The sequence below is a fragment of the Bidens hawaiensis genome, unplaced genomic scaffold (assembly GCF_021521415.1).
Source record: "Bidens hawaiensis isolate Kalapana, Puna unplaced genomic scaffold, B.hawaiensis_p1.1 tig00036547_1, whole genome shotgun sequence".
NCBI classification, from domain to species: domain Eukaryota; kingdom Viridiplantae; phylum Streptophyta; class Magnoliopsida; order Asterales; family Asteraceae; genus Bidens; species Bidens hawaiensis.
This window is the reverse complement of record NW_027496387.1, coordinates 44,219-116,307: the sequence shown is the minus strand read 5'-3', so window position 1 is coordinate 116,307 and position 72,089 is coordinate 44,219.

The window sequence follows — 72,089 nt, the reverse complement described above, 5'->3', positions numbered from 1 at the left end:
CCTTGAAATTTTCTTTGGTCGAGCAGATATCCGAGCTTGCGGATAAAGAAGATAGCATCTCAGCAACTGAAGTCTCTTCTTGACTCTGATGAAGAAGATGATGCTGAGAATGATGGTGCGAATCATAAAGATGCCGCGCCATAGATAGATTTTTTCTTTTTCTTTGTATGTAAAACTCCTTTGAGTTTTGTAATCCCATTTTGTTATGAATAAAGAAGTCTTGTTTTTTGTATCCGTCACACTTTGTTTGTTTTTTATAATATAAGTGTTTTTAGAGGATCTTCTTTGTGTACGAATAAAGGATTACATAATAATACAAGTCTCAAATGACTGAAATGAAAATTTTCATAACTGAGGCATAAGCCGAATTACAAGAAACGAAATTACAAAGGTTCTTAACATCTAGTTAGGCACGCTGGCCAAAAAACAAACCCACTACATGTAGCATTTCCTCAGTTGGGCCCCATTCCAAGCTCTGGGGATCTCTGTCCCGTCCAACCTTTCTAGTTTTTAGGCACCTTTAGATAGAACTTTCTGGATTCTATAAGGTCCTTCCCAGGTAGGGGCCAACTTGCCCGGGGGCTCTTGCCCTGAGGCTTCGTTACTGCGGAAGACGAAGTCTCCCGCGTCGAATTCGCACCTTTGGATCCGCGAGTTGTAATATTTTTGCAACTGGCGTTTATAATTATGCTTGCGGATTGATGCCAATTCCCTTCTCTCCTCAAAGAGGTTAAGGTTCATCCGGAGTTCATGATCATTATCCTCGATCATGAGGACTCTGGCGGATGGTATTCCGATTTCGGCCGGAATCATGGCCTCTGTGCCATAAGTTAAACTAAAGGGGGTTTCGGAATTACTTGAATTCTTTTGAGTGCGGAAAGCCCATCACACGTGGGGCAATTCATCGACCCAACCCGTCCTTTTACTTCCTAATATGGCCTTAATTCCTTTTTTGATGGTCCAAATGGTTCGTTCAACCTGACCATTTGCCTGTGGGTGAGCTACTGAGGTGAAGACTTGAGAAACGTGTAATTCTTTTAACCATTCTTGTAGCCAACTGTCCGCGAACTGAGTTCCGTTATCACTAATAAGTTCCAAAGGAAGACCAAAACGGCATATTATGAACTCCCATAAGAATTTCTTAACGCTTGCTGCCGTTATGGAGGCGACCAGTTTAGTTTCTAACCACTTCGTGAAGTAGTCTATTGCTACTATCAAGAAATTGACTCGTCCAGGGGCTTCGAGGAAGGGTCCCATTATGTCAATCGCCCAATTCTGGAACGGCCAAGCCGAAGTGACTGGAACTAACTAGTTCTTTGGTCGTAGTGTGTTAGGTGCATGACGCTGACATGAATCACATTTTCTTATTTCTTGCACAGCATCCAAATGCATTCCTAGACAATAGTATCTGGCATTCATTAATTTGGCTACGACCATGCGCGGGCCAGCGTGAAAACCACAAATGCCTTCGTGAATCTCTCGGATTAAATAGTTCGCGTTCTAGGCATCCACACATCGACGTAGTGGTCCGAGGAAGGAACGTCGTTACAAAACACCATCAAGAATCTGATAATTCAAGGCTTTGTGCTTTATCTTCCGGGCCGCTGTTTTACCCTCCGGGAGTGCTCCTGATGACAAGTATGTCATAATGGGTCGTTTGGATCTCTAAAACTTGATGTTACGGGACAGACGGGCGATCTAATATCTCGATGCGGATGTCCTTGGCAAAGTGTTCGAAGTTTGTTGAAGCCAACTTGCTGAGAGCATCTGCGGATTTGTTCTCACTTCTCTTTATATGAATGAATTTGCAGGAAGAGAACTGGAGCATCAAATCTTTTGCCTGTGACACATATGAAGCCATGATATCATTTTTTGCTTCATACGTGCCATTGATCTGTCCCGCAATCAACATGGAATCTACCCGAGCTTCCAAATGTTTAACCCCAAGCTTTTTGGCTATCCGTAAGCCTGCCAAGAAAGCTTCATATTCTGCCTCGTTATTGGTACTTTTGAAATCCAACTTTATGGCATATGTAAACTCATGGCCTTCGGGATTGACTAGCCTGAGGCCTGCGCCACATCCCTCACTGCTTGAAGCTTCGTCTGAGAATAAAGACCAAATATGTCCTGATTCCGGAGGTACTTGGGGTTGTTGCTCGATTAAACATTATTTTTCTTTGTGATGCGGGACTTCTGTGATGAAGTCCGCCAATACCAGCCCTTTGATTGCTGGCCTATGTCTGTATTCTATTACGTGTTCACCTAGCTCGATGGCCCATTTGGCCAAGCGTCCAGACAATTCTGGTTTACTGAGGACATTTTTTAGCTTGTATCCGGTTAAAACATTGATGGGGTGCCCTTGAAAGTATCTGCGGAAGCGACGGGCGGCATAGACTAGTGCCAAAACAAGTTTTTCAAGCATGGAGTATCTTGTTTCCGGGTCCGATAATGTTCTGCTGACATAGTAGACCGGCGTTTGAACGTTCTTTCGGTCTGTCAAAAGGACGGCCCCAATGGCAATGTCTGAAGCCGATAGATACAACGTTAAAGGTTCTCCCGCGTGAGGTGCTGTTAACGTGGGAAGCACCATTAAACATTTTTTAACCTCCAGGAAAGCCTGTTCCACCTCCGCGGTCCATTAGAATTGTGCTTTCTTAATGTAGTTTCTTAGTGTTGAGATAAACGGATGTGATTTCGCTGCATGGTTTGTCAATAATCTATTCAAAGCAACCAATCGACCATTGAGTGTCTGAACTTCCTTGAGAGAAGAAGAAGAAGGCATGCGGGCTATAGCTTGAACTTTATCTGGATTAGCTTTGAAGCCCGCATCCGTAACAATCACTCCGAGAAACTTTCCTTCTTCCATTCCGAATGAGCATTTGGCTGGATTCAGCTTCATGTTAATACTTTTTAAAGTTTCGAATGACTCTTCAATGTCTCTCAACATCTGGTCTTCCTCAGCACATTTGATCACGAGGTCATCCATATATACTTCTAGATTTCGCTCAATTTGATCTTTAAATGCTATGTCCATTAGTCGTTGATATGTAGCTCCCGCATTCTTTAATCCGAAAGGCATCATTTTATAACAAAAGGTGCCTTGATCAGTTCGAAATGCCGTTTTGTCTTCATCACCCGCAGCCATGCGGATCTGATGGTAGCCTTTGTAAGCGTCCAGGAAGCACTTGAATTTGAATGGTGCTACAACATCAACTTTGAGGTCAATTTCAGGCAGAGGATAACAATCCTTGGGACATGCTTTGTTTAGATCTTTGAAATCAATGCACATCCGCCACGTTCTGTTGCTCTTGGGAACTATGACTGGGTTAGCAACCCATGTCTGGTAGCGGATTGGACGGATGATCCCGGCTTGTAAGAGGTCCTGGACTTGCTCGTTCATTGCCTTTGTTTGTTCCGACCCATCTTTCATTGTTTCTGAACAATTGGTGTAAACAACGAGTTTACCCTTAATTTGTGTTCCGTGATAGTCCGCGGGACGCAGTCATGTCCGCGGGCTGCCATGTGAACACATCAACATTTTTTGACAATAACTGTTTCAGGAAAGTCCGCACTATCTCGGAGATAGCATGTCCAATTGTTACAGTTTGATCGGGGAAATCTTTTTTCAAGACCCACTTTTTTGGTTAAGTTCTCAAAGTTTGTTTTGGGATCTTGCTGGGTTTTGAGCTCTCGGTTGCAAAGCAATGTCGATTGACGTGAATTATTGCTATACCAGTGCAGGTCGGAACTCCTACTGCACCGTGTCTTGTGGACGGATGAGCATTGAAGTCACCAATTACTTCTCGTCCGAGAATAATGTCATGTTTCGATATTGCTGGCAAAACCAGAAATTCGACCTCCTCGATCCTCGAATGAATTCCGTCGCTCAAGGTAACTGGGAATGAAATTACCCCTCGTGGATGCATTATTTACCCTCCAAATCCCGACACTGGAGCGTGGATGGGTTTCAATCTTTCTTTATCTTCTTCATCAAGTTGTTCAAAGCAATGTTCATACATGATGTCTGATGTGCTGCCGGTGTCGAAGAAGACGTAATGAGAACGATATTGCCCGAAAAGAGCAGTGATGATCAGGGGATTCTTATTGTTTGGGCCCCCTTTAATTCAAGGGAAGATCACTGGCTCATTCGTTCACTCTTCATCATCAGATTCTTTCCTCTTATTCCCTCTATGGGACTCGCCTTATATCATATGAACGTTCAAATCTTTAATTTGCTTCTTACTCGGGCCTTGGATGTACTGAACGGGCGCTTTACCATTATCAGGTTTCCCATTTTTTACCAAGTGCCCGAGTTTTCCAGATTTAACAGCCGCCTCAATTTCATTTCTCAATGATCTACATTCATTCGTATTATGACCGATGTCATCATGATACGAACAATGCTTCTTAGCATCTAAGAATGACCTTCTTGTCAATGGTTGTGGTTTGATAAAACTTATATTCTCTGTTGTGAAAATTTCGGCGTGGGTCTTTGAAAGAGGAGTCCAATTGTTGGGACCTCGGTTTGCGGGTCCCGCTTTGTTCTTGTTGCCTATGAGGGATCTTGCATCAAATGGTTTTGACACTTCCGCACTTGGCTGAAGCCTTGACCAGATAGGGCCTTTCGCCTGTCTATTAGGTCTCGGATTCTGAAATTCGACTTTAAATTTTTGCTTCGGGTTACCATTACTCAATGTTTTCTCAGTGTTAGCATACACCTTTGCCGTAGTCATAAGACCGTCCCATTCTTTGGCATTCCATCCCTTCCAGTGAGGGTGCGGACTAGATCATTTCACTTGACATTTTTGCGGAAAGCACCACGGAGCATGTCTTACTTATCCCACCAATGTTCAGACTTTCATCGTTGAACCTGGTGATAAAATCTTCTATGGATTTGTTGTCGCGGCGGACGACATCCAAAATTTCTGACTGGTTTCGCGTATGTTTCTTTTGCTGGCTGAACTGTTGAGAAAACTTTTTTACAAGGTCATCCCAGCTAAAAACTTGACCATCATGTAACTTTTCAAACCATTCTCTCGCTGACCCTGTTAATGTTAATGCGAACATATGACACCAATAAGGGAGCGTCCAACCTCTAACACCCACTAACGCCACGAAGTTCTGGAGATGATCACTTGGATCAGTCATACCATTGTATTTGCCTACTGATGTAGGTATTTTGGCATTCACGGGGAAGGGTGCAGTAGCAATACTTGCTATGAATTTCGATTTTTCGGCAAAGGCTGCCGGACGATATGGTTTGGTGAAGTCCCGTTCAGCATTGCTGTGATATTCAGTGTGGCGGACTATGTCCTGCGGACGACTGCTTCTTGCCCGTGAGTTCATCCTACTATCACTGGTATACATACTGTGTTCTCTTGGTTGGTAAGTTGAATCATAACTGTCAAAGTCTTCTACGTGAGATGGCATCCGCATATTTATGCGAGGACGAGGGCGTAGCATCGGTAATTTGCCAAACTCTGACTCCGTCTGTTGGCTGTAACGGATCTGATTTCCTCTTACTGTTGGTGGAGGAGAAGGAGATCCCCTGGGAGATTCCTCATAATCCAAAGTGCGGGCACGAAATCGTTTATCACGTTTTCTGCGCTCATATTCAGCCAACAAACTTTGTTGTTGCATATGAAACCACTCCTCGGGAGTTAGCTTTTCTCTTGATTGATGGGATCTCGCCATGTCAGATTTACCTTAATCATTTTCCAGATCAAATTCTGACTGGTTTCGGCGAGTCTCATTCGTAATCCGTCTGAGATTACCCAAATTTGAACCTTCCGGTGCCGAGCCATGTCCCCCGTCTGTGGGAGTGGGACCGGTTGGTGTTGTAACATTTTTTAAGGTAAAACCCAAGGTGTTACATTGGTGATTCGTGATGTAACACCCCGCAACCGCAGCGGAAACGTAAACGGGATGCAACAGACACCTCTGATATCAACCACATTGTTTATAAAGAAAACTGAATACATTAATATACTTCAAATTACATTATCTTGTATTTCATTACTGTCTAGGTGATACACACATCATACAATACGATACACAATTCTATTTGTTATAATGTATCCTAACATCCTGCACGCAAATCTTACACACATCAAGCACTTAGCACGTAAGCAATCACTTCATCTTAATTGTACCTGAAAAGCATGTGAGAAAACGGGTCAACTACGAATAGTTGGTGAGTTTCACAATTCGGGTAAACCATGATAAATCATTATCAAAATATAGTATTATTGATGTAATTATGCTAAGCCCACAAGTGAAACCTCTGACTATCACACACAACCCCCGTGGCATATCCCCCGCACACGGAACTGCCCCAAACCGCTATGTCTAACATTACATAGCAAAATATATATAACACCCAAAATAGACATGTGCAACTGGCTGGGAAACATCAGCAAATCCATGCCGGACCAGTTGGGTTTGTCAGACCAATAGTACTATCCACACTCTACCGGCTTTCAGTTAATCACTCGTGTTCCGGGGCCTTAGAATGTTAGCAACTCAGACAATTACCATCTTAGTACATCTCCGTACGATTCTCGTACAATAAAATATATATAAATCCACGCAATTCCATAAGTTCAGTATGTACTTAAACATTTCAGGAATAACATGCTTCCGCCCCGGGAAAATATTTAAAAACAATTCAGAAAAAGGGGCTCGTGAAACTCACCTTAGCACATGCAAGCAGGTAACAACAATCATTATCAGTTAACATGTCCAATCTGTAATATGATCCCTACAATCGTTACTATACACTCATTATTAATATAACTTTAACCGTGTTAGCCGGTACATCTGGGGACACTGTTAACCCAGTACTGTACCCGTTCTGGCGGCAATGTTAACCCAGAAACACTTCTCCGGACTCAGATTGTGATGTCGTTTAGAGTTCAACAGTCAAATTTTCTAATAACTTGTTTTCCCCGTTTTGCGTGCCTAGCACGGTTACCCGTTTTTATGTTTCAAAAATGAGTTTGGTCACACACGACCCGAAAATAGTGGTTGACTGATAATTTAGTTTAAGTTGCGAAATTAGAGATCGGTTTAGACGCCCCGATTGGCCGCGGGACCCGTTTTCGTCTTTAGTGCACCGGAAACTGTTTTATCGGGTAAAATTACTCAAATCATCCGAATTATTTTCGGATGATTCATTTTTTACTTGTTTAACTCAATTATATGAAAATAGTTCATTTTTAGGGTTTTTATACACCTGTCAGCTCGCTTAAGCGAACTTCACCGGTTTACGCGTTTTAACTTTAAAAGTTTGATAATTAGCACAAATAATTATCCGTTTAATCTCGGATCTTGAAATTTTGTACAAACCACTTTTTGACAGTGGGGAATTTAATAAAAATATTTCTAGAATTAATTTTTATATTTAAAATTTATTTATCTATTTTTAAACACCATTTAAAAACTAAATATGTCGTAAATACCAAACGATCTTAGAAAAATCCCAAATTTCTCCTGGCTGTCCCCTGACATCCACATAGTCCCCTGTAATTTTTCCAGAACCAAAATATTCTTTTACATGCCATTTTCACTAAAACCGAGCTAGAAAATCCTAGAACTCGTTTAACCGAAAAGCCTACTTAGACTTCTCCAACTGACCTCAAATTTTGTGTGTGACTTATACATGATATAAAAAGCTTATCTGAAATTTTACAGAATTTTTCATGATATTTAACCATTTTTCACCATTTTTAGCCAAAACCGAGCATTAAATTCACCAAATATTCATCCTTTATCCAAAAATTACCAAAGCTATTATGGGAGGTTCACAGCTTTGGTAATGTTGCCTTCAAATATTATCAATGCCTTCAAATATTTAACCATTTTTCACCATTTTTAGCCCATGTTGCCTTCAAATATTATTAATTACTATTATGGGAAACTCTATCACTTGCTCAGTCAATGCAGGAGGTTCACAGCTTCGCGCACACATGCACATAGCACCTGGAGCCAAAGCTGATATGGATTTATATACACCATACAACCCACAAGCGAAAGAGCAAGTGGACGTAACCACACCATATAGGCCAGCCATCTTGGTAAAACATTCAAAATTCGCTGAGCGCATTGCGAAGGCTCCCATTCAACACAAAACCAAGATGCCAAGTGGTTTAGGCAAGTACGATGGTACAACAGATCCAGATGATTTCTTACAAGGTTTTTATAACACTGAAAACTTAGAAAGCTGGACGATGCCAACATGGTGTCACATGTTTGCTCGCTGCCTCACGGGAGCAGCGCGTGTCTGGTTCGAAAGCTTGCCGACAGGACAAATCGATGGGTTCGAAGAGCTATTGGAAAAGTTCCAGGCTCACTTTGTACAGCAGCGCAGACACACGCGCGACCCCGATGACATCATGCACTGCATACGCAGGAATGATGAAACCATTGAAGACTACATAACTCGTTTCAATCAGGAATCTCTTGCAATTGGAGGCATCACTGAACAACTCTTGCGCATGGCCTTTATACAAGGTGCGCGCAGTGATCAACTCCGCAGAGCTCTCGTGAGCAGAGAAGGCATGCCAACCACTTGGGCTAAGCTTATGGAAGCATCGCGAGTCTTCGCGCGAAATGAAAAGCAAATTGCCCAAGACAGAGCAAGAGATAAAGGGCATCAAACAGAAGCACCACGCAACAATGAAAAGAGGTGCAAACAAAACTCCGTATGGTCCAGGTTGCAACAAACCAATTATTCTCCTACCGAAAAGCAAGCGCAACAAAGTTCACCCCAACCCCAAAAAGACATTCTTAATCGCGGAGAAGGTGACAAGAAGGAAGGCGGCAGAGAGCCTAACAGACCTCTACCAAGAATATGGACTCCCATCACCAAAACGCCTTCGCAAGTGTTAAGCACAGAGAATGTCCAGTTTAAAAACCCCAGGCCATTACTCCATAAGGGACCACCGAACAGTGGCAAATATTGTGAGTTTCAAAAATCCACAGGGCACAACGCTGATGCATGCCATCATTTGAAGGATGCGATCGAAAAAGATGTGAAATCAGGAAAGTTGGCTCACCTGGTAAGAAATCCAAGACCAGAGAACGAACAACCAGACGGAGCCTCAGCCAGTAAAAAATTCAAAAGAATCTGTGTAGCTGAAGGAAGAAGGCAAGGGCAAAGATCGAGGAAGAGAAGCGCGCAAATCCAAGGGGATTGGCGAGAGCAACAAGTAATCTTTCCAAGAATCAGAGGAGGCCCGTCTATCAGCAGCCCTCTAGTCATCACTGCACACATCGCTCATTATGAGGTGTCAAGAGTCCTGGTGGATACCGGTAGTGAGTCAGACATCATGTATGAGCAATGTTTCAGGAAGTTGGATCCAGCAGACCAAGCAAGGCTTGAAGTTATGAGTGCACCAATCTCGGGTGTCTCAAACGAAATTATTCACCCCCTAGGTCAGATACAATTCGAACTAACTATGGGGGATGAGAAGCACAAGCGAGCTGAAATTGTCACATTCCTGGTCTTGCCCAGCACTTCATGCCATAGTATGATCTTGGGCAGAGGAACGATTGCCCAATTCAACGCCATACCGTCACCAGCGCATGGCGCGTTGGGGTTCCCAACACCAACAGGAGTAACATTTGTGTACCGAGATCATTTATGCGCAGTAATAAGTATACCTCGAGAGGGGAGAATGAAGCTTCCAGTGGCAAACAACGCGCCAGAAGAATGGATTCTCAACCCAAAATTCCCAGAACAAACAATCACAATCGGAGCTACGATATCAGATGACACAAGAGTGAGAATGAAAAGATTGCTCACAACGTATATGTCAGTCTTCGCATGGCAACATTCTGATATGACTGGGGTTCCGCGAGACCTGGCGCATCACTCTCTCAACACATTCAAGTCCGTGGAGCCAATTGCTCAAAAGAAAAGAGTCATGGGAGACGAGAAGACAAAGGCCATGAATGAGCAAGTAGAAGATCTACTGCGCGCGAATATCATTCGCCCAATACGATATCAAACATGGGTAGCCAATCCTGTGATGGTAAAGAAGAGAAATGGGTCATGGAGAATGTGCATTGATTTCAAGGACCTCAACAAGGCGTGTCCAAAAGATTGTTACCCCCTCCCAAACATTGACATGAAGGTGGACTCTGTGGTGCCGTTTAAGCTCAAATGTTTCCTGGATGCCTATAAGGGCTATCACCAAATTCAAATGGCACCACAGGATGAAGACAAGACTGCTTTCAGAACTGACAAGGGTGTTTTCTGTTACACAAAAATGCCCTTTGGTTTGAAGAATGCAGGAGCCACTTACCAAAGACTCATGGATGCAATTTTCAACGAGCAGATTGGAAAAAACTTAGAAGTCTACGTGGATGATTTGGTGATTAAAGCAGGGAGGAAAAACAAATGCTCAAAGACATCGAAGAAACCCTTCGGCGCCTAAAGGAAGTAAACATGAAGCTCAACCCGAGCAAATGCACATTCGGCGTGGAAGAAGGGAAATTTCTCGGCGTAATGGTCACCAAGGATGGTTTCAAGGTGAACCCAGAGAAGGTGGAGGCTATCCTTAGCATGCCCTCACCGTCCACCATGAAGGAAGTTCAAAAGTTGAATGGTAGATTGGTATCAATTAACAGGTTCCTAGCAAACCATGCAAGCAAATCTACCCCATTCATTAACACATTGAGAAATTGCTTAAAGAAAAGCCAATTCAAGTGGACGCCTGAGGCCGAGCAAGCTTTCAGTGAGATAAAAGAATGTCTGATAAATCTGCCTGCGCTCACAGCTCCACTACCTGGTGAAACTTTAACGTTGTACCTGTCAGCAGGAGAGCGCGCCATTGGCGCAGTATTATTGGTGGATCGCAAGGGAATCCAAACACCAATTTATTATGTAAGTCGGGTGCTGACAGATCCTGAGACGCGCTACACCATCATAGAAAAGCTAGTTTTATCACAAACACATGCGTCACGCAAGCTTCACAGATATTTCAATGGTCATCCTATTGAAGTCCTGACTGATTACAACATCCAGCAAGTCTTGCGACGTCCCGCGCTCTCAGGAAGGCTGACAAAATGGGCGCTGGAATTAGGGGAGCACACGATCACCTATAAGCCTCGTCCAGCAATCAAGGGACAAGTCTTAGCTGATTTCATCGCAGAAATCCCTGAAGGAAAAGTTGAAGAGGCTCAGCGCGAAGTAGACCCTCCGCAAGCCAGTAATGAAGAAAACGTTTAGAGATTATTCACTGATGGAGTTTCAAACAACGAAGGGTCCGGCGCAGGCCTCAAACTGGTGGATCCAGAAAATCATGAGTATACTTATGCAATCAGGTTGGATTTCAAGAGCACCAACAATGAAGCTGAGTATGAAGCCCTGCTGGCTGGTTTGCACATCGCGCACAAGTTCGGAGTTAAAAAGCTAGAAGCTCATGTAGATTTATACCTGGTAGCAGCACAAGTCAATGGCCTTTATGATGCCAAGGAGAACACCATGCCTCTGTATCTAAAGGAGGCGAAGAAACTCACCGAACAATTTTACTTTTTCAGAATCATACACATTCCGCGCAGTGAAAATAAGTCTGCCGACGCGCTAAGCAAGATGGCATCAACCAGCTTCGATCATTTTGGCAAAGATGTCAGGGTGGAAGTAATGAGCAACCCGTCAGTGGGAGCGAAGTCTGTTCTTGTAATTCATACAACACCTTCATCATGGATAACTCCAATAATGGAATTCTTGAAGGAGGGAAAGTTACCAGACGATCACGCACAGGCGAGGAAGATAAGACACAAGTCGCAGAACTACGAAATGCTCGATGGCACATTATATCGATGCTCTTATCTTGGACCACTCATGAAATGCCTAGACGCTGAGGAAACAAGCTATGTGATCAGAGAGATACACGAAGAAATCTGTGGAATACATGCTGGCCCGCGCATGGTGATCGCCAAGACAATGAACGCAGGTTACTATTGGCCAGGCATGTACTTGGACGCGTTAAAAGAGATCCAAAAATGCAAAGCGTGTCAGAGCTATGCGCCAAATACCATGCGGCCAAAGAACAACTTGATTTTGGTGACCTCTGCATGGCCTTTCCACAAGTGGGCAATCGATATTGTGGGTCCCTTACCACAAGCGCCAGGGCGAGTAAAGTTTTTGGTAGTGGCAGTAGACTATTTCACAAAATGGGTTGAAGCCAAGCCACTGGCAAAAATTACAGCCGAGGCAATGAAGCAATTTATTTGGAGCCACATCGTATGCCGTTTAGGCCTGCCCATGGAAATCGTGAGCGACAATGGCAAACAATTCACTGACAGGAAGATATCCAGTTGGTTCAAGGAATTGCACATCAATCAGGTCTTCACTTCAGTATACCACCCTCAAGGGAATGGTCAAGTGGAACGCCCGAACCAAAGCTTGCTGAATGGGCTGAAGAAAAGGTTGGAGGGAGAGTCCCATGCATGGGTCGAGGAGTTACCTAATGTCCTGTGGGCGCACAGGACATTAAGCAAAACCAGCAAAGGCGAGTCCCCGTTCAGCCTAACCTATGGAACGGAGGCTATGATTCCAGTAGAGATTGGATGCCCATCCTATAGAGTGCTCATGATGAGTAAGACGGATAACGAGCAAGAAAGGAGGTTGGATCTCAATTTGCTTGAGGGACGCAGAGAGGCGGCTATCATCAGTGAAGCCAAATACAAGAAAAAGCTAGAAAAATACTACAATCAGCGCGTGAAAGAATGCCACTTCAAGAAGAATGATTTTGTCCTTCGGAACAATGAAGCTAGTCGCGCAATACCCCCGGGAAAGATGTCTCCCAACTGGGAGGGACCTTATCAAGTCTTGGAAGAATTGGGAAAAGGATCATACGCTTTAAAAGATTTAAATGGAAAGAAGATCCCGCGCACATGGAACGCAGCAAAACTTAGAAAATGTTTCATGTAAAAGTTGTCAAGTTTGTAATCAAGGCTTTTTAAGCCATTATGAATAATGATACGCTCTATATGCGTTCTATTACCTTTTGCATACATGTTTCACACTTCCCTTTATTAATTTTGAGCAATATGACAACATTTTATTGACATCAAACTAAAAATAAAACAAAGTAAAACATACATGCGCGAGCTCCAAGCTCAGACGCGTTAACGAGTTTTAACTCTAAAACGTCAGGGCCTTAGCCCAATAATATGAGCCTTAGCTCAAATTACTCATAGCATCCATCCTACGTATTGCGCAGCTGGGCCATAAAAATACCTAAGCACAACTAAGGCAAAGCACATGCCAAAGCATAGTTGTTAAGGTCTCAGGTCGGGGCCGCGCATGGGATTATAATGGATATAAGCAGAGTAACACATACTGACACGTAAAGGCTAGAAAACTCATTCATAATTCCCTATAATAAATGCACGATAACGTCGCGCAAAAGAGGAATAATGAAATGCCAAGGCACGTGTCAGCATATTCAGAATATCGCAAAATAACTTGAAATATGACAACTGTTAAGGATTAAGTAAAAATAATTTCCTTACAACGTTGTTCAAGTTTCAATGTGTAAACATACCTTATATTCAACAAGCACACACATGCAATATAAAGAGATGAATTGGGAATGCGCAAGATGCGAATAAGGGAAAAACAAAATGTCATTCCGAAACATAGAAGTTTACAAATTTACAAATGATGAGGTAAAAACTACAAACACAAAAAAAAAAAACAAAAAAAAAAAAACAAGAAGGGCTTTTCAAGTCTCTATGTCAATATCAGCCTCTTCATCTTCCTCATCATTATTTCCTCCCTCAGCATCTGGCGCAACCCGCTCCTCGTCATCTCCAAACTTACCATAATCAAGCTGTTCGTCTTGAATATAGTCGTCTTCTGTCATGATAGCGTCAGGAGTAGGTCCTTTGGCCACGCCAGAGCCGCTGGCAGAGGTAGCGTTGCCCGCGCCATCATCATTGCCACCAGTCCCTTCACATTCATCAAGTAATTTCTTTAAAGCGCCAAGATCGGGCTGGTCAGCAAGCGCGGCTATCTGCAAGTCACAAGGAACAGTATAAGTACCAAAGATTATGAAAATAACTCAAGTAAACTCATTAAGGTTAAAATACCTGCTCAAGGATGAGAATTGGAGTATTCAAGTACTTCTCCCCCACCTCAGCCATGTCAGCGCAGACAGCGTCGAGCTGATAAGGGTAGTCGGATGGATTCTTCTTTAGCATGCCATATTCATAACCATCCTTAAACCCCTCAGCCCGACCCACCAAGCGCGACGCCGCATTACAGTCCATCACAAGGGTCTGAAACTCGTCTGAGTATTTCATGGCATAAGCGCAACGAGTCACACCCTGTGAAATCAGCCATTGACGGTCCTGCGCGAGGGAAGAAATAGACGTCTCAAGAGCAGGGATTTGAGAGTTTAATAACTTAATAGTTTCCTTGACTTGTTCTAGCTCTTCTTTGTCAGACGCTGCTGCCGCCAAGGCTTCATTCTTTTCCGCGGCGCAGCATCAAGCTCTTTCTTCAGGCGCGCAACCTCAGTCTCCAATAAAGATTTTTCAGTATTAACCTGCGCAATAGTTTGGTCACGCGCCTCCACTGCCAACTCCAGGTCACGCGCTTGACGCGCATATTTGGCCGCATCTGCCTCTGCCACTTGCAGTTTCTCCCGCGCAGCTTGTAGCTCAAGCCCGCGCTTCACAAAAGCAGCGTTGGAACTTGCCCGGTTCTCGCTAAGTTCTGCTTGGAGTTTCTCAGCTTTCTTTCGGGCATCAGAATGATTACAAGCAGAAATCTTAGCCTCTTGCTTGGCCTCCGCAAGGGCATCACGTACCTTTATATAATCATTGCGAAGCTCTTGGGAGGCAGCAAAAAACGCAGACCCAGCAAAAAGGTGGTCATTAAGCAAATCCACGCGAGCGCGGTCCTATTGAAACCTCCTTTCAGCTGGAGGAACAGAGTGAGCCCAAAAGTCTTCACATACGCCCAAGGATTGGAATGAGCTCTCTTCAGTGATACTCCAGCTCAGGCGGTATATGTGATCGGCTCCCTACAAACACAAAGCAACGCAAAAAACGTTTTAGTTATCTAAACACTAACTTGGAAGTCTGCACAGCGGAGAAAAATAAACTTATACCTGAGGAGAACCGGCAGAAAGATTAGCGCCAGCTGATGAGCTCCTGCCTGCCCCATGAGAAAAAGGCTGCGCCACGAAATCTCGTGGCGCTATAGGGCTTACGCGGCCACCATCATAATTTTCAAAATTAACCTCCTCATCATCCTATATAACAGGTCTCTTCTCCTGTGACTTGGAAGAATCAAAAATAGTCTCACGAGGAGGGCTACGCGCAAGAGGAGGTGAGGGAGGTCTTGACGCTGTTAGAGCAGCGCGAAAAATAGTCTCCTGCTCTTTAGTGATCCCAATGAGGGGAGATTCAGTACTTGGGAGCAGGAGCAGAACTAACGGCGCCAGCGCTAGCAGTGCCACCAGTAGCTTGTGTGCCAGCTATAATTCCTATGAAAAAACCAACAAGGAGAAATGATTCATGACTTGAACTAAAGAAAAAAAATCAGACAATCAAAGCGCAATAAATACCTTGGCGCACCGCAGTCCGCGAATTAAGCATCGCCATGAAGTCCATTTTCCCCCTTTTTGAGGGCAAAACAGAGGACTTCAAAACAACCTTCGGCATAGCCTTGGCACCTTGCTGCGCCTGAGGTTGAGCCACCAACGTTGCCGGTTCTACAAACATTTGAGTGAACAAAGCTTCATTAATAACTCTATCGGAATCACGCTCATAAAACCACAAAATATAAACAAAAGTATACCTGTTGGAGAAGACGAAACAGCAGGCGCAGCACCGCTTCCCTTGTCCGCCGCGCGCAGAAATGAGGTGGCAGCACCATACCTCATGTGGACTGGAGGATTGCCCACACCTTGAGGCAAGAAGACGAAGAAAACTTGGAAGTAAAACCCTTGGTTTTCTCAAGTCCCTTCACTTGAGTAGGAGGAAGATTCTGGGCAACAGAGGCATCATCTTTTTTCTGTTTTTTACTGGCCCCTGCGCCAGTCTTGCCTTTAGCCTTGCGCTTGAGTTTTTGCGCTTCAGCTTCTGCCTCCTCCCCTTCCTCTTCCACAGGCTCCAACTCATAATTAGCGAGCGCATCTACAATACGCGCAACAGAAATGTTAAAACCAAATTTGGTATTCTAAGGGCCTAAACACAAATACAAGGGCTTACCAGGCGCATCGCTGTCAAAGCAAAATTCTAAGTCGACAGGGATGAACATATCATCAAAGCGATCAGGGAAAGCAACTTCCCCAGCGTTCAGGGCGACAGAGCCACCTTCTGTATGCTCGTCATAGGCGGCGTGGATGTATTCCTTGCTTTCTGCATAAAACAAGACAAGTGATATCAGCAAAACGAATTATACTCGCGCAAAATTAATGCAATGAACAAACAACCCACCTGAGCCATCAACATGGATGACAGGCTCAGTCTCACTGTCAGTCCACCTCTTGCTCATACCAACCCCCACCAACGCTTCCTTGCAAATATTCTTGGCGGGGGATGGTTCGGCAGTTAATTTTTTAACCCATGTGCCCGTTGGGTTCTTAAGGACATTGTCAACCGCGGGCGCAGAAGTGATCGCGCGCATAGTCATGTGGATTGGAATAACACCAGCTTTGACGTAGAAAAACTTCTCAGTCCAGTCATGAAGGCTCTTAAAAGTGACAGTAGAGCATTTAACCTTCTGACTGCGCGGAGTAAACGAAAACCCAGAATCTTGAACCTTTGGTTTATAGAAATATTGAAAGCGGCGAGGAGTAGGCTCTTCGCGCTGAGCTTTGCACATAAACTCAAAATGAGTCATGCGCACCAACCCAAAAGGGTGAACTTGGGATATGTGAATCCCATAAAATTGAAGGAGCGCACCAATAAACCTTGTCATCGGAAGACGAAGGTTACAGTGAGTAAGAAAATGAGAATATAGAGAGATATAGCTTGCAGGAGGATCCGCAGCCGTCTGCCCGGCTGCCGGGAGCAGACAACCATACTCAGGGAGAAAACCCTAAGAAGCAATGAGACCATCAAGCTCAGGCTGTTTCAACTTGCAGGGGATCTCGTCCCATCTTTTCGCCTTTTTATTCTTTCCCCCCTCCTCCGACGAAGCCTCGGCAACCCGAGTACCCTTGCCGGTTTTCTTCAAAGTAGACATAACCACTGATTTCACACGGCCTTTACTAGGGGAAATTGTGGTGTCTGGGTTATCAGACCTACAATTGCGAATCGAACAATATGGTTACTTTAAGCACGGAATTCAGGGACAAAGACGAAAGCTCTTAATCGGAATGTAAATGATAGGCAAAAGCTCTGAAAATGACAGTGGAGATGAAGAAAAAACCGTTCAAAAGGTTTGGTTTTATAGGCCCAGGAGAGAGAGAGAGAAACAAGTAATAATCAGATCTACGCTCACGCGCCTCCACTCGCAGGCGTAGGTCAACATAAGCGCGACACGTATTCCTGACACTGTATGAGGAGACGTGAAAAGCCACTGTAGCACCTCGAGCACACGAAAGGTCTGACACATAACGTCTCCATCTCTGATGCATGTCAACACCAACCAACCACGTGCATTGACGATTCGTTTTAACCAAAGGGATGGAATTTCGCGCAACGCGCGTACAAGAAAAGAAAAAGAAAAAACAAGCCCTATTGAAAAAGCAAACTATTAAGTCTAATATCTATCTTACCTCGCTCGCGCGAGACAAGACACACATTAGACTGGGGGGCTTGAAGAGGTATGCACCCGCCTTAACATCGAGCGGGGCGGGTCAACCCACAAGATATACACAAGAGGCTTGAAATTAGGATGTCATGAAGACACAAAGCCAAAACCTATGCGCAAGCGCATGAAACATCTGCGCGTGGCGCATATCACATATGCGCAAGCGCATGAAACATCTGTGAGAATAAAGAGAAGACCTTGCGCATCCCCGGGATAGGCGCATAAAGGCCGCGCGTAAGCGACACACAACAAATGAGACAATAGACTAATCCAAATCAGGATAAGGACAACCATGATTGTACTCATCAGGCAACCTTCCAGAAGGTATCTTTTAAGGAATAAAGAATGTGCTGATGTTGACAGCTGCCAATGAAGGGTGGACAACTCAGCAAAGCCCATGTGCCACCACGTGATGGCACATGGGTCAGGTGAAATACCTTGGCCAGAGAATAATCAATGAAAAAGCACCAGGTGTCCTAAGTACACGTGGCGCGAAGCAATAGGAGGAGGCCAAAAAGGCCCTAATTGGGTCTGAGCCCAGTCATTGGAAACCCTAATACTATAAATACCACACCACCTCCACAGTTGGATGGGGGCAAGAAAATATATTCTAAGTCCTTTACTCATTTTTACATCTTGATTATCTTCTCCTACAATAACTGATTCTCACACCGGAGGGTTACCCCAAAGAGGACCCTTCTGTCCCTTTCTGAGGGGTAAGCTCACGGTGATATTCGTTTTGTAGGTGGAAGAACTCGTATCTCGGAAAATCATCGGTGATATAGCATACTCGTACCCGAGGAACGTTGATCGTATACAAGTAAGTCGATCCACGCTTCTTCATATTACATTCTTATTGATTTACACAAAATGTGAAATCTGAATAGTTGTTCCATATAAGGTGGTTTTAAGGCTGTGGAAATTCTCCCTGCAAATAATTATCAAACTCAATCATCAATTTTGATATGTTTTTAACCCTTTTGATATCATGGTCTGTAAAGAACATTGAATTTATGAGAAGGTACAAAAAACACCAATTTTAAAGGGAAAGGCAAAATAAAATGGAAGAACATAAAGAAAATGTGGGTGCAATCTTGTGTTCAAACTTTTTATAGCCCAAGCAATATTGTAGTATCACTATTAAAACTTAAAAGGGCATTCTTAAATTATTATTTGGAAATTACAATTACATTATTTGAATAATCAATAACCAGTTGTGGAGCTCAAAATCAAATTGCAGTAGTTCTTTTATGTTTTAAGTTTTTTTTTTCGAACTCCCATGTTGTTTTACTAGCATGAAATGATAAAGAAAGAAGGTTACCTTGTTATGTTTGATATGTAATCTAGTTGTTTATAACCGAATATTATGAAATCTTGTGAAGTAGAACAAATTTACAAATCAATTAGCGTTTTGACCGACTTGTTAAACCTATGATAACCCACCTTTTGACCCAATTTATCAAACCCGTTTTCTTGCCCTTACAGCATCAATGTACTAAGTGTATGTTATATATTTCCAACGGTTCAATCTTGTTAAACTATATTTTTGTTAATCTTTTATTTCTTATTGGTAAATGCATTATATTTTCTTTTGTTCATCGATGCTAATTAGGAAATTCAACTAAGCGAACAACATATAAACATCTGGTATTGTACAGTATCATCACTACAATGTGGACCCCATCATAAGTAACTTAGTGCATAATTATTTTGTTGTTTGGGTTACTTTACCCAGATTGCTGAATCTGACTTTTAACAGGTTTAATGGGGAACAAAAGTAAGATCAAAGTGTACAAAGACAAACTAATGATTATGAGAAAATTATACTATTGAGGGTTCAAGAAAACCAAGAAAGACTACGAGATTCGGGAGTACGCGTTGCAAAGTCTCTGACAAGTTTAAAGTCTCTTACAAGTTTGCAGAAAGTTAAAAAATGTAGGTAGTATGTGCTTGTTTTGCTCGTGATTTGTGTTTTTTTTATTGCTTCATATTTTGATATTCTCACGTTGTTTATATTTTCATATCATACATGCTTCAGGAGGGGCAGGGCAGTTGGATTAAACTGAGTGAACTAGACTACCAAGAAAAAGATAAGCTTGGATTGTAAGGTTATTAGGGCTCAGTTTTATTTTACTTTTTTCTTTTGTTTTTCTGCTAACCGATTGAAAATGGGCTTTAGATAGAAGCAAACTGTTGTGATCAAAAGTTTTGAGAATTACCTTTGATCACAAGTGTTATAAATAGAACTAAGCCCATAGTTGAGAATGCTTGTCAACATCATGCTACACAAAATTTTGAAAATCATTTTGTTTGTAAGTCATAGCTGTTGAAAGACATATAAGGTATTATTATTTTGATTAACAAGCATTTGGCTTGAGAAAATAGTATTGCACGCCTGCACTTAGTGAATCACAGCTGAAGAATCATAAACTTTTAGCGTTGATCAATAGCCACCTTTTTGTTTTTTTTTTCATTCCAAAAATACGTAGGTTTTTAAGTTTAGATCGGGTGGGGTTGATCCATAGACACTCTTTTCTTTGTTATATTTTATTATAATCACAATAATAATCTACATTCTAATGGGATGATAGTCATTTTAATTTAGTATTATAGATTTGCTTTACTTGTAACCGTTGTGATTTATGAACATCATTTAGAGTAGTAGGTTTAGACTTATTCACACTTTTATCGTAAATGTACATGACATTTGTTTTTGGTTTATAATTGGTTGGTCTGTTTTTGCAATATTTTCTTATTCTTTTATTTGAAGAAACAATTGAAGAACTACAAACTTACATTATATGGAAGTGCTTTGGTGAATCCTTTTATGGAAAAGGTGTAATAAAAAATGGATGGCAGTGCGGTTATACATGATTCCTAGTGGTTATGGAATCATTCAAAGCGAGCCTTGAAGTTGGAAAAACTCAGTTGATTGACTCGAGTTGAATATATAATGACTCGTGTTTAATATATACTGTTTTTTGAAAACTAAAATCTAAGTCGGAGATGAAGTTTTTCTCAAAAGCATTCTAAACCCTACTGAACCTGTAGCAAGAGGATGGGTGAAGAGCCTGGACCCAAATGAGCTAGATGGTGATACAGAGACTGGACCAAAACGGTGTGAGGTAAATGTTCAAGTACCAATAAAAATAGATGAAAAAGTTGGGGAGACTGTATGAGTTATTTACAACAATACAAGATTGTATTGGTGCATCCATCACATGGCGGTCTATTCATCTCAGTATGTATTTGTTAAACTTGTGATACGAATAATTTAAATAACATGGAACTTAATTCTTATACATGAATGATTTATTTGTAGGTAGTCCGTGAGGATTGAGGACGCATAATGACTCGGGATTTTATGGTGCTTATTTCTTTTATTGTTTTTAGTTTTTTTGTTGAATGTTACAAGAGTTTATGTTGGATAATGCTATAACTTATTTATGTTTAGTGTTTTCGTTATGAACAAGCTTATTTAATATAATCAAGTTTTATTTCTTTCAATATTTAGATGTTTATAAACGTACCGTAAAATTGTGTGTGTAGACGATTAAAAAAGGGTTGTATAATATGATTTGTTAGGACATTGTAAAAGCGTCATAATATGTTTTTTAAGACGTTGTTTAAATTGTTCATATACATATTATGCGACCATAAAATTTAGTTTTATAATCTTGTTTGGAATATTATGACCCTTTTCGTGGTACTATAATGTTCCATCATAAGGGTCCTATAACTTAATTTTTAAGGACACTTGTATGTGTGTCAAAAGTTTACCATTATGTAAGCACATGTCAAAACATTATAAAAGTGTCCTAATATGTTTTTATTGGGATGCTTTTTGGATTGTGATTGAATATATTACGCGATCATAAAATTGGTTTCATAATTTTATTTCGGATATCAGGACGCTTTTTGAGTTCCGAGACTTATTACGACCCCTTTACATGAAACGTTTTTCTCGTTGGTCCTATTAAATGAAAGGTCCTATAAAATAGCATTTTAAGACGCTTTTGTACGTACTAAAAAGCCATTTTTGTTGTAGTGAAGTATATGTCCTTCAAAATAGAAGCAAATAACTTAATTTTCAGCGAACATAAGCAAAAATATTTTTGGTTTTTATTTTTTTTTATTATTTTTTTATTTTTTTTATAAACTAAAAACACAATCTTTTTGTCTTTTCGGATTTTAAAATATTTTTGGCAAATATTAGGATAAAACAAGAAAGAACGCAATATTTTTGATTTTTTCAAGTTTTCTAATGTTTTTGGGTTTTATCTATACAAACTAAAAGCACAATATTTTTGTATTTTCTAAGATTCACCCCCTAAAACCTAAAAATAAAATAAAATTGAAACTAGAACAAACTAAAATAAAGATAATTATCCTAATTTTAGGATCTCAACAAGGGTCTTTAATCCATTTAAACCAAGCAGAAAGTTAAAACATGTTTTATCAAAGGCTTTGGTAAATAGATCGGCATTTGAAAATCAGTATGTACTTTCTCGAGGTCAATTAATTTCTTTTCATAACAATCCCGTATAAAATGATATCGAATTTCGATATGTTTCGTTTTAGAATGTTGTACGGGATTCTTGGTGATACTAATAGCGACAGAATTATCAATCAAGATGGGAGTAGTAAGAAACTTCAAACCGTAGTCGCGAAGATGTTGTTGTATCCACAAAACCTGGGAACAGCAACTCGAGGCTGCAACATACTCAGCTTCGGCGGTTGAAGTGGAGACCGTTGTCTGCTTCTTACACTGCCAGGAAACAAGCCGGCTTCCTAAGAATTGACATCCCGCTGTAGTAGACTTGAAATTGATCTTGCATCCTCCATAGTCTGAGTCTGAGTAAGCGGTAAGATTGAAAGTATCATCTTTGGGGTACCATAACCCGATGTCAGGATTTCTCCTAAGATATTGCAGAATACGCTCGACCGATGCCAGGTGAGTCACTCGGGGACTAGCTTGAAACCTAGAACATAAACAAACAGCAAACATTATGTCGGTTCGAGAAGCAGTTAAATACATTAAAGAACCAATCAAAGCACGATAGAGGGTCGGATCAACGGTATCCTCCAATTCATCTGGTGATAAATTGTGACCCACGGGAAGAGGAGTAGAAGGGATTTTTCCGGCAGAAATCTTGAATCGGCTCAAGACGTCGTTCACATATTTTGTCTGATGAATGAAGATTCCTTTGCCAGACTGGTGAACCTGCAACCCTAAAAAGAAATTCATCTCTCCCATCGAACTTATCTCGAACTTGGTTTGCATCGATTTCTCGAACTCCTTACACAACGTGTCATTTGTAGACCCAAAGATTATGTCATCAACATAAATCTGAACGAGCAGAAGATCATCACCAATATTCTTGTAAAACAAAGTGCAAACAGCCACACGTTTGAAACCATTATCTGTCAGATGATCGGAGAGCGTGCCATACCAAGCTCTCGGGGCTTGATGTAGACCATATAATGTCTTGTTTAATCGGTAAACACGGTCAGGATAATCAGGATCTTCAAAACCTGGAGGCTGTAAGACAAACACTTCTTCATGAAGTTCACCATTGAGAAAAGCACTCTTTACATCCATTTGATAAACTTTAAGCAGTATATGCTAGAAATATTCGAATCGACTCTAATCTTGCAACTGGAGCATATACTTTAGTGTAATCAATACCCTCTTGCTGATGAAAACCTTGCACCACTAAACGTGCTTTGTTTCTCACAATTACCCCACGATCGTCTTTCTTACACTTATATACCCACTTAGTCGGAATTGCCTTCTTGACTCTAGCAGGTTTGTCAATAAGATCCCAAACACCTAAACGGGCAAATTGTTGTAACTCTTCTTGCATGGCTTCTACCAAAGAAGGATCTTGAAGTGCCACACGAGGAGTCGTTGGCTCAACTTGAGATTGAAAACAAGTGAATTTAGCAACAGTTGCAATCTCGGATGAGTGTAAGTCAGCATAAGCACATAGAGCATTATTTTCCCTTGAAGAAGCAACTTGATGTAGTGTTTGAACTCCCATATCAAGGTCGCCAATAATGTTTTCTTGTGGATGGTAATTATGAATCCTAAGAGTAGGTTTTTCAGAAACAACAGCATTTTCAAATAAATTAGTGTAATGTTCACCCAATTCAGGAGATGAAACATCACTGTCAAGTTCAATAACTTGATCCACAACTGCATTATCATCAGATGAAGTAGAAACATTATCATAATGAACAGGAGACTCATTATCAGGTTCTTCAGTTGGAGTAGCAATTGGAGCTTCAACATCATTTGAACTGGCAAATCTTGGAATTTCCAAATGTTCTTCAAAATAAGCACGAACTAAATCTTCATCTGGATGATCGGTTGTTGGAGTAAATGAATTGAATAAGCCATCGTAGTCAAACATCCAGTCGGTACCTTTCCCTTGGGAAGGAGTAGTGTACTTTTGACAGTCCACATGGTACCATTCTTCAACACAACCGGACGTAAAATTAAATACTCTTTTCTTAGGTGACGCATACCCCAAGAAATAACCTTCAATGGCTTTTTCATCAAACTTTCCCACATCCTTTTTCAACATAGTACAAGGACACCCAAATAGTTCCAAGTACTTTAAATTAGGTTTACGATTATTCAACAATTCATAATTGGTCTTCTTGAGTCTTTTAACAGTTAGAACTCGATTGAGTGTATAACAAGCAGTATTCACCGCCTTATTCCAAAACTGGACAGGAAGCTTTGAATAAGCAAGCATCGTTCTAGCAGCTTCAATCAACGTTCTATTCTTTCTTTCAGCTACACCGTTCTGTTGTTGTACATATGGGGAACTGTATTCTCGATGAATTCCTTTTTGTACACAAAAGAAATCCAATACAATATTTTTAAATTCAGTACCATTGTCACTTCGAATTCTTCTCACTTTCAGTTTGTAAAATGATTCGATCTTAGTGATTAGATTTTGAATGAGAGCCGTTGTTTGATCTTTTGAACTCATAAATAAAACCCATGAATATCGTGAATAATCATCTGTAACAACTAGGAAATACCAGTCTCCAGAGATACTCGCATGATTCACTGGACCGAATAAATCCATATGAAGTCGTTCAAGTGGAGTATCAATAGAATTTAATAACTTAGATGGGTGCGATTTCTTCTTCTGTTTGCCCTTTTTGCAAGCAACACAGTGATCAGATAACTTAAAATTCTTTAACGACACCCCCTCTACCAGATCATTTGCCATTAAATAATTCATCTTTAGAACATATATGTGACCCATTCTTCGATGCCAAAGTACTGAGTCTTTCTCTGTTGCTTTCGAGACAAAACACGTTTCAATCGATGTAGATAATTTAGTATTCATATTTAATACATAAATATCATTTGATCGAGGTGATCGCATGACAACCATGTCCTCGGGAATCACGTAACCCGGTTTCAAAATCACACACTCTTTATCTGTAAATATTGTCGTGTATTGCTTATCACAGATTTGCGACACACTCAATAAGTTATGATCCACTTTATCACAATAGTTAACCTTCTCAAAAGTAATCTTCCCATTTGAAAAGTTAACTTTGGTTCAATTAAATGTTGTTCAGCAACTTGAGAATAAGTTACAGGTTTCTTAGACTTTCGTCTTAGATACGCAGCTTGAACCACATTTGAATTAACATTTTTTCATAATGGTTCAGTAGGAATAAACTTAGGTTTAATGGAACCATGAGTTTCATTCACATGAACAACTTTTCGAGGGTGTACTTTCGAAAACATAATATGAGTATCATCAGCGTACGACACGGGTCGTTTCAGAATCTCCTTTACCAAAGGAACTGGTTTGGAGTGGTCCTTGATAAAAGGATGAAGATTCTGATAGTTCTTCTGGCCACAATTTCTTACTACATGACCTTGTTGACCGCAAAGAAAACAACTTCGCATGTCAACATGATGATGTTGAGAATTTGTTGTAACATGTGACACAGATGATGACTGATGACTCACATTTTTGGTCATGCTTTTAGCAAAATCATCAGATAATTCAGATTTATTTTTCAAGTAAAAAATCTAAATTAGAACAGTTCGAAAAACTATTCAACGTATCTGTCCCAGTTGATTTCACAAAGTTAATTTTCTTAGCTTGTTTTAAAACCTGTTTTTCTTTAGTCAATGGGTCAGATGAAGCTGATGTTTTCGCTTGATCATACAAACGTTCAAGTTCATGGATCTTGGAAGTTTCATTGTGAAATACACTCTCAATCAGTTCAAGTTTAATGATACTTATTGGAATGTCTTTCTCAGTGAACAATGTGTCCATCCCTTTTAACTTAAACACACGAGCAGATGACGGCTTAGATTCATTAGGATTTATGAAACGCAACAAATCCTTATCAGAAATTTTGGGTTTTTCTGGTTTCTTAGCCTTCACTGGTTTGACAAAAACATCTTGTTTCATCTTAGTTGTGTGCGATCCATACACAGCTTCCTCAAATTCATGAGGTTCACACAGTAATTAGAACTTGGAATGTTCTTGTTCTTGTGTATAATTTCAGGTTCAAACACATCCTCAATGATAACTTTGTCAACATTTTCAACAAAAAGTTTATTGCTTTGAACATGAGGTTTCTGCGAAACAGATTGGGTTTTAACAGTTTCAGACTTACTAGATTTAGATTTTTCTGAAATTACAGGTTCTTTAAGAATAACATCTTCCTCAGTTGGAGCGAAATGATTAATTTTATAATCATTGTAAAATGGTGGTGGAATTTCAACAAAACCTATACCTTTCTTTGAATCCTTTTGTTTTCTAGAAACTTCAATAATCTCATTCAACAGAAAAGAGGAATTTTGAAATTTACCCAATTTGTTCTTTAACTTAAGAACCTCATTCTCAAGCTCAGTTATCTTTGAACGATGTTTCAAAATTTCTTGAAACTTTTGGTCATTAATTGTCATTTTCACAGATAACTCAACTTTGAGATCATGGTTACTTGTCGACAATGCTTCAATCTTTTCACGATATCTCATTTGAGATTCGAGAGATTGTCGATAAGTATCCTTTAGAGAAGCAATTTCTCTCACTAAATTGTCATTGTGATTCATCAAAGATTCTAACTTACGTTTGTTAGATTCACAATCAGCACAATTTACTTTAACGGATGATGTAGCAGAAATAGAATGACTAACCTCATTTATCTTAGCCATACATGCAAAGACTATTGGAGGCTTGTCGCAGGAATCATCAGAATCCGATCCAGAGTCATTATCAGAAGACACCTCACTTCCATGGAAATCTTGAGTCAATCCGAACAAAGCCAAATTAGCTTGATTATCGTTGCACAGTAATCGTTGTGACCAATCATCTCCATTAGCTAACATTGCTTGTGACCCAGAACTTGATGGTTTCTTCTCAACCTCATACCTCGTGGTGTTGAAGATATTGAACTTTGACCACGAGGACCATTATACTCCTTTTTCGGTTTGTCACATTCTTTTGCAAAATGACCGAATTCTTGAAAATTATAACATTTCACCTTCAACTTGTCAAATCCCAACTTCTTGTTTAGGGCAAGAAGATCTTTTCCGGTTTTTTGCATGAATCTTTTCACCTTTCGAACAATCATTGCCATATTCCACTTCAAATCCATGATTTCTAAGTCATCTGGATCAATCTGATCATAGTATTCATCAGTTATATCACTAGTGGCAATTTTGCTACTAACCAGATTTTCATAAGACGTTATGAAAGCTGATAGAAAGGCAAAGTTTTGTTCAGCTTCTTTCATGTTGACGTTTGGAGGTGAAGAGTATTGATTTGTCGAAAACGAACTTCCTGAACCAGCAGAAACATTTGGTGATCCAGAGTTACCAGCAGTATAAAAACATGCTCTAGGATCACTATAGATAGTTGTTTCATTCTCTCTTGCGTTTTATGTCAGAAAAGCAGTGATCGGTGAAATTGTTGAACTTAGAGGCATGCTCCCACCATAAAAAGCGGGATCTTGACTTTCCTTGGATGACTTTTGACACTTGAGATCATACTCATGAGCTTCAATCTTTGTAAAAACTCACTTGCAGTGAAGTCTTCATTGAAATAACTGTTTTCTTTCAATACCATTAGAAAAGTAGAATACGAACTTGGTAATGCACTCTTAATAGTATCAATCTTGTCAATCTCATAAATTTCCAACTTCATTTTATCCATTTCAGTAATCAAGTGATTGAATCTCGTAGTCATCTCTTTAACCGTTTCACCTTTGAGTAAGTTAAAGTTTCTGAATTGAAACTTAAGCATCACTTTTTTGCTTTCAGCTGTGTTTCCCATACTTCTCATTCGGATATATTGAAACAAAGAAGCACATATCTTAATACTACCCACTTGGTGAAATATATTTTCAGATAAAGCCATGGTTAGAGTAGAATAGGCTTTCGTCTCTATCTCTAGTGCCTTCTTCTCTTCTTGTGAGTATTGAGATATAGCTTTAGGTCTGAATCTGATAGTCTCATCTCCAATCATAGGAACAATATAAACTTCATCTAAACAATATGAGCAGTCAGGATGAACTGATCTCCTAGATGAGCACGAAACCGAGGTTCCCATTTGGCAAAGTCACTGAACTTCATCAATCTTGGACATTTCGAATGTGAACCTATCTCGGTATCAAGTTGCAACATTTGTTGCATCAACATGTTTTGAGACGCTAATGCATACATACCGCCCATTTTTGACAAGTTTCAAAAAATTTTGAGGGTGTAACGAATCAACCAGCGAATAAGATTAACGAATGATAATTGTAACGAACTGTAAACAGTTGTAGCGAACTGTGAACAGTAGATTAACGAATCAAATCTTAACGAAGCTAAGATTGATCAGATAACGAATCACGATTGAGTTTAACGATTCAATCTAACGAATCAGAAAATCAACGAATCAGAAAGTCAAACTAACGAATTAGCTAGCGAATTGATAAGAGAAACTTAACGAATTAGAAAGTATTCAGTAGCGAATCACTAAGAAAGACTTAGCAAAATAGATAATGAAACAGCTACAGTTGATTAGCGAATCAACTATAACGAATCAGGTTGTTACAACGGTTTGTAACAAACTCTGACACCTTATGCCACGTGGCAAAGGTTGTTATGACACAAATCCCAAATGGACGCGTGTCACTTGAATCAGTTAACCCAAATAACGAATTAGAGAACACGAATCAACTATTGATGTGAACTGGCTAGCGAATCACTTGAAGTTTATAACGAATTGACTAATTGTGATGACGTATCAAAGTGAATAATATAACGAATCATCTGAAAAATGATAACGAATCATATTCATCTTCAAATTTTCAAAGAAGATTTCCAGAAATCTGGAAATGACGAACACCAAAACCCAGAAGAGTAAAATCCGTAATACAGTCTTAATTCGTAACCAAAACTCACAAATTACCTACCAAACCACTCGTAAACTCAATTACGAATCCAATACACCAAACCTCGTAGCCAATTATCTCCAATTACCAACTCAATTATCCCAAAACATCGACCCTGTTTCGGCCACAAACCAAACCAATACCAAATCAATCCGAAACCAATCCAAACCTCAATTCCAATTCACAAAACCTTTCCAATACTTTAAACACCTCAAATCCAATCCAAGCCAACCATAACTCAATCAATTAATCTTAAATTGATCCAAATTCAACCAAAACAGAACACTATCGATATTTTAAACTAATTAAACATTTAGTACTCTAAATAAACACCAAATCAAGTGTACTTGATCCCCGAAAGCTCTGATACCACTTGTTGGAACCCGGCGTATCAATCCAATAACAACAACAGATCTCAGATCTGTATATATATGATTAATACCTTAATAATAGATCTAGCTCATAATTACTTTAGATTAAGTGTTATATATGTATATGTATTATCAGTATATGTATATCAATAGTTTGTATAATATTAGGATGAAGATCGAGAGAGGATTTGGACAGGGTTTCGTTAATTAACTCTCATAAATTAAATGAGCTAAGTTCACTATATATAGAAGATAGGTCTGGTTCGCTAACATCCCCTAGCGAACCAGACACTACTTCGTTACGTACATTAATAAACCAAATAGCTTAACGAATCACCCCCTGATTCGTTAACATCCCCTAACGAATCAGGAGGGAATAAACTTAAGTCTTAGTTCGCTACACAACTTTAGCGAACTAGACATTACATTTAACGAACTAGAGAATAACTTCAATATTTATTACATTAAACATAAAACAAAAACGTTAACGATAATTACAAAGACTCAAGACGCAAAACCGTGCATTAACAATCAACCATGCAAGATTAAATTAATAACAACAAGTCATAACCATAGCCTCCTAATCTTGGTCACACTTGTTGACAGAAAAAAGTTTGCCAAAAGTCTCTCCTAGGGACAAAATGGACAAAGGCATGTCCAGGTGAAAAAAGGCATGTCCAAGTGAACAAAGGCCTGTCCAAGTGAACAAAGGCATGTGTCAGTGAACTCCCACTTGATTCCGCATCCAAATGCCTCAAGTGTCCACTTTTGTGTTGTTCCTTCTCCACTTTATTTGGGCTTCCTTTTAGGCTCCAACTTCAACTCCTAGCTTCTTGGGCCTCTAAGTTTGGGCTTTGGTTATTGGGCTAGAATCCCATCTTGGAAAATGAGGTCCATTAAGGCCCAAAACCAAAACCCTAAATTTGTTGCTTCTTCTATTACAAAAAAATATCTTAATACATTTTTCTCTAGTAAAAGAAATACAACTAATCTGCTTATTATTACAAACCAATATGAAATGAATAAATAGATTACAAACCCAAATAAAAGTATATTACAACCAAATTGAATATTGAATAAATCACAACACGAACCAAATTGAATAAATCACGGCAACCAAATAAAATATTATGAAACATAACTAGTTATGTCCTTTTACATTCTTATCCACCAATAAATTTTCTTAAATCTTGATATATCCTATCATTTCTAGGATGCATCGTGTATTTAGCTTTATGAGCTTCTTCGAGAATCCTTTCACGAAGATTTCCTAGGATATGTATCTAGATTCCTCTTTTCTAGAACTTCCAGAATCCGTTTTCATTTTTCACCAATTCTTTTATCATTCCTTTTAATCCTTTAGTATCATTCCTTTTATTATTCCCGGCCGCTTCTCAAATTCTAAACTAAATCAATTTGCATATTGAATCTGAGAGCACGTATTTGTTTTGGTTTCTCATGTTTTGCACGGGTTAAAGCATCTACTACTACACTAGTCTTACTTCATAATATCGAAGTTCACAATCGTAGTCGCTAAGAATTTCCATCCATCATCTTTACCTCATGTTTAGCTATTTTTTCCCATATATATATATATATATATACTAAAATTTTATAGTACTTGAATATAATAAACTTACTCCCATACAGATAATGTCTCCAGATTATTAGGGTAAAAATTATCGCTCATAATTTTAAGTCAGGTGTTGTGTAATATTCTTCATGCTTCTTCAGTTGTCTAGATACGTAAGCAATTACTTTTTCAATTTGCATCAGTACACATCCTAATCCTCGTGTGAAAGCATCACAAAAAATTGTTAAATCCTTAGTTCCTTCCGGTAATTCAACTATGGGGGCGTGTTAGGATCGGATCTTTCGTGAATAAACAATAATGGACAAGAACACAAGAATGAAACAATAATTATTAGGAACACTAATAATAGCCTGCGGAACCAACTAAGATTAGTCAATTGCCAAAAAAGGAAAACACATCACAAATTAATTCAAAAGATTTCCTTTCATATATCATTCAATGAAGTGCACGAAAATTTAGGGTTTGAACGAATGTAGGCTATGAAGTGGGTCAAACTGTAGGTCATGTGTGTAAGAGGTTGTCCCATCAATGCTAACAATTATTCTATATATAGGGACCCTGACAGTATTTCTAGTAACCAAAATCATTAATAAAACTTTTAAATATACAAGTGTGAAAGGTCTTCGAGCAAGCTTTATCGTTGTCGAGCATGGCTCCTTTGACCTTGTAAACTTCAAGTATGCTTTGGACTTCTACGAGCAAGAAAATACTTAGAATGTTTGAATTGGGGAAAACATTCCTCTCAATCATGCTTCATCTACACAAGAAAAACCAAAATTTGCTCCGCATTGCCACCACGAGCAAGGGAATGTTTGCCCGAATCACTTGATTCTTTAACATAGTTTTTATTGGAACATCCATGAATGATCGGGTACCGTTTACGTTGCTCGAGAAAAAACCTTGCTAAGAGTAACACTTAGAAGAATTTCAAAAAATATTACCAACATGCTCTTGATCTTTTATTCAAATTTTAACATGTTCGACCCATTAAGCTGCTTGAGAAGTTAGTTTAAGAACTTGCTTAACTAGTTTTCTCGGTAGCCAAACTTGCTTGCTCAAGGACATCCTTTCCTGGGGGGATTTTTAGTCTGCTCGGACTAAGCACTAAGAATATTCGGAAGACTTATCCTTCTTGGTAGTTGGTAAATTACTCGAGGAAGTAAATCCTTTGCTCGGAGTGCACTGGCTTGCTCGGAATCCATACATAGCGTTTTTCAAGGAGGTTGAGACTATTTCAATCATTTTTCAGACCCAACAATCACCCCTTTTATAGAATCAAACTCAGAAGCTTCAAAAACATAAAGATTACATACACTTGGCAAAATACATATCAAATCCTACAAAACAGTAAATTACATTACTAAATAAGTAAATTATTACAAATTTCAAATTCAACCATATAGGCATTAAACATTGAAGCACATAAAATAAAAATTACATAAAGAAACAAAAATACAAAAGACAAATCTAATAATCTTCTTCATTGATCTGGTCTTTCATGTCTTTTCTTGATCTCTCTTTCTCGTTCGTACCTCTTTCTTTCAAAAACCAATGCAACCCTTTGTTGGAACATGTTAATTTCCACATAATATCCATGTGTTTTTGGAATCTCCAACTCAAAAATATCCCGCATATAATCTTTGTGCATGAACTTGATTTCATCATTGTTTTCAATTGTTCCAAGAATTATTCTCTCACCAAGTAAGATGACATTCTTAGTGCTTGGATCATACTTTATTCCATTAATTCTTCCATGAGGTATTACTTCTGCATTTGGATGTATCATAAACCTTCTTAAACTCTTGATTTCACTAATGATCCAATTAGGTTATCTTCGTTCTTGTGCCCCCTTTCCTTTCTTTGATCAAGAGTTAGATAGGGTTCCACATCAAGTTCGCACCTTATATTCCTTCTTAACATTGGGAACCCCTCTCTTGATTTACTTCTTGAATAGTTAGCTACTTTATTTTTTGGGCCCTAGGAAGCTTCCATAGACTATCACAGTTATAAAGAGACAATTTTGTGATCTTGTTTAACTGCTCAATGTTGACCCTTCTAAACTACTCAAATGTTTCAATTAATACTTCTGTACCACTTATCATCCTTATGTCAATCACAACTCTTTTCCTACCCCAGAACTAGTATCTTGGAGATTCATCTATAATGAAATTCTATAGTTCAGGACTAGGCTCTCTTCTGGTTGAGGCTACTGTGGATGGTACAATAACTTGTGAGGTAGAAGGTCATAATGATGAATTTCTATCTTTTCTTATCAGGACCGTTTGACTCGGGATTCACTCGGCTATGGACAAGAACAGTAACTGACGAGACAAAATTAATAATGAAGAACTCTAACTATAACCGGCGAAATCAACTATAGTTAGTAAGTTGCTAAAACATGAAACGACAAAAGATCAATAAACACAAAAGATTTCCATTGCATCAATTAATAATCAGTAAGGTACAAAGAAATCTTGGGGTTTGAAGGAATCTCTGCACAGAAACTTAGGTAATTAGTATATTCATGTGAATAAGGTCTGTAGAGGTGTCTCATCAATGTTATCTATCATTCTGTTTATATAGGACCCAACATTCCTTCTAGAACCCTAATCATTGGCAAAACATTAAAATATACTTATATAAAAGGTCTTCGAGCATGTTATTTCTTGACGAGCATGAATCCTTTGATCTTGTAATCTTCGAGTAGGCACGGGATTTGAATTGGAGCAAGAAAACACTTAGATTATCTGCAACGTGCAAATATTCATCTCCAGAAAGCTTCATCTTCTCAAGCATATCCAAACTTTGCTTGGATACCCAACCACGAGCAAGAAAGCCGGCTCACTTCAGTCTTAACTTAGTTTTATTTGAACTAACCAATTATGTTTGGGTACCATAGGTTTGCTCGAGACTGAACCTTGCTAGGAGTAACACTTACAGAGATTCCAAAAACTCCCTACCAGCATGATTGTGACCTCCTTGGTTATATTTGAGTCTGCTCGACCCATTAAATTGATTGAGAACTTAGTTTAAGCAAAGTATCTTCCCAAGTTTGCTCGGTAGAAATACTTGCTTCCCCAAGAACATTCATTTCTCGGGAAGTGTTTGCTCAAACTTTACACTTAGAATACTTCAGAAGATTATCCTTCTCGAGTTCGGATATCTTGCCCGAGGAAGTAAATTCATTGCTCGTTGTGCATAGTCTTGCCCAGATTCCATAATTAGCCGTTACTGAGGAGGTTGAAAACATTTCAATCATTCTTTAGACCAACAATCTCCCCTGGATTTAAACAAGCTTAGATGCACCAAAACAAACCTAGATTTAATAAACTTGTCAAAAATACACAGTAAATCCTTGAAAACAGTAAATCACATTACTTGGAACGAAATTATTACATATTCAATTTTTTCCTCATGGACATTGCACATCAAAAATTATAAAGAAAAGATATAATTACATCAAGAATTGAAAACACGAAAGACATAACAGATGATCTTCATTCCTACACATTTCTGTTTCACGTTCATGGCTTTTCTTCTCCATCATATATGCAGCTCTTTGTTGAAACATATCTAATTCAACATGGAAGTTGTGAGTAAGAGGAAGCTCAATGTTGATAATGTCTTGAAGATCATCTTCATGTAAGAACTGAAGATCATTGTCATTCTCTACAACTACCAAATGAGCTTGATATAAATCTTCTCATTCTCATAGTTTCAGTTATAGTCTAGTGGTAATTCTTGTGCTCGTTTTTCCTTTCTTTATTGTAATGTAACAGAGGGATCCACATTCAAACTATACTTCACTTTTCTTTTGTACATTGGAAACCCTACCCACATCTGATTTCTTAGGTATTGAGAAAGTTTATTCTGCTAGGCTCTAGTAAGCTTATATTGATTCTCATAGTCATGAAGAGGAAGCTTTGCAATATTGCTAAGTTGTTCAACTGTAAACCCTCTGAATAGTCATTTCTTTCTACCAATAACTCTCTCCCACTTCTCATTCTTATCACTAACACCCCTTCCTCTTGTCCCCGAACCAATTCTTTGGAAAATTATCTTTTGGCATATCAGTTTCAGGACTTGGCTTTCTTCTATATGCAACTCTGGTGGTTGGTATTGTGACTCTTGAAGTTGATGGCCTTGAGGATGAGGGTCTGTCACTTCTACTTTCAAATATCCTAGAGGTTTGAGGTCTTGGAGGAGTCTTTTCTTTGCAATACTTCTCAGTTGTGACTTGGACATTCACATTTAATTCTTTGATTGCAACCTCTCTAATTAACCTCTCAACACTTTCCCTAGGCCAGGTAACCATCTCAATTATATTGTATCCTTGTTAGCCCTATATAATCTCTTGTCAGCAAGACTCTTCTCAATAGTAGCCTTTCTTACTTTAAGTTCTTCTTCATCATCCTCTCCATCAAGTTTCTTCCAATCATCTCTTTTTCTCTTCTTGTTCTTATCATTTTCAGACTCATATGAAGAAGGTTTCTTTCTTTCCTCATCAGATTTATTTTGTTCCTTGAAGATATTTTTAAATCTTCTTACTTCCAAATCAAATAATTATTTCAATTGAGCTTTAGTCAATTTCTCAATATCATGTTCAGTCCATAATTTCCCAACAAGTAGCCTTTTGGTTTGATGAACCATATTGCGTGTAAATACTTGCTCTTCAATCTCTTTTCTTTTCTTTATCTCCTTTTTCTCCTTCTTCTTTTTTCTCTTCTCTTAACCTTTTCTCAATCTTTTCTTTAACAGTCTTTTGAGTTGTACTGGTTGTTTGATTGACCTTCTTTGATTTTTCTTTTTTGCTTGGAACTTGCAACAGCGTGTTCTTTTGTTCTTATTATAATCCTTTGAATATGCTTCTCTATCTAGTCATTTGACATCTTCAGATAATGCTCAGTGTCACAATTGTAACTCACCAGAAAATTTCTTTTGCTTTCCCATTTTCTCAATTCTTCTATCCTTCTTTCTTCCAATTCACCTTTTTTCTTAGTGAAATAATCAGGGCCATCATCATGTATATCCTTTATTTCATCAAATATCATTACAAATTACAACAGTTATTAGATTTGTTGATCCTTTTTTCTTTATTCATCTAACTTCTTCTGAATATTTTGAAAGTGCTCCTCAGTCATAGTGACATGAGAGCATTTCTCTTTTTCGGTATGTACTTTTGGCTCACATTCAAAATCATCATTAATATCTTCATCTGACAAGCTATCCATGCACTGATTTTGGGCTCATCAGGTTTGATTGTTGTTCTTTCTTCTTAAATAATTTCTTTAATTGAGCCTTTCCTTTCAGGGTATTACGTGCCATTGACTTTTGTACTTTAGATTTGAGCTCTATTACTGGAAAACTTTGTGCTTTGTCAGATTCATATACATTTTCTACAGCAGATGATGGTTCATTTTCAGGTTCAATAAAGGTGTTGTTGGAGTAGGCTCACCATGCTCAGATACTTTGGTTCTCTTCTTCTTTCTTGAATAATATACTACTTCTTCCGGCTACACCCTCACCTAATAATCAAACTCTATATCACTTTTTCTCTTTTCTTCTTTTTAGATCAATCAAAGAATCTATCACCTCCTACGAGATCCCTTTTTCTCCCATCAACTCAGCCTCAAGTCTAAACTATCTTACCAAACTGTTTGTTCATGTAAAATCCAATGTTCATCCAACTCCTTTTCAATCAAGAGGAAGTAAAAGAGCTCTTGATCCTTCATTTTCTTTAACATGTGTTTCATTATGTCTCTTGCTCTTGTTTTAGATTCATCTACATCAAGGAATTGATCCCATGATGTGGGTACAAATGGCACAATAAATTTCTTATGAGTTTTGTTTGTCATATGGGCTTTGCCCTTTGCCTTCCTTTTTTTAATTTCTTCTTCATCTTCCCTTTCAGTGTCATCTTTAGGTGGAGGAATATTATCAATGTCTTCATATAAATCCCTTAATTCCTCGCTTACATCCATGCCTTCTTTCACTACAGACTTAAGGCTTTCATCCACATCTTGATCATCACCATGATCAAAATCAAATGCACCATCATCAACATCATTAGCTTCATCATTATCACTAGATTTACCATAGCATTTACCAATAAGCTCCATAGCATGCATACTTTCCCCCTGTTTTGGTGCATCTGAGGCTTTCTCAACCTCAACACCTTAGAGTCTTAAGTTCTCAATTTCAGCTAGGGCTGATGCTAGTCTAGTGTGTAAGTCTTCCTTCTCATACTTTAATTTTCTATTCTATATTTGATGCTTTAAATTTTTAGTTAACAGTTCGGAATACAGTTCAGCATGAGGATATACCACCCCCCCCCCCTTCAACTTGAGGTGGAGAGGTTGTTTGTCTTTTTTCGAAGACTAGTTCATTTAATGTTGTTGGTTCTTGAACTTGCTCTTGAACCGAAGAATGAATATGAGAAAAATGAAACTGCTCTTGCAAATGAGATTGTACAGGTGTAACAAGTTGCTCTTGTTTAGGTGACTAAAGGGGAGAAATAACATGTACTGGATGAGCAACTTCATACACTATGTTTTGAATAACATCCTCAAGATTATCTTCAACAATATTCTCACTCAAACCTCCATCATCACCATCTTAATCACTAACCTCACTATTAGAATCACCTGCCTCTTCATGATCATCCACAACCTCTGGATCAGAAGACGCAGGTACCTCAATAATTAGCAAATTTGGATCCATCAACCAGGGTAGTCCATCATACACAACTTGTGGATTGAACTTGCTTGTGGGAACCAACAAGTGCAAATTGAGAATGTAATTTGAGATTTAGGGTACAAGCAGATAAAGCGAGTAGAAAGAGGGAAAAGTGTTCGGCTAAAACATTTAAGCCCCCCTTTTGTCTATATGCTTGGATCAAGTATTTTGTCATTTAGCAAAAATAAAACGTCAAAATAAATTAAATACCCAAAATATCAAATAATAACCTTGCTCGAGTATAATGTCATGCACGAATAAAAATTAAGTTTTCTCGAGATCAAGATCACAAGCAAGCAAAGCTTTCTTGGAAAAATATGTCAAGCAAAGTTAATCTAACTTAAGTCAAGAAAACAAACTAAGTATTTAATGAAGCTAGCATGCTCGGAGATGCAAGGCTGCTCAAGAATTAAGTCACAAGCTAAAATGCGAAGTATCAGACTTCCAAGCAAGCTATCTTGTTCATGAACAGTAAAGTTCCCGATAAAAGTAACTTAGAGTAAACTTGAAAACACAGAGCATGATCGAATCAAGTAATTAATATTATTTGTTGAGTATGGAAAACCTTTGCTCGAAAGACTTATATCATGCTTGATGAACATTGTTATGCTTGAATGCAGAGTAAGCATACCTGATGAGAATGCCTAATTGATCATCAAATCATTCATACATAAGGATTTAGTTTTTTAATTTTAGGGAATCAACTCAATTATGGCTAGTGCGTGTTTCTGGAACGAATTAGACATAGTTTGGACACAATCTTAATAAAAATGATCAAATTGTAACTGAATCATAACTGACAACATATTTATAGTGACAGATCCATTTGCTAACATTCCTAGCGAATGGACCTTCATTCGCTACGACATTCGCTAACAGACTAGCGAATAGCCTATTACGAAAACAAACCTCATATGCCGAAACATGTAGCGTATGGACTATCTAACCCAAAACCCCATTCGCCAAACATGCTCAGTGAATGGGAAAACATTAAGTTACATATTAAGTCCCTGAACCATTACAAGAAGACAAATTACAATAAAAAAAGAGCGAGACTACAAAACATGTATCAACAAACTCCCCCTCGTCTCATGTTTTCCAGTATGCTCCAAAGTTAATCCCGAATGCAAACACGTTCAGACAACTCTTTGATACTACAACATGAGCTCATTGTCTATGTTGTGCATGCATTTTATCTGATTTTTGAATAAAACATGAATGTCGGCTTCAGAAAGGTTGACAAGACACATTGGATTAAATACTCTTATAAATTTCACATTATCTCTAGTCCTCAACACAATAACAGACTCACCGGTCTTATCATCAAAGTACCACTTGTTAAAGTACTTTTGAAAGGTATGTGGCATCAGTTTCAAAGGTATGTTCTTCATATTTCTAGGCACCTTCACTTTCACTTTCTATGGCATCACTTTTAAGTCTTTGTTTTTAGAAACTCGTGGCTGAAAAACTTAAACACGTGATTGGCATTGTAGTTGAACATCTCATGTGATTCTTATGGCTCGGGCACATACGACTCTTTCTCCTTCTGTTTCGTCTTCTCAAGTAATTCCTCGACATTATCAAAATGCTCAGTAGTTAATATGGAATTCCCTTATCGGTGTTGTTCTTGGTATAAAGATCAGGATATTCCTCGGCTATCACATCTTCTACTTTCACATTATCATAGTAAGTGTTATCAAATAGAATGTTTTGATCAACACCCACATCAACCACATCCTCCACTTCTATATCCTCCATCCTCTCCAACTCATCTACGTATTCCTTGTGCATATCAGACAACATGGTGATATGTTCCTATGATAGACAATGTTCAACAAACTCTCTTGCTTCAATATCGTTCGCATTCACTTGACTTGTTTCCTCCCCTGTCTCATCAACAAACATAATCATCTTTACCTTTAATATGTTGATAGGTTGTGCTTCAATTGAACTTCTATACTCAACAACATGTTTCCCGCTTGACTACACCCTGAACTTGTGAAGGACCAGATGTTATGATTCCTAGTTGCTTATTAAACTGACCTTCTTTGGGATCATCGTCATGATCTTTTCTCTTCGACTTCTTTAATTCATCTTGTTTGCACTGAAGCTTTAAAATTGAATCCCACTACTCTTTAATTTTCTCCCCCAGAGAAACAACCAGAGCTCTCAACTCAGCATATTTTCGATGTAAGATCTTCATCTCCTGAATAACTTTGATTTGTTCTTCTCGCATCTCATCTTGATGTACACGGTCAGCATTGAGTTGATTAGCTTGTAGATGCAATAGATTCAGCAAATAGAACATTTGCTGTTGAATTGGCATATTAGCAAAGCTAGTAGGAAAAAGCAGCAAAGCTCCTTGGGGTCTTTTGAAGTTCAATATAGGAGTGGTAATATCAACGGTTCCAACTGACACCGTGGTTGTTGTTGTAAACACTTGAACATTCGGAGGAATAGGAGTATATATATGTTGTCGACTTGGTTGAGGAATCGAAGTAAATGGTGGATCGCTAGAAGCAGTACTAACTAGAGTTACAACCGGAGTCTATTAAGCAGTTGTATGAACTAGTTCTTGTCACGTTTCCTGGTCTAGTTTTCCTTCATATGATAAGTAATCATCTCGAAAAATTTGAATGGCTTATTTAGAACCAAGGCCACCATTGCCGATTGTAACATATTACTATGTTTATAAAACTCGGCACGTCCCCCACCAATACAATGAATCAGTACGTGCATCAGATACTTGTACGGCTCACACTGATTGGCTTTGTTGTACGGTGAGTTGTTCAAGTTCCTATCATATCTCAACCAGCTGAACAATCCCTATATTAACTCCTTCTCAAAGCATTACACATCATTTCCATAGTCTTTGAACAATAATGTGTCGCAGATAATCTAGGGAGTAATAACGACTTCTTAATGGAAGGATGATACTATAATATGGGGTGAGCAGTAAGCGAATCGTTAACCGAAACCAAACCGAAAGTCGACGGAACCAAACTGAAATAAACGAAAACCAGATTAACCGAAAATAACCAAACCGCAACGATCTCTTCATTTTTCAATCATTTTTTACTCTATTTCATGTATAGTATGTGTTAATAGTTTAATACTATCATTTTCATGTACTTATATCTCCATTTCATGTACTAATATCTCAATTTCATATATTTATATCTTCATTTCATGTACTTATGCCTTCATTTCATGTATTTTTAAGCAAAGTTTTAGCCCAAGTTTAATATTGGTTATTAATCAAAATTAATTGAATGGAACCAAACCATGCACACCCCTAATTGTAATAAGCAGGAAGATTGGTGGAGATAGCTCGGTACATCATTTGACCTTCGAAGAAAGTTGCTAACCTCATCAATCTGGCAAGATCGGCATATTTATAACTAAGGAACGCAACTATGTTGTGATATGGATTTGCTACACAACGAGCGGCGGCGGCCTGTTGTTCTTCCTACTCAAATACGGGTTCGGGTGCAGGCCCTTGCACTTTTTGTTGTTGAAATATTTGGGCCGGATGAACATCCTATTGTTCTAAATGACCCTCGGGCAAGTTTATTTATTCTTGGTCAGCCATTATTGCAAAAGCGAGATGATTAGTCTTGAAAATTAAAGAAAAAAGACAAAAATATCCTTCATTCGCCAACAAACAATATTAGTGAATGAGCATTGTCCATTCACTTCATCTTTCAGCAAATGAGTGTTCATTTTGCTAAAGAATCATCTGCGAATTAGTCATTTGCCAACCAGGTAATTAGCAAATTAAATTTCATCCATTCACTGGATAATTCAATGAATGATGTCCATTCGCTAATAAATCCATACGCTTAACATTAAGCGAATCACTGGATAGCGAAAGGATAGGTGAATGTCTCAAATTTAGCGAATGAAACACAATTGGTAAATGAACTCAAACACAGCATATGAAGTAAAATAAACTGTATGAACATCAAAAGTCAAACCAAGACCAAAGTTTCAGTTGAACCCAAAACTCAACTAATAACATCAAAAACTTGAAATTGAGACATCGGCGAATGATCGATAAATCTAATATGCTATTTAGTTTGGATGTTAATTAAGTTACAGTGGTCAATATGTTCATTAATAGTCCGGTTAGGTTTTAATTCGAGTTCAGTCCAAATTAAGATCAATATCACAATCAATAGCAGTCAAAGATCATCGCTAACCATCAGTGATGATAAACAAGGATGAATGATGATCTAAAAAATACTTAATTCATGAAAAAGTTTGGGCAGAGTTTCGATAGAGAGAGATATTAAAGAGAGTAATTGTATTTGACGAATGAGTTCCCATTCGTCAAAATCACGCTAAACCCAATGTGGCGTATGGCCTCATTCGCCAAAGAACTAGCGAACAAGTCTCAATTCTCTTGCAAAGTTTGCGAATAGCAAACATCTGATTACAAATGAAAGAGAAAAATTGGTGAATTGGTCATTCGCTCAAAAAAATCAACATTAAGCAAAAACACACTTAAAATTGTTTTTGTATTTTTCACAAAATTATTAACTATGAATAAATATACGATAAGCCGTACATATGTTTTTGAAAAAGATAGCAATAAGGGATCATATTGACTAGTAACGTTTAAGCTACAAGTCCATTTCGACATTGTTATGCACATAATTCAAAGATGATTGCAAATCTATATTGTCAACTATAAACTTATACAACTCTTTCAGTAGTCTTACGGTATGTTCTAAGGTTCAATTAGGCTCAATTCTTATGTGGACCCCACTTATCAAACACAATCTTTATCAAGTACAATATATTGCATATGTATTTTCTTTTCTCTTGCAAATTTGATTAGTTGTGACCCATGCAGAGAAAATAAAAGCAACTAAAGTAGAAAGTTAAAATTTTCCCTCAAGGTCGGTATTACTAAACGCAAATAAGGTTCCATTTTAACATAATAAAAAGATAAAAATAAGTTGAAGTTGTGCAGGGCCTTAATCCTCAGGTTGATACATGACTTTCACATGTTAATGCTTTTAGTATACGCAAAAAATATCTAAGGCTTGTACGAAACACCAAGAAAATAAAGCAGAGTACTTAGGTCTTAACCCTCGGGTCGGTATTACTACACGTAGAGAAGATCCAAGACTTAAGCAAAAATAAAGAAAAAAATTAAAGTTGAATTTTAGTGCAAAATAAAAGAAAAAAATAAGTTGAATTTCATTACAAAATAAATGAATGTACACACAACAATCTTTAAATTTTTTAGTACTTAATATAGATATTAACTATGTATCAAGATGTTGTACAATTAGATTTGGCAAGTATTTTAGGTTTATATCTTATCAACGATTATATGATTTGTTATTCCTATCAGACACGTCATACAGTTGAGCTTACCACAATTTTTAGTTTAGTTTGTTAATGTGCTATGTATGTTAAGTCAATGTACCATTATTTCCCATAAGGTTGGCTGAAATTTCTCAAAATTTTATAATTTTCAATGTTTTTGGATTTTTATTTATTTCAAACCAAAATTACATTCTTTTTGTATTCTCTAATATTTTCTCCCCCTAATAACAAAAACAATGAAAGAAATATATCTGTAAAAATAGAAACGAAAGTTATCAACCGAGCGTTTGAATTTTTAAGACCATTTAAACCAAGCAAATAGATTAAACGTGATTTATCTAAGGCTTTGGTAAAAATATTAGCTTTTTGAAAATCCGTGTAAATATTCTCCAAAGTGATTAATTTCTTTTCAAAATAGTCACGGATAAAGTGATATCGGATTTCAATGTTTTGTTTTTGAATGCCTGATTAATCATCAAATCATTCACAAATAAGAATCTAATTATTTGATTATAGTAAATCTATTCATTAGGGCTGTGTGTTTTGTGTGTTTTCTAGAGTGAATTGGACAGAGTTTGGACACAATCTCAATAAGAATGAACGAATTCATTAACTGAATCATAGCTTACAACATATTTTTTAGTGACAGGTCCATTTGCTAACATTTCTTGCGAATGGACCTTCATTCGCTACATCATTTGCTAACAGACTAGAGAATGACATATTACCAAAAAGACCCTCATATGCTGAAACATCTAGCGTATCTAACCCAAAACCCCATTCGCCAAATATGCTCAGCGAATGGGAAAACCTTAAGCAACATATTAAGTCTTTTAAGTGTAACAAGAAGACCGATTACAATAAAACAAAGACCGAGACAACAAAACATATATCAACACTTGACCATAAAAATCATGCTAAAAAAGAAAAGTACGAAAATTTTGGACAGTTTTAAGCATAGAAACACATAAGAACATGATGATACTTATTATTAACCAAATAACATAAAATTTGACACTTTGGTGATGAAAAGCATATACATTTTGGTGAAATGATATCATAATTCAGTTGTAAAACAGGCTAGTTTAATTTTTGAAAGATCAGAGCATGGGATCATATTGACTAAGAGTCCATCCCAACATATCATTTCAGCTTTATTATGACATACAAGTCAGGTTAATGGCTGGTATATTACTTAGCATGAATTTCATTACATAAATGATATGATTAATGTTAAGTTATGCATAAGATTTATATGGATATCGCTTATCTCTTCTCCAAAGCTTAGTTAGCTTTTTCCATATCACCCCAACTTGACTCCAGCCCCCCAATATTTGGTTAAAACTTTTAATAACAAAACTTTTTAAACAACTTGTAGAAAAATGTATATTTTCAAACTAGTAAGGTTGAATGATGTACTTACTAGCCACGTAGTTCGGTCATACATTTCTTCATACAAGGTGTTTAGGACTAACGACTTGACATACTTATATCGCCATCCTGAGTTGCTTTTCATCAACATTTTTGTTGAATTTTAACTGTCATAAACTTTTGAATAACATATTTTGAGTTACCAAATACTAACAGACATGTGTATGACTAGAGTGGAATGATATATTTTGGTAAAACATGTACTAACGTCACCCAATGAGTCGAATAATTATTCTTCTTCAAAAAACCATTTCAAAACACCAAGAACTTAGATTCTAATAATGTTTCAGTTCTGGACAGAAGTTTGGTCATCAAAGATTGGGCCATAACTTAGTCATAATGAAATGGAATGGTGCAAGGACAAAGCCTATGATGAACAAAATTGACTTGTAGTTCCAACGGATATTTAATTTCTTTTTAATTCATTCATATGGCTTCACAATTACTGTTTTAGTTTTAGTACTCAGATCTTTACCATTTAAAAACATCGGTTGTTTTGGCCTATCTCGAGTCTTAATTTGGGGAATGTTTATAAATGAAAGATGTTCATAGCATCCAATTTTAGTAGACTAGTGATTTCTATAATTTTTAGAAATTTAATTATATTTTTAAAACCTCAAATATGGTATATTGTTGGATTAAAATCATTTTGTTTGTTTTCAAACCATAAATATGGTGTATTATTTGCTTAACCATTCTTAGCTATTTCTTTATAATAATTTTTCATGTTAAAGGCATATTGGAAGCGTACTTGGTTAAATATCATCTCCCGGGCCAACGGTACCGAACACTCACTTAAACCCATTTTGACGTTTTCACTCAATCGTATTCGGTAAGACATGAGTTTCATTTAGAATTTGATTTATATAAATTTATTTCTATTTCCTCATTTTAGATAAGTCGGAAAAACCCGATTTAATATCGAGTGTCAGGACGATTAAATCAAACACTCGCTTAACTATTAAATTTGGCGATTCCTTTTTTGAATTTGTGTACCATGCACCGAATCAAACCTAAAACTCGATTTGAGTTATGATATCAAATGAACCCATCTAGACTAAAGTTAGCGCCGTATTTTCTTGATTTTCGCTATTAAGATTTTATACCTAATAGTTTCTTTACATTTATGAACAAAAAACCCCAAATTTGAAACCTAAGTTTAGCCTACTTACTTTTATTTATCATTTGCTTCCCGACACATTCCCGATCCTAAATCATTTATTTCTCGAACACGTTTGTTAAAAACCGAAGCTTCTGGTTCGCCGGCTTAAGGATCGGCTCGTTGATTTCATCACTCACTTCATTTCCAAGTGAGTCATCACACTCAACTTTTTTACATTTTATACTTCTATCTGTAGCATGTGTAACCATATTCAAACTTACATGCTTTCAAACCTCAATGCTAAATCCATAGTTTCACAATTATGTATCTATATGAATGATTAGTCGATCACTTGTTGTATGCCCCATTAAGGATGATTAATCCCCCCACCCCAACAACTATTGTGGATTTGTACCAAAAAGGCCATCAGTTACATCCTCCTTGTAATATGGTTGTCACCTATTAGAAAGGAACCTTAGTTATTTATATTACATATGTAATGGTTGTTGCGTTATTCTATTCACACATGTGAATTATGACGTTTGCCTCATTATATATATATAACAAAACTAGCTTATTGATCACTGATGTGTTGTAAAACACACTTACTTTCCTTATCGTTTTATCATGATTTAACTGCTTTTTAGTTTGATTATTAAGAGGTTTATCTTGTTTTTGCTTAATTTTACAAAGATGGATGTTTACTTGTAGGTTATGAGTTTTAATGAATAAAAGTGGCAAGTTTGAAGAATCTAGGGGCTTATTTGAGCAACTTTGAATACTACAACTCAAGGCCCGACCCAAGCCCACAAGTTAGAAGCCTTACATGCATAATATATTAATTAAACAAAAGAAAAAAGAACCCTAACAGCCCATCAATCCCGAAATCAGCCCCCAACTAGTAAAAAAATAACCCTAAAAGCTCTCATTCAAGAGGAAAAATTCTTTTTTTTTTGCAATTCTTGAGCCAATGGAAGAAGAAGGAGGCTAAGGACAGTTGTGGACAGCAGCTACGGGTCATATACATTCATAATCTCAGCCATATAACCCTAAGTAATCATCCATAAACTTTGTCTTTTGTTCAAGAACCCTAACTTGTTAAGTTTAAACTTTTTGTTGGATTGTTTTGCAAGTAATTTGAAGTTTGACTTATGTTTGATTGTTCTTGATCATTGAATGAGTTTTATTATGTTTTGGTTGAGTTATTTGATGTTTATCTTAACTATATGCTGCTGTCCAAAATCAATGTTAGGCTAAACTAGTTAGTTCTACCTAGGTTAGATGATTGTTGTTAGGTTTTAGTAAGTAGTTTGGATTGTTGATGATCATGGCTTAAATTGTTAATGTAAAGTTTGGTTTAACATTGAATTAGGTTGTGAATTAATTGAATGAGTTTTGATTGATTGTTGCTTGTTAGGACTCTTTACTTAGTGTTTAGGGTTTGTTTAAGCCATGATCATCAACAATCCAAACTACTTTCTAAAACCTAACAACAATCATCTAACCTAGGTAGAACTAACTAGTTTAGCCTAACATTGATTTTGGACAGCAGCATATAGTTAAGATAAACATCAAATAACTCAACCAAAACATAATAAAACTCATTCAATGATCAAGAACAATCAAACACAAGTCAAACTTCAAATTACTTGCAAAACAATCCAACAAAAAGCTTAAACTTAACAAGTTAGGGTTCTTGAACAAAGGACAAAGTTTATGGATGATTACTTAGGGTTATATGGCTGAGATTATAAATGTATATGACCCGTAGCTGCTGCCCACAACTGTCCTTAGCCTCCTTCTTCTTCCCTTGGCTCAAGAATTGCAAAAAACGAATTTTTCCTCTTGAATGGGAGCTTTTAGGGTTATTTTTTTACTAGTTGGGGGCTGATTTCGGGATTGATGGGCTGTTAGGGTTCTTTTTTCTTTTGTTTAATTAATATATTATGCATGTAAGGCTTCTAACTTGTGGGCTTGGGTCGGGCCTTGAGTTGTAGTCTTCAAAGTTGCTCAAATAAGCCCCTAGAGTCTTCAAACTTGCCACTTTTATTCATTAAAACTCATAACCTACAAGTAAACATCCATCTTTGTAAAATTAAGCAAAAACAAGCTAAACCTCTTAATAATTAAACTAAAAAGCAATTAAATCATGATAAAACGATAAGGAAAGTAAGTGTGTTTTACAACACATCAAACATCCCCACACTTAAGTCTTTTTCGTCCCTGAAAAAGTCTAATGCAGTTGGATCAGAATCGAAAAATACAGTCTTAAAAACATTTAGGTTAATTTTTAAAGCTTAGAAGAACGCAAAAACCGCGATCACCGATATTGTTGTCCACTTAAACCCATGCCTTAATCTTTACCGGGACAAATAAGATCCGACAATAACATTACTCAGTGGTTTACACAATTAAGACCCGCTTATTTTCAGCTTTTACCGGACCAGACCACCCCAACTTTACTTAAACCTCAAAGTTAGCAGATTTAAAACTTTTGTTACTCTAATTTTTTATGAATAGTTAAGACGATCAAGGGTATTGTTTATCCACCTAAGCTTAAGCATCAAAGTCTACCAAGCAGCCATTAGATACGATTAAGGTTCAATTAATTAATAGCTAGTGTTCCCCACAACATGACATACCCCCGTTATCAAGCAATACCCCAAATCCATCACCATAGGTGAGTATGCAAAATTTCATCTGTAGGGATTACATGTAGCGTGTCCCTTGTGGTCCGTTTCTTAATGGTAATGAGACGCGAGCAAGGGGACCCCACATGGCTAACAGCGTGGATGATCAAGTCTGTAGTGTATTTGTACTTTTGTACTTTTTGTGATCATGTTTATAGACTTATAAGGGTTTGCTCTTTGGCTTTATTTTAAATATCCACTCACCAGCATCCGTGTTGACCAAATCTAACTTATACTAGCTATAGGTTTGTTTTAGGATGATTGTGAAGATTGAAGACTTGTCACATAGAATGGACCGTTAGGGTTTTATATCAAAAGAATCAATTGTTGTCTTGTTATTATATTGTTGTATTTTTGTTATTGGACAAGTTGTTTATGAGTTAAAAACAAATGTAATGAGTTGATTAACGATGGTCACAAATAGTGTAATGTGTTCATGTCCAATCAAACGTTGCGCCCCGGCATGTTCTGTCGCTTTTGGTCGGGGTGTGACAGCTGTCGCACAGGGCCCAAAGTTTTTTTTATACACCGGAGCCAAGCATAGGCCCATTACTAGTTTGCTGGCCAAATATGAAATGACCCAAATAATGTAAAACAGATTAAAAAGCTGTGGCGATGGGACATGTGATTCATCTTTTTAGATCTGAATCTATCTCTTCTAATAAAAGCTTATCACTTTTGTCACTTGTCAATACCATAGCCCTCCTCACCTTTTTTCAACCAATTTTCATATATGGTCCTTATCTTTTAAGTCATTTCAATATATGGCATTAAAATTATAGATGTATTCCAACTAAATCGTTACTACATATAATAAGTATTCTCCATATGGATTGACAGGAGACGATTAGTCATTAGTGTTTATTATGGTTTATATAAAAATAATAAACAATAAATATTCGATTCATAATATGTGGAATGAGAACAATCAACTTGGACTAAATCCAAATAACGTCAGCGGTTAAGGCTTAGCTTTTAATACCTAAAAATACATGTGATTTTAAAACTAAAAGTTTTCAGGTTGACCCGAAACCTAGAATTCGGACCCAAGAACCAACCCGAATTACTTCAGTTCAGGTTTTTGGTTAGTATTTTCTTGGGTTCGAGTTTCTCGGGTCGGGTTAGTTTGGGTTCAGGTACGGGTTTCTTGGGTTGGGTTTCATCTTACGGGTAAAAGTGACAGCCCTACTTTCAACGATTATATATAAGAATCACTACATTCACTTTATGCAACTTTAAATCTTATAATATTCTTCTAACTCAGAATAATCACAATTATTTGAACATGGTTTTAATGTTAGTATGCATTTTTCATTTTCCTGACAATTACATTCATATAAAACAAACAAATCATTTTGTTATATTTAAATTTTCGATTTTTATTTTGCTTGATTATACAATTTTTAATTGTAAAATATAAAGTTAATTAAAACATTTGTCATACACAGAATATCATGATCAATTAATTTCAAATCGTAAAGATTCTAAGGATGATTATATCATCAAAGTTCAGGTATATGGTTTTGAGATAATCATGTTTTTTTTATAAATATGAGTAGATATTATCAAATGACATGATATTTTATGTGTAAGAATATTTTTTTTATTAGTATCATAGATATATATTATCATTTATCTAGAGTTGGTATGTAGTTGGAGAATCTTTTTTGTCACACGAACAATTATATATGGCTATATCAAGAGTTATAAAACAGTCCGATATGTTACTTTATTAATAGCTACAAGCAGATATGGACTAAATATTTTGATTTTTGATAAACAATGTATACCTGTTAATACAATCACAAATGTAGTGTAAAAGGGAGTTTTACCTATTTGTAACATATTTGTGTAATCTTAATTATGTAATTTATGTAATTATAATTGTATTAACAATATATAATCAATTTCTTGAATGTATTTCACTTAATGGTCAAAGTTTAAAATTTTTAACAATTATCCGTTTAATACACGGGCCTCAAACTAATGATTTTAATAAATTGCATGGAATTTAAACGTTTCATTAGATAGGTTTATTTGAATAAGTGGGAAATTTAACAACAAAAAATTTCTAGATGTGAGTTGTATATCATTTATTTAGGTTTATTGAACATCCAAAGTCAACCCACAAATTAAGCACTTGAGAAGGTTAGAAAATAAGTTATTGGTGTTTCATTCTTTCATTTATTTTCTTTTTAGTTCATAAGTTCATTTATATTATTTTTCAATTATTAAAATTATTAAGATGTACAAAGATCGTGTAATCATTATTATATTTATCGACTAATCGCGTTTTAATGATTTATATATACACGTTACATTTTTTGGGGATCATTTTTATAACTCATTCAAGGCCTACCAAATCTATCGAGCTCCCTAAGACGGCCCTTTTGTTTTAGAAGATTATTTTCTTGTTTTAGTCATAAAATATTTAGACCTGAACCATATAGGCATGTTTAGATAAGTTGATATGAACGGCGTGTTACTTGTTCTCTTAATTTAAAACTAGAATTTCTAAACTGCGCGTTGCGCAGGTTTATGTCTAGGTTTTATAGTCCGAGTTTGTGATTATAATGTAAATTAGGCACAACTTTAAATGATGCGTAGGTTTGGATATAATGTAAATTAACCACAACTTCAAGCTAGGACAATGATAAACACACTTGACTCTTACCAACCATCAAATATTGTGGCATAAAAACACAAATTATAAAAGTAATATTGAATTGCTAATGACCAAATGGTATTCCAAGTTTTAGTTGCTATAAACATCTCAAAACGAGATATATAGCAAATTCTAACTTTGGAATCATGAGCACATCAAAATTCTCAGGATTCCATCTATATAAGCTTTGCTAATCAAAGTAATTACTCAATTCAAATATCGGGGTGTTAAATTTGCAACATCAATTTTGAAAAGGATAATGGTGGTTTCCAGAAAGAACGGTGAAGAAGCGTGGATCGACTCACTGGTAGACGATCTACTTTCCTCGGGTGTGATTATGCAATTTCACCGATGGTTTCTCTTGGATCTGGGTTCTTCCACCTACAAAATGAACAGCACCGTCAACTTACCCCTCAGAAAGGGACAGAGGGGTCCTCTTTGGGGTAACCCTCCGGTGTGAGAATAAGTATTTGTGGAGAAGATAATAATATATCAGAGTAAGGAAGTCTGGAGAGTATTGCTTAATAGCTGAATACTCTGTGTGATTGTGTTATGATTATGTGTTACTGGCTGTAACTGTCTGTGAGTGAATGTAATTGAATATGATTGAATGTGATATGATGTCCTCTCTCCTTGTGGAGTTGATGCTGTATTTATAGTGCTAGGGTTTCCACTGATTGGGCTCAGCCTTGTTGGCCTCCTCCAATTGCTCTGCGCCACGTGTCCTCTGGGACACCTGGTGCTTTCTCATTGGTTGTAATCACGTGGTAGCACATGTGTCATGCTGAGTTGTCCACCTTTCATTTGGCAGCTGTCAACATCAGCATATTCTTATTCCTTAAAAAGATACCTTCTGGAAGGTTGTCTGACGTGCACAATCAGGGTTGCCCTAATCCTGATTTGGATAAGGACGAGGTTGATTATGTGCATGTGTGATACGTGCCTATCCTGAGGATGCGCGAGGTCTTCTCTTTATTCTCACGCGCAGATGTTTCATGCGCAGATGTGATGTGCGCCGCGCGCATATGTGATGCCTGGGCATATGATGCCTGAGCATATGTGGTGCCTGGGCATATGATGCCTGAGCATGTGTGGTGCCTGGGCATATGATGCCTGAGCATGTGTGGTATGCGCCATGCGCATAGGTTTTGGCTTAGTGCCTTCATAATGTCTTGATTTCAAACTTCTTGTCTTTATCTTGTGGGTTGACCCGCCTCGTTCGTTGTTGAGGCGGGTACATACCTCTTCAAGCCCCCCCAGTCTAATGTGTGTCTTGTCTCGCGCTTAGCGAGGTAAGATAGATGTTAGACTAAATAGTTTGCTCTTTTAATAGGTGTTTTGTCTTTTTCTTCTTATTATTCACCGTTGCGCGAAATTCTATCCTCTTGGTTGCAAACGAATCGTCCCTGGACGTGGTTGGTTGTTGCTGACGTGGGCCAGTGATGGAGACGTGTCAGGCCTTTCTTGTGCTCGAGGTGCTACAGTTGCCTTTCGTGTCCCCTCACATGCTGTCAGGGACACGTGTCGCGCTCGCGTTGGTCAGTTCCTGCGAGTGGTGGCGCGTGAAATCTGGCAGCAGCTGTATTATTTCTTTTCGTGTCCCCTCACACAGTGTGATTGACACGTGTCGCGCTTCCGTTGGCTTACACCTGCGAGTGGGGGCGCGTGAAGTCCGATCAGCACGAAATTTTCTCTCTCCTGGGCCTATAAAAGCCAGCCCTTAGAGTTTTTTTATCCTTCATCTTCTTGTTTATTCTTCTGAGCTTTTCTTTGTTTGTCTTCTGATTATCTTTGTTCTGCTTCCCAAATATCTGTTGTTCAGAAGCATCGTTTGTTCTTTGTCACCGTTGTATGTCTGATAGCTCAGACAACACAATCACCCCCATACATTGCCGTAGAAAATCGTTAGTAATGTCTACATTGAAGAAGACCGGCAAGGGGAAGAAGGCTGCTGAGGGCTCATCGGAGGAGGTAGGGAGGACCAAGGCGGTGAAGAGGTGGAATGAAATCCCCTGCAAATTGAGGCAGGCTGATCTTGATAGCCTTATCGCCTCTCAGGGTTTTCCCACCCTGTTTGGCTGCATGTTGCCTGTGACCGGGCAAACGGCGGCGGACCCGCCTACCGGCTATATATCCCTATATAGCCATTTTTTCACCCACTGCAACCTTCGTCTCCCGATGACAAGTTTTGTGGGTGCACTGCTTCAGTTCTATGGGATTCATATATCCCAAGTCCATCCGTTTGGACTTGTGCGCATGACTCACTTTGAGTTCATGTGCAAATCCCAGCGCGAGGAGCCCACCCCTCGGCGCTTTCAGTTTTTTTACAAGCCCAAGATCCAAGACTCTTGGTTCTCTTTTATTCCTCGCAGTCAGAAGGTGAAGTGCTCCACTGTTTCATTCAAGAGCCTTCATGACTGGTCTGAGAGGTTCTTCTATATAAGGGCTGGTGTGATCCCCATCCGCATGACTATGCGCGCGATTTCTTCTGCGCCTGCGGATGTGGGTATCCTCAAGAACCTAACTGGCGCCTGGGTTAATAAGCTGACCGCCGAACCATCCCCCGCCAAGAACATTTGTGAGGAGGCGCTGGTGGGGGTTGGTATGAGCAAGAGGTGGGCGGACAACACGCTTGAGCCCGTTATCCAAGTCGACGGGTTATGTAAGTTAATCTCATTGCTTTACTTCTGCGCGAATATAATTCTTTTTCCTGATATCATTTGACTTGTTTTGTGCAGTCACCAAGGAGTATATCCATGCCGCCTATGATGAGCACATGGAGGGTGGATCCGTCGCGCTGGGCGCTGGGGAGGTTGGCTTCCCTGATCGCTTTGATGACATGTTCATCCCTGTTGATCTGGGGTTTGTCTTCGACAGCGATGCGCCTGGTAAGCCTTTGTACTTATGCATTTTCCTTTATAATACCAAATTTTGCTAACACTTCTGTTGCGTGTATTGTAGATGCGCTGGAGAACTACGAGCTGGAGCTCGCGGAAGAGGAGGAGGAGGAGGAGGCGCCCCAACTAAAGCGTAAAGCTAAGGGGAAAACTGGCGCAGGGGCCAGTAAGAAACAGAAGAAAGATGTTGCCCCTGTTGTTCAGGATCCTCCTACTCGGGCGGGAGGATTTGGGAAAACCCAGGAGTTTACCACCAAGGTTTCCTTGTCTTCCCTGCCTCAAAAAGTGGGCAGACCTCCTGTCCACCTGAGGCATGGTGCCACCACCTCCTCCCTTCGCGCGGCTGAAACGCCCGCGACAGGTAAACTTTGCTTATCCTTTATGTTTCTATGAGCGCGACCCTTATAGGATTACTAATGAATCTTGTCTTACTCAAATGTTTGTAGAGCCGGCGACAGCGCAACAAGATGCCGAGGCTGCGCCGGAGGTCGCTTCGAAGTCCCCTGTTTTACCCTCAAAGAAGGGTAGAATGGACTTCATGGCGATGTTTGCTTCGCGAACGGAGTTGCGCCAAGGTACGTATTGCGCTCTTGTTTTCTGACTTTCTTTTAGATCAAGTCCTTAACCATTTCTTTTTGTTGATATTTTCACAGAAGCCGTAGCTGGGGCACAAGCTTCTGGCGGCACTCCTGGCGCCGGTGCCAGCGCCGTTGGCTCTGCTCCTGCTCCTGCAAGCGATGAATCTCCCCTCATCGGCATTACTAAGGAGCAGGAGGCCGTTTTGCGCGCCGACTTGGCGGCGTCGAGACCTCCCTCACCTCCTCCTGCGCACAGCCCTCCCTGCGAGACCGATTTTGATTCTAGGTCTCAGGAGAAGAGGCCTATTTCAGAGGAGGGTGAGGAGTTTGAAGTTGAAGACTCCGCAGGCGCCCGCGCCAGCCCTGCAGCGCCACGAGGTTTCGCGGCGGAGCCTTCTCGTGGGGCTGGCGCTGACTTTTCTGCTTCATCCCCGCAGGTATTGGTTAATTTTTGTTCCGCTGCGCGGACTTCCATCTTAGTGTTTTGATAACTTAGATAATTACTTTGCTTTTGCAGGAATCCGATCACATTTACCGACCGAGATGGAATATAACTAAAGACAGCACCTTTCAGTCCATGGGTGTGTGTGCGGAATTCTGGGCTCATGCTGTGCCTCCAACTGAAAGGAGGTTCCAGGAGGACCGCGCTCGCGACGACCTGCTTAATGACCATATGTTTGCTGGGTCGGCCTTCTTTGCTGCCTCCCAAGAGCTTCGCTCTGATTACGTAAAAGTACGTGATGCTCTTGCGGAAGCCAAGCAAGAGGCTAAGGTGTCTGCTTGGCATCTTTCTGATGCTCGCGAGAGAGCTGAGAAGCTCCAGGCCGAGCTCAGTGAGAACAGAGCCAGTGCCAACAGCGCCTTCGTGAAGCGCGGTCATGAGCTTCAGGCTGCGCGGGAGAAGCTGCAGGCGGCGGAGGCGGACGCGGCCAAGTACTCGCGCCGAGCGCGCGAGTTGGAGCTTGAAGCGGAGGCGCGTGACCAAGCTCTTGTCCAGTCTATAACTGAAAAATCATCACTGGAGAGTGAGGTTGCGCGCCTGAAGAGGGAGCTGGCGGCCGCGCAGGCCGATAAAGATGAAGCCCTGGCGACGGCAGCGTCTAGCCAGGAAGCACTTGATTCTGCGCGGGTGGAAAAAGAAGAAATCTTGGCGGCAGCAGCGTCCGACAAAGAGGAGCTAACAAAGACTAAAGAAACTGTTGAGTTATTAAACTCTCAGGTTCCTGCCCTCGAGACGTCTGTTGCTGGCCTCGCGCAGGATCGCCACTGGCTGATCTCACAGGGCATGACTCGTTGCGCTTACGCGATGAAATACTCAGGCGAGTTTCAGGCCCTGGTGATGGATTGCAACGCTGCCGCGCGCTTGGTGGGCCGAGCTGAAGGGTTCACGGATGGTTACGAATATGGCATGTTAAAGAAGAACCCATCCGAGTACCCTTATCAGAGCAACGCTGCCTGCGCGGAAATGGCCGCGATGGGGGAGAAGTATATGAACACTCCCATTCCCATCCTCGCGCAGGTATTTTAACCTTAATGAGATTACCTTGACTTATTTTCTAAGTCTTTTTGTACTCATATTTTTGCTTATGATTTGCAGATTTCCGCGCTTGCTGACCAGCCCGATCTCGTCGCGCTAAAGAAATTACTTGACGAGTGCGAAGGGGCTGGTGGCGGCGATGATGGCGCGGCGAATGCTGGCGTTGCTAGCGGCTCTGGCGTGGCCAAAGGATCCGCTCCTGACACTGTTGTGCTGGAAGACTCCATACAAGATGAAGAACTTGACTATGGTCAGTTTGGAGATGAAGAGGAGCAGGCTGCGCCAGATGCCGAGGGCGATGATGAGGATGATGAAGAGGCTGATGTCAACGTGGAGACTTGAGAAGCCCTTCATGTTTTTATTTTTATTTGTAATTTGTATCTCATCTTGTAAACTTGTAAATTTCAATGCTTTTGAATGAAATTCTGTTTTTCCCTTCTTCGCATCTTGCGCATTCCCCATTCATCTCTTTATATCGCATGTGTGCTTGTTGAATATAAGATATGCTTGCACGTTGGAATAAGAACAAGGTTGTAAGGAATTTATTATACTTAATCCTTGTCATATTGTAAGTGATATTTCCATATCTTGATTATGTTGACACGCGCCTTGGCGTTTTCATTATTCCTTTTTTGCGCGATGTTGTCGCGCATGGAATTATGAATTTTTTAGCCTTTACGTGTCAATATGTGCTACTCAGATATCCATTACATTTTCATGCGCGACCTCGACCTGAGACCTTAACAACTATGTTTTGGCATTTGCTTTACCTTAGTTGTGTTTAGGTATTTTTATGGTCAGGGTGCGCAGTATGTAGGATGGATGTTGTGAGTGATTTGAGCTAAGGCTCTCATTATTGGGCTAAGGCCCTGACGTTTTAGAGTAAAGACTCGTTAACGCGTTTGAGCTTGAAGCTCGCGCATGTATGTTTTACTTCGTTTTATTTCATTTTGATGTCAATACAATGTTGTCATATTGCTCAAAACTAATAAAGGGAAGTGTGAAACATGTATGCAAAAGGTAATAGAATTGGGCTAAGGCCCTGACGTTTTAGAGTTAAGACTCGTTAACGCGTTTGAGCTTGAAGCTCGCGCATGTATGTTTTACTTCGTTTTATTTCATTTTGATGTCAATACAATGTTGTCATATTGCTCAAAACTAATAAAGGGAAGTGTGAAACATGTATGCAAAAGGTAATAGAATCCACATTAAGAGAAGATAGCGCGTATCATTATTCATAATGGCTTAAAAAGCCTTGATTACAAACTTGACATTTACATGAAACATTTTCTAAGCTGTGCCGCGTTCCATGCGCGCGGGATCTTCTTTCCATTCAAATCTTTTAAAGCATATGCGCCTTTCCCCAGTTCCTCTGAGATTTGATAAGGTCCCTCCCAATTGGGGGACATTTTTCCCGGGGGTATCGCGCGGCTAGCTTCATTGTTGCGAAGGACAAAATCATTTTTCTTAAAGTGGCATTCTTTCACACGCTGGTTGTAATATTTTTCCAGTTTTTTCTTGTACTTGGCTTCACTGATAATAGCTGCCTCTCTGCGCCCTTCAAGTAAGTTGAGATCCAACCTTCTTTCACGCTCGTTATCAATCTTGCTCATCATGAGCACTCTATGGGATGGGCACCCAATTTCTGCTGGAATCATTGCCTCTGTTCCATAGGTTAGGCTGAACGGGGATTCGCCATTGCTGGTTTTGCTTAATGTCCTGTGTGCCCACAGGACATTAGGTAGCTCTTCGACCCAAGAATGGGATTCTCCTTCCAACCTTTTCTTCAGCCCGTTTAACAAGCTTTGATTCGCGCGCTCCACTTGTCTATTCCCCTGAGGGTGATAGACTGAAGTGAAAATTTGGTTGATGCGCAATTCCTTGAGCCAGCTGGATATCTTCTTGTCAGTGAATTGCTTGCCATTATCGCTCACAATTTCCATGGGCAAGCCAAAACGGCATATGATGTGGCTCCAGATAAACTGCTTCATCGCTTCGGCTGTTATTTTTGCTAGTGGCTTGGCTTCAACCCATTTTGTGAAATAATCTACTGCCACTACCAAAAATTTTACTCGCCCAGGCGCTTGCGGTAGGGGACCCACAATGTCGATTGCCCATTTGTGGAAAGGCCATGCAGAGGTCACTGGAATCAAGTTGTTCTTTGGCCGCATGGTGTTTGGCGCATAGCTCTGACATGCTTTGCATTTTTGGATCTCCTTCAGAGCGTCCAAGTACATGCCTGGCCAATAATAGCCTGCGCTCATTGCCTTGGCAACCACCATGCGCGGGCCAGCATGAATTCCACAGATTCCTTCGTGTATCTCTCTGATCACATAGCTCGCTTCCTCAGCATCTAGGCATTTCATGAGCGGCCCAAGATAAGAGCGTCGATATAATGTACCGTCAAGCAGTTCATAGTTCTGCGCCTTGTGTCTTATCTTCCTCGCTTGCGCGCGATCATCTGGTACCTTTCCCTCCTTTAAGAATTCCATTATTGGAGTTATCCATGATGAAGGGGTTGTATGAGTTACCAGGACAGACTTCGCTACCACCGACGGGTTGCTCATTACTTCTACCCTGACATCTTTGCCAAAGTGATCAAAACTGGTTGATGCCATCTTACTCAGCGCGTCTGCAGATTTGTTTTCACTGCGCGGAATATGAATGATTCTGAAGCAGTCAAATTGGTCGATGAGCTTTTTCGCATGCTCTAGATATAGAGGCATGGTGTTCTCCTTGGCATCATAAAGGCCATTGACCTGTGCTGCTACCAAGTATGAATCAACATGGGCCTCTAGCTTTTTGACTCCAAATTTGTGCGCGATGCGCAGGCCAGCCAGCAGGGCTTCATACTCAGCCTCATTGTTGGTGCTCTTGAAGTCCAACCTGATGGCGTAAGTATATTCATGATTCTCTGGATCCACCAGTTTGAGCCCTGCGCCGGACCCTTCATTGTTTGAAGCTCCGTCAGTGAACAATCTCCAAACATTTTCTTCATCATTGGCTCGCGGAGGGTCTACCTCGCGCTGAGCCTCTTCAACTCTTCCTTCGGGGACTTCTGCGATGAAATCAGCCAAGACTTGTCCCTTTATTACTGGACGGGGCTTATAGGCGATCGTGTGCTCACCTAATTCCAGCGCCCACTTTGTCAGCCTTCCTGAGAGCGCGGGACGCCGCAAGACTTGCTGGATGTTGTAACCAGTCAGAACTTCAATGGGATGACCATTGAAATATCTATGAAGCTTGCGCGACGCGTGTGTTAGTGATAAAACTAACTTTTCCATGATGGAGTAGCGCGTCTCAGGATCTGTCAGCACCCGACTCACATAGTATATTGGCGTTTGGATTCCCTTTCGATCCACCAATAATACTGCGCCGATGGCGCGCTCTCCTGCTGATAGGTATAATGTCAAAGTTTCACCAGGAAGTGGAGCTGTGAGCGCGGGCAGATTTATCAAACATTCTTTGATCTCCCTGAAAGCTTGCTCGGCCTCAGGAGTCCATTTGAATTGGCTTTTCTTTAAGCAATTCCTCAATGTGTTGACAAATGGGGTAGATTTGCTTGCATGGTTCGCTAGGAACCTGTTGATTGAAACCAATCTACCATTCAGCTTCTGGACTTCTTTCATGGTGGATGGCGAGGGCATGTCAAGGATGGCCTCCACCTTCTCAGGGTTCACCTTGAAACCATCCTTGGTGACCATTACACCTAGAAATTTTCCCTCTAGTATGCCGAAAGTACATTTGCTCGGATTGAGCTTCATGTTAACTTCCTTTAGGCGCCCAAGGGTTTCTTCGATGTCTTTGAGCATTTGCTTTTCCTCCCTGCTCTTGATCACCAAATCATCCACATAGACTTCTAGGTTTCTTCCGATTTGCTCGCTGAAAACGGCATCCATAAGTCTTTGGTAGGTGGCGCCCGCATTCTTCAAACCAAAGGGCATTTTTGTGTAACAAAAAACACCCTTGTCGGTTCTGAAGGCGGTCTTGTCCTCATCTTGTGGTGTCATTTGAATCTGGTGATAGCCTTTGTAGGTATCCAGGAAACATTTTAGCTTGAATGGCGCCACGGAGTCCACCTTTGCGTCGATGTTTGGGAGGGGGTAACAATCCTTTGGGCACGCTTTGTTGAGGTCCTTGAAGTCAATGCACATCCTCCACGACCCGTTACTTTTCTTTACCATCACAGGATTGGCTACCCATGTCTGGTATCGTATTGGGCAGATGATGTTTGCGCGCAATAAGTCCTCAACTTGCTCATTCATGGCCCTCGCCTTTTCATCCCCCATGACTCTCTTCTTTTGAGCAATTGGCTCTACAGACTTGAAGGTGTTGAGAGAATGTTGTGCCAGGTCTCGCGGAACCCCAGTCATATCAGAGTGTTGCCACGCGAAGACCGACATATATGCTGTGAGCAATCTTTTCATTCTCACCCTCGTGTCGTCTGATATCGTTGCGCCAATTGTGATCTTCTGCTCCGGGAATTTTGGGTTGAGAATCCATTCCTCTGGCGCGCTGTCTGCCATTGGAAGTTTCATTCTCCCTTCCCGCGGAGTACTTGTCACTGCACACAAATGATCTCTGTATACAAAAGTTACACCTGTTGGTGTTGGGAACCCCAATGCGCCGTGCGCTGGCGACGGTATGGCGTTGAATTGGGCAATCGTTTCCCTACCCAAGATCATATTGTGGCAAGAAGTGGTGGGCAAGACCAAGAAGTTGACAACTTCGGCTCGCTTGTGTTTCTCATCCCCCATAGTTAGCTCAAATTGTATTTGACCTAGGGGATGAATGATTTCATTTGAAACACCAGATATTGGTGCATTCACAATTTCAAGCCTTGCTTGGTCTGCCGGATCCAGTTTTCTGAAACATTGCTCATACATGATGTCTGACTCGCTGCCAGTGTCCACCAGGACTTTGGACACCTCATAATGAGCAATGTGTGTAGTGATGACAAGAGGACTGCTGATGGAAGGGCCTCCCCTGATTCTTGGGAAGATGACTTGTTGCTCGCGCCAATCTCCTTGGATTTGCGCGCCTCTCTTTCTTGATATTTGCCCTTGCCTTCCTCCCTCAGCTACACAGATTCTTTTGTACTTTTTGCTGGCTGAGGCTTCTGATTGTTCATTGTCTGGTCTTGAGTTTTTCACCAGGTGAGCCAGCTTGCCTGATTTCACGTCCTTTTCAATTGCATCCTTCAAGTGGTGGCATGCATCAGTGTTGTGCCCTGTGGATTTGTGAAATTCACAGTACTTGCCACTGTCTGATGGTCCCTTGTAGTGTAGTGGCTTGGGGCTTTTGAATTGGACATTCTCAGTGCTTAACACCTGTGAAGGCGTTTTAGTGAGGGGAGTCCATATTCTTGGCAGAGGTCTGCTAGGATCTCTGCCGCCCTCCCTCTTGTCACCCTCCCCGCGATTACGAACATCTTTTTGGGGCTGTGGTGAGCTTGGTTGCGCCTGCTTTTCTGCGGAAGAAAAACTGGTTGGTTGCAACCTGGACCATACAGAGTTCTGTTTGCCCCTTTTTTCTTTGCTGCGCGGTGACTCAGCTTGATGCGCTCTTTCTCTTGCCCTATCTTGGGCAATTTGTTTTTCATTCCTCGCGAAAACTCGCGATGCTTCCATTAACTTGGCCCACGTGGTGGGCATGCCATCTCTGCTTACGAGAGCTCGGCGGAGTTGATCACTGCGCGCGCCTTGTATAAAGGCCACGCGCAATAGTTGCTCAGTGATACCTCCGATTGCCAGAGACTCCTGATTGAAACGAGTGATGTAGTCTTCAATCGTTTCATCATTCCTGCGCACGCAGTGCATGATGTCATCAGGGTAGCGCGTGTGTCTGCGCTGCTGTACGAAGTGGGCTTGGAACTTTTCCAATAGTTCCTCGAACCCATCAATTTGCCCAGTCGGCAAGCTCTCGAACCAGACACGCGCCGCGCCCGTGAGGCAGCGAGCAAACATGTGACACCATGTTGGCATCGTCCAGCTCTCTAGGTTTCCCGTGTTGTAAAAACCTTGCAAGAAATCGTCTGGATCTGTTGTGCCGTCATATTTGCCCAAACCACTTGGCATCTTGGTTTTGTGCTGGATGGGAGCCTTCGCGATGCGCTCAGTGAACTTTGAATGTTTCACCAAGATGGCTGGTCTATACGGTGTGGTTACGTCCACTTGCCCTCTAACTGGGGGGCTGTACGGCATGTGCAGATCCAGATCGGCTCTGGCTCCAGGCGCCATGTTCACAGGAGCGCGGAGCTGTGAGCCTCCTGCATGAGTATCTCGCGTCTTCCTCATGCTGTGCACTTCTTCATCACTGAACTCAGTGTGTGCAGTGTGAACAGAATGTCCTTCTTCCGGCGCGCGCGGCCTTTTTGTTCCATGAACAGTTTGCTTATCAAACGCTTGCCTTTGTGTTAAGTCGGCTAGCTTTTTCTGTTTGACCATCTCATTGTACTTGTCCATTAGACGCCGCTGCTCGTTTATGAGCCATTCTTTAGGATCATTTGTTTCCTCTTCTGGACCCATTGGTCCTTTTTGTTTCGCGCCGGCAAGATTTTGTAACGTAAGATCGTCTGGAGGAGTTTCAGTCTGGCCATGAGGAGTTGTGATGAAAGGACGGTTACTGGTGGCGCGCGTAGAATCACGCTGCGCCCTCAGAAACTGTTGTCCCTCATTAACATCCTCACGTTCAATATCCTCCAGAGCTTGATCAACGTTATGAACGCCAGAAACCATGGTGATTTATTTATATATCGATCTGATGAGATCTGATTGCCGTTGTAACAGTGGATGGCGCCAATGAAGAAGCGTGGATCGACTCACTAGTAGACGATCTACTTTCCTCGGGTGTGATTATGCAATTTCACCGATGGTTTCTCTTGGATCTGGGTTCTTCCACCTACAAAATGAACAGCACCGTCAACTTACCCCTCAGAAAGGGACAGAGGGGTCCTCTTTGGGGTAACCCTCCGGTGTGAGAATAAGTATTTGTGGAGAAGATAATAATATATCAGAGTAAGGAAGTCTGGAGAGTATTGCTTAATAGCTGAATACTCTGTGTGATTGTGTTATGATTATGTGTTACTGGCTGTAACTGTCTGTGAGTGAATGTAATTGAATATGATTGAATGTGATATGATGTCCTCTCTCCTTGTGGAGTTGATGTTGTATTTATAGTGCTAGGGTTTCCACTGATTGGGCTCAGCCTTGTTGGCCTCCTCCAATTGCTCTGCGCCACGTGTCCTCTGGGACACCTGGTGCTTTCTCATTGGTTGTAATCACGTGGTAGCACATGTGTCATGCTGAGTTGTCCACCTTTCATTTGGCAGCTGTCAACATCAGCATATTCTTATTCATTAAAAAGATACCTTCTGGAAGGTTGTCTGACGTGCACAATCAGGGTTGCCCTAATCCTGATTTGGATAAGGACGAGGTTGATTATGTGCATGTGTGATACGTGCCTATCCTGAGGATGCGCGAGGTCTTCTCTTTATTCTCACGCGCAGATGTTTCATGCGCAGATGTGATGTGCGCCGCGCGCTAATGCGCCGCGCGCATATGTGATGCCTGGGCATATGATGCCTGAGCATATGTGGTGCCTGGGCATATGATGCCTGAGCATGTGTGGTGCCTGGGCATATGATGCCTGAGCATGTGTGGTGCCTGGGCATATGATGCCTGAGCATGTGTGGTATGCGCCATGCGCATAGGTTTTGGCTTAGTGCCTTCATAATGTCTTGATTTCAAGCTTCTTGTCTTTATCTTGTGGGTTGACCCGCCTCGTTCGTTGTTGAGGCGGGTACATACCTCTTCAAACGGTATCTTAGCTTTGAAAATAATTTGTGGAATACATAGACTTGCAAAAGCTTTAATCACAAACATTCCAAATACCGACCTTGCTTCCATACCAAAACTGACCCGTACTAAAATATATAAATTCCAAATCTTCCTTTCAGTTTGATTATGACCTAGAGTAAATCGCGACACGCATGATCAGAGATCACAATTCACAATCTTGTTTGCAAACAAACTCAAAAATAACTTATGACTTATAAAAGTCAAACCTTCATAATACTTAAAGGTCAAAACAGTCCATGACAAATGGCAGTAACATGGGTGAAATTTTAGTCTTTGATCAACATACATCCCGTTCCAATAATTTGGCATTTTCTAAACTCATCCAGAACTTATAATATACAATGATATTGAGTGTAAATATATTTACATTAACCACCAATCTACATATTAAGCGGCCAAGACTAAACAACCGATAGACCGTAACGCCATCGCCACACCAAGGTGCCTAGGGTTTTGTAACAGTTTCTAGCAAACGTTTTTCGACCACATCCCAACCAACAACAAAACCACCGATAAAAGAAACAGTAAGACCACTGGACCACCTAGGGTTTGGAAACACAACCCGGCAGGCGAAAACAACGCTGGTAGAACCGGTTGAAGAGAGAGAGCAAGGTAGAACCAATAGAACAAAGAAAGAGAGAGATGGCATTTGCGGTGGAAACGGTTGAAGAGTGAAAGAAAAGAAGGGTGGTGAGTGACTATGGGATATGAAGAGAGAGAGAGAGAGAGAGAGAGAGAGAGTTATGTTAACATATAAACAAACGGAGAGGACAACTGTAAATAAATTGATACGCGTAAGAAATAGAATTCATAACAAAGGGTTACCATCATTAAAGCATATAGTTCAAATGGTTAAGCATTTAGTACAACAAAATATACAGAAGGTACAGCTGTAATGCGTAAGTTTTGGTTAAAAGAGTTGTAATTTAATATATATATATATATATATATATATATATATAGGGGATAGATCTTGCGATAAGTGATATAACTCCATTTCCCTTTAATGTGTATGTATGTTTGTATGTGTGTAGGTACATAGGTTTGAATGTGGCTCGGTACATTTATATGTTTGTAGGTAGGTTTGAATGTGTAAATAAAACATAAATACAACCAACCTACATACATGTATGTAACATCATATTAAAGGGAGTGAAATTAGGGATTAATGGAGTTATACCTTCACTTCTCGCTGTAATATCACTTCTCGCAAGATCCATCCTCTATATATATATATATATATATATATATATATATATATATATATATATATATATATATATATATATATATATTAAATTACAACTCTTTTAACCAAAACTTACGCATTACAGTTGTACCTTCTGTATATTTTGTTATATATTAATTTTTTTAAAGCAAATGTTATGCCACGACCCACGTTGACCGGGGTGTGACACCTAGATGAGCGAGACACTTGCAGACACCCCGCAACAAATGGTAGCTTGGGCGACTAATGAAACTCCCTAATTTTCTTTTTACAATAAAAAATAAACATGGGAGCGGAAAACACGTCCAGAATTTTTTCGTTTTCTTCATTTTCTTTTCAAAAAATATACAGCATACGTATTATAAAATTATATTTCCGTACAAACAAACCTGCTTATCAAATGACTCAAAGTTAACTAAAATAAAAATCAAACCTTTCACAAAGAACGTTATCATCATCGTACTTAGTATATACCACCAATAGTAAAGCTATGGTAGGGTCTGAGGAAGGTATGATGTAGACAGCCTTACCTCTAACATTTAGGAATAGAGAGGCTGCTTCCGATAAGACCCCCGGCTCAGTAGTTTTGCATCAAGCTTTGGACATAAGGCACATAACACTCAACCATCGGGACACCGCCGATTGGTGCATGTACCATTGACTTTTGGCTATAAACGCCACTACATGATGTCTGATTAACTTTCCGTTACTGTTAATGTTATTTTCATGAAGAACTTACACTAACTAAAAAAATTTTAAACACAAATTACAAGGTAACCTTCTACTAGTTTCATTAGTAGATGGTTTAAAATAAAATTTAGTGACGGAGTCAATTGCCATCACTTCATAATTTCAAAACAACGAGAATGTGTATTCGTGTCCTATCTAGAGTGCTTTATTTTCATATTCCATATCTTAGCACAAGCATAACCTAATTCTAACAAGGATATCATATTTGTAATTGCAATTCATTGTTTTATTGATAAAATAACTTACAATATATAACCAGAATACGGAGCTAGAATCATGGAGAAAAATAACAAAATAAATGCATAATGAATATAGACATTTTCCTATAATACGTACAAACATCAAGGCATAAAATAAGCATATATTAATTCATGGGGTCCACACAAGATGGATTAGAGAGGGGTGGAGTTTTTTTGGGCGTGAGTTTCTATAATGATGGGGTCACTTTGTTGGGGGGCTTATGGAATCCACGATGGAGGGGTTGTTTAGCTGGGATGAGAATTCTGGGTTGGAAATTGTTATTGGTCTTAAGTTAACGGATTGAGAATGGGTGTTAGTGGATGAAGTGGGTATTTGATCGAATGACAGGGAGGTATGTGCTGGAGAATTTGTTGAATGAGAGTAAGGAATGGTCTTATGGTTTGAATTGTGAGTGGAAACCATTCAGTTGGGTTGGGTTTGGTGGGGAGACTTTATTGGATATGTTTCATAAGGAAATTGATTTTCAATGAAGATAACACGTCTAGAGGTATGTATTTTATTGGAGGTAGGTTCGATTGCGTTATAAGCACTTTGAGGAGAATATCCAAGAAAAATATATGGTTTTGATTTTGGTTGGAGTTTATGAGGAGCATACGGTCGTAACCATGGACAACAAAGACAACCGAAACTTCTTAGTTTGTTGAATGGTTTGCGGTATGGTGAAATGATTTGGAGGGTGGGTGTGAGAAGACGATTGATGAGGTAGGCGGCCGTGGTTATGGCAAAAGGACAAAAATTTGTGGGTAATTTAGCATGAGTAAGGAATGATAAGCCGGTTTCAATAATGTGACGGTGTCTAGGCTCGGTATATCCATTATGTTCGGGTTTGTGTGGTGGTGAGGTAAGATGAGAAAACCTCGAGATTGAAGGTGAGAAGAAAGTTTTATATATTCGCCGCCATTATCGGAGAATATTTGTTTAATAGTGGTTTGAAAGTAATTTTTAACCAAGTTTTGAAAACGATTGAAGGCAGATAAAGAATCGGATTTGTTTCTTAATGGATATAAGCATATGTATTTTCTAGATATGTTTGAAACGTAAAGCCTACTTTTGAGTATAAGACTAGTGGTTGCTGTGTATATGATAAGTGAACCAATATGAGTAAATTTAAGTGATGAACCATCACCGATTATAAGCTCCTCGGTTCCATCATAAGGAGCATGAGTGGCCAACGTGCTTAGATCATTGGTGACATGGTGGGTTGCTCCACTTCCATTAGCCATGTTGTAGTGGATTGGTTAGGTATATTCATCGTGTTAACTTGTGTGGTGTTGGTGGAGGGGTTAGGAATGTAGGGAGGAACAATAACATGTGGTAGTAATTTCTTGAACATCGGGAAATTTGTAAGTGCGTGCCCTTTAATATGACACCATTAGCAATTTCCAAGAAATGGTCTATTACCATAGATGTTGGTGTTGGTGTTGGATTTGGGTTTGGGTTGGTATTTTGTGAACATTGAGAACTTCATTGGTGTTAGCCATGCAGAATTGAGGGAGAGGTAATGAAAGCATCAATTGAATGAAGGAATAATAGAGAACAATGGCTAGTGGTTGTTGAATATATGGAGAGGGGATGCCAAAACAAGGATATGATATTTGCGATTGCAATTCATTGTTTTATTGTTAAAGTAACTTACAATATATAACCAGAATACAGAGCTAGAATCATGAAGAAAAATATGACAAAATAAATGTAATGAATAATTTAATATAAGCATTTCCTACAATAGGTGCAAACATTAAGACATAACATAAGCATATGATTAATTCAAAGTATTTGAATTAATGATGTTAATCGTTTATATCTTGTGTGTTAATAAATGCATTATCAACTATTCAAGTTGATAATACTCATAAGTCATAAAGCATTAAACTTCCCCTAATCATTATGTAGTATATACTCATAAGTCATAAAGCATTAAACTTCCCCTAATCAGCAGCCTCGTTATAGGGGAACCGTAATTATTATACCGTAATCCAACAGAAAACTAATATTTGACCACACTCATACGGTCTCTGTATTTCAATATTTCCATCTTTATTCTTTAAGTTACTTTTCCTTTTTTTTTTTTTTTTGCAATATATGTAGTTACCCCAGTTGAACCAAATCAATTACATGGTTTAATCATATAAGTCTAATACCTTTAAATCAACTCATTGCTCGGAACTTGACTCATTACTAGTTCTAAAACATTTATTCTTAAAGAACACATAGGAGAAATAACAAAACTACAAATACCTTTAAGACTTAAGTAATTTCCTTTGTGTCCATGAATCTTTCTGTCAACAATTATCAATCTTTTACCATGGATAAATCCTATTGCTTTGGTTACAACTTCATACAACATCAAGTTAGAGCAACAAGGTCGATATCATTTTAAACTTTCTGCATCATACTAACATTTAGCAAAATCGATCATCCCACTCTCGAGTCCCTACTTTTCATTGAAACTAATAAAAGTAGTCACATGAAAGGTTACGACCATATAAAATTCATCTCAAATAGGCACTCTGTTGATCATCTATTAACTCTTAACATAAACAGAAAAGTATATGATTTTTAACAATTTGCGTAGCTGTATTGAACATTTTTCCCCATTTACAGCGGGTATTTGTTGGACTCGATCTTACCAAGACACATAATATAATTGAAGTGGCTAGTACGTTATGATTCAAGTCGTGTCATACCCAATAAAAAGCTAGACAAACACCAAGATATTTATTTCAAGATATGATCTAACAAATAAATATCAACACTTAGAATATTTAGAATTTGTGTTTCTAGATATTTGCACTTGTGTAATAAATAAATTATATGGATAATTTATATTTTGAGAGAAGACATTTCATATGGTTATTTAAACTGGGTTAAATAACTATATGTAACACTTGTTATATTTGCATGTTACTTTGACCATGTTATGTTACATTATTTTATAACATAGATAACATAAGTAACAAATAATAATTTGGTTTTGAATTTGGGAGGGAGGCCAAAGTGGGCAGGCCCCCCTTCCCCCCCCCCCCCCCCATCTCTTTATTATTATTGTTATCAACAACATGCATTGATAGTGGTTGGTCCAAGGGTGATGCATTTGTTACACTCATCTTTCTCTCTCACACACACAACTAAACTCTCTCTTCCTCTCCATATTTTCGGCCAATGAAGGTGGAGCAAAAGAGAAGGTTTTGCAAAGTGAAATCCGAGCAATACAAGGTGTATTGTTTGTGGCTTGAGGGTATACAAGCTTGAGGCACTTCTCTCTTGAAGGCTAGCTATTCAACCATCATCTTCTTCATCCTCCTTGCATATTGAAAGGTTGTATTACATAAACACCCTATGGTTGTTAATTTTAATAACATGCATTCTTGTATATGGATCCAGATTTTTGGTTTTACATATAAAATCGGTTTTATGTTAATCTAATTGACAAGATTAAAAACTACTTTATCCGCTGCGTTTTTTCATATAAATGGGTTTATATGACTTTGATAATCTTGTTAAAACCCAACATTATTTATTTCCAAACTAAAAATCTGAGCAAAATAGAATCATACAGCTTTCCGATTATATATTACACGACTAAAACCGACAATCGGTTGATTTTATATAATTATTTGAAAACCAGTGAAAAAATGGATAAAGGTTGAAAATCCATCATTAATTTTACCTCATTTCTGTTGGAATCGATCTGCCCAAGACACATATTAGAGTTGATGTGGCTAGTACGTATTGATCCAAGTCGGGTCATACCCAATAACAAGCTAGACAAACGCCACGATAATTATTATTAGATATGATCTAAGTAATGATTATCAACACTTATAATATTCGAAATTGGGTTTTCTAAATATTTGCATTTGTGTGTTAAATAAATTATATGGATAATTTATATTTTGAGAGATGTTATTTAAATTGGTTAAATGACATATTGCATGTTACTTATGTTATGTTTATAACATAAACATTATAAGTAAATAAATTGTAAGTAATAAAAGGAGATTTGAATTTTGGGTGGGAAAAACCTCTTCCATCTTCTCTCTTCTCATTTTGTTTCTTTCAAGACATGCAAGAGAGTTTATTGAAGGATTATAATTCTTGGGTGAATAATCTCTACACTCACACACACACACACACACACACATCTCTTCTTTCTTTTCTCTCCATTAGGAGCCGAGAACAACAAGAAGAAAAGAACAAAAAGGGTTTGTTCTTCTATCAAGTGTTAGGACCCTAGCAACCAAGGTGTTTGTTGGAGCTCGTTGGGTAGACAAGCTTGAGGTTTCTTCCTTTGGAAGCTCGTCATTCAACCTCATTCATCCCTTTCATTCTCGGATTTGAAGGTATGTATGTTAACACCCTATGGTTATGTTTTGATAGCATGCATGTCGTATATGGATCCTGGATTGGGTTTAACATAAATGGGTTTATGTGTATTGGTTAAACAAGATTTAAAACTTTATTTCCGCTACGTTTTTCCTTAATAAATGGTTATTTTGGACTTTATAATTTTGCTAAAACCCAACAATGGCATCAAGAGCCGCTTATACGGATACATGCATCAATAGATCTAAATATTTTCGGGGTTTATGGTGTGGTTCACCATATGGCCGAAATTTTTGGGGCTTTTGGTTACCCCTTAGTTCTTCAAGGTTATACTTTACATGCATGTGATAAATCTTGAAGAATTAAGTCATTTGGATGATTGGTTGTTTTGTTTGGACAAAACCCGAAACTTTCGTTTTTCTTATCCTTGGCCGAAAGTTTGAGGTTCTCAAGGGGAACCATTTAGAGATGTAATACTTGCATATTTGGATGTGCATTTGAATGTTCATAACCTAGCCATGACCTTTGGATGTTTGTTTGTGTTGTGATTTATTCAATATTCAATTTGGTTGTAATATTATTTTATTTGGGTTTGTAAACTATTTATTTATTTCATATTGGTTTGTAATAATAAGTAGATTAGTTGTATTTCTTTTACTTGAGAAAAATGTATTATGATATATATGTATATATATATATATATATATATATATATATATATATTGTAAAAGAAGATGCAACAAAGTTTTTTTTGTTTTAGGCTTTAGTGGACCTCATAGTCCAAGATGGGATTTAAGCCCAATGGCCAAAACTTAAGCATGGAGGCCCAAGATAGCTAGGAGCTGAAGTTGGAGCCCAAATAAAGTGGAAGAGTCACAACACAAGGTGGACACTTGAAGCATATGGATGCGGGATCAAGTGGAAGTTCACCGACACATGCCTTGTGTCATTCTCGTCCCTTAGGAGAGACCTTTTGGCACACTTGTTTCGGTCAACAAGTGTTGTCATTCTAGGTGGTTATGGTTATGGAATTGTGTTTGTATTTTATGCTTGCGTGGTTAATTTATGTTTATTGTTTGATCATGTTTGGATGTTAACAATTAAAATCGACAACTAGCATAAAATTGATTCCTTAGAAATCATTAGGTAATAAAATTGGTTTTATTAAAGGTTAATGATTTAATAATAAAATGGGTTTTATTAAAAGGAATTTGAAAATTGGTTTTCAAAGGTACCATACATTTGAATGCATGCAAATGGAAGGTACATTAAATAGTTTTCCAATCTAGAATTTTTGAAAAGTAAAATCCCTTTTAAAACGAGTTAAACACCATCCTTTTATACGACACTTAAGTAAATTGTAGACTTGATGTGGGATAAGGTTCACCTAACCACATTTAATAAAACTTGTGATCTTAAGGTGGTTTTACAATACTTTTGGAATGAGGGTCACCTAACCACTTGTATGTGTAAACACACGCGTGTGTGTAAGTAGGACGACTTGATTTGG